The sequence below is a fragment of the Beta vulgaris genome, chromosome 5 (genome assembly GCF_026745355.1).
Source record: "Beta vulgaris subsp. vulgaris cultivar EL10 chromosome 5, EL10.2, whole genome shotgun sequence".
Lineage (NCBI taxonomy): Eukaryota > Viridiplantae > Streptophyta > Magnoliopsida > Caryophyllales > Amaranthaceae > Beta > Beta vulgaris.
This window is the reverse complement of record NC_079206.1, coordinates 9316900-9388334: the sequence shown is the minus strand read 5'-3', so window position 1 is coordinate 9388334 and position 71435 is coordinate 9316900. Positions and strand designations below refer to the sequence as shown.

Here is a 71435-nt window from a genome sequence, read left to right as displayed (position 1 = left end):
CTTCCTTCAAAAAGAAACGCAAGAAAAATGCGGGAAATAAGTTCAGTGCATTTAATGCACTGAAGCCAAATGACGCAATAGCCAGTAAGTCGGCTGAAGTAAGAGTACCAGCCCATAATTTCACTCTCTCTCCTCATTTTAATGCTTATCATGTAAGGAATAATGATCTAAACTCATTTTATTTAGCTAAACCTTTCCAAATCAGGTCGTTCCTTCCTCTTAATAAAAACACCATAAATACTTCTACACATTCTCTCTCTTCACCAAAAAATTTTAACTCCCTTTCCTCACATGAAAACACCCAAGTCAATATGGATTCTAATCATTCATCTCCTCACTCTTCAAACTCTATTACCCAACCTTCTCACTCCCAACTTAATACACATCACACTCAACCTACAGAAGAAGTTAACAACTCTCAGTTTAATACTCCAGTACTTTTCGAAAACCTACCTGACTTATTCCCTCATGAAAACAACTTGAACTACGTCAATATCAATGACGTTGGAAACTCGTGGGACAACTCGCTAGCACCTAACAGCTTGTCATCCTACTTTAACTCAGATGATGCTTTATATGCGGGAAACTTTTATGCTGATCCTTATTCTCTAAGTGAATCCATAAATTGGGGCGAGCTTCAAACTCTTCTGCAGGAATCAAATTCAGCTCATTCCCCTCAAACTCCTCTCCTTTTACCAGGCTCTCATTCTTCATTGCAAACCGGCTCGTCTAGCTCATTCCACTCGGCAGTTGCAGGGCTCCCTTCTGCGGAGTTTGCTGATCTTCGCATTTTTCCGTGCTGGTCGAATTCTCAACCACCATTAATGGCGTCAGCAGAGGAAGAAGTTTTTTATCGCGCAAAAGAAAGTTCGATGAACTTTCGGAGGTTCTTGTATGCCGCGAAGACTAAGACGGAAACGTTGGTTGAAGTTCCCATTCAGCAACATGACGCACTCTCTGCTGCTGTCACCGTGCCAAGTAATGAGGTTTTTATGTCTGGGAGTAAGGAGCCAAGTGAAATAGAAGTGATGGAGATTAAGAACCAGCTGATTCCAGATGGGAGTTCACAAGGTAAGGAGAAGGTAAGCCCAACTGAGCCACGGTTAGAGGAATTTCCACCTTCTGTTACTAAAACTAACATTAAGCCCAACATTGAAAACAATTTAAATGATGCTGGGAAAATGTGATGGAACCTCCTCGGCGTGGATCGGGCCGACCTCCTAAGCCCAAACGAGTAGTAGTTCAAGCATTGGTATGTGATAAAAAAAGAAAATTTGAAGAATTTGAACCAATTCTTGAAAGTTTCATTAATGAGGTAACGTTGGATTTGCATAAATGGATTGCTGACAAACGACAAGAAATCATGCGCAAATTTAAGAAATTTAAGCACATGGTGTTTTTCGGTGAGGATGGCTTCGAGACTGGGCCTAAACAGTCTCCGGACGCCCCATGAAGATATTGGCATGGAATTGTAGGGGTCTAAAATCAGCGGACTCCCCTACAATTCCTTTTCTGAGCTGGCTTGTCCGCAAATTCTCTCCTAACATATTGTTCCTGTCAGAAACTAAGTCTACCGCCACTGATATATATAAGCTAGCTGCGTATTTTGGGTATTCAGGAGCAGCCTCTGTTGACGCTATAAATAACATGGGAGGACTGGCGGTCTTTTGGCATAATGATGTAGATATAAATGTTTATGGTAGTTCTGCTAATCACTTTGACTGTATTATAAAGGATGTAGTAGATAATGTAATATATAAATGGAACCTTATTTTGCTGTACGGATCGCCTTATGTAGAGTCAAGGGGTGTGGTGTGGGATAGTATCACACAATGTATAACGCAAAATAAGCTAGATTACGTAGTTCTAGGAGACTTTAATCAGGTAGAATTTCTAAATCAAAAATTGGGGGGCTCAGAAGTAATCCCAGGAAGAGAGCAATTCGCTAACTGGAGAAGGAATTTGAGGCTAACAGAGCTCAGCTATCAGGGTCAATCTTATACCTGGTGTAATAATAGATCAGCTGATAATAGAATTTATGAGAGGCTGGATAGAGTGTATGCCTCAAAAATTGGATCCAAAACAATCCAGAAGCAATAACCCTAAACCTACCTATACTAATATCAGATCATAGTCCTATCCTTCTTCACACTTCCCCGCCTCAAGAACGTAGAAGATCCCCAATTAAAATGGAAGCTTGGAAGGAAATCTCGCAAATTATTAACGAGTTATGGCATTCCCAAGTTAACGGATCCCCAATGTTTCGGGTCGCCCAAAAATGTCGTCACATAAGATATCGACTGTTCAAATGGTGTCAAGAGTTCAAGAGGAATAATAATATTAGTTGGGAAGAGTGTCTAGATCAGTGTGGCGAAGCCCAAGCAAATCTTCTGTGTTTCAATGGAGGAGCTCAGGATGAGGAGGTAGTGAAATCAGCAAGGGAGAAATTGACTTTACAGGTGAAATATTGGCAACAAAGGGTCAAAAGTAAGTATAGAGCATGGGAAGATTCAGATATTAAATGGTTCTTCAGAAAAGCAAAGAGTAGAAGAAAGCGCAATGAAATTCTTATGATTAAGTCAGCTGCGGGAACCTGGATATCAGATCAAAAGGCAATCCAAATGGAGATGATGGAATACTTTGCTCAGATCTATCAAGGCGTCATCATGGCAGTGAATATTGGGAGGAGCTTTCCACAATACGGAGTTTGATACCACAATTATCTGACGAACAGCAAAATTCTTTGACAAAGTCAGTCACGTTTGAGGAAGTGAAACTAGTAGTATTTCAAATGGGAAGCCTTAAGGCATCGGGGCCATACGGTATTCCAGCACTGTTTTATCAGCAATACTGGTCAACGGTGGGTAATGACGTTTGGAAAGCGGTCTCTCATTTCTTCTCTTCAGGGTACATGCTCAGGGAATGGAATTACACCAACATCTGCCTCATTCCAAAGACAGAAAGACCGGAAGAAGCAAGTCAATTTCGTCCCATAAGCCTATGTAATGTCATTTATAAAATCATATCAAAGGTCATTTCCAACCGTCTTAAACCAATATTGAAGGAGTTGATTTCACCATTCCAAAATGCCTTCGTTCCCGGGAGAATCATGGTTGACAATTGTTTAATCGCTCATGAATTGGTCAATAATATCAAACAGCACATAAAAGGCAAACAACACCTGGCGGCTCTAAAGATCGACATGTTTAAGGCCTATGACAAAGTAGATTGGGACTTCTTGGATTGGTTATTGTCGCAAATGAGAATCCCAAATAAGTGCCGTCATTGGATTATGCAGTGCGTAACTACAGTGTCATACTCAATCATTGTCAATGGAGAGCCTACTTCTAGATTCACACCTACTTGCGGCCCAAGACAGGGAGACCCATTATCCTCATATCTTTTTATTCTCGTTATGGATGTACTGTCTAGAATGTTAACTAAAGGAATGGCTGACAAATCCTTTGAAGGACTTAAGATAACCAGAATGGGTCCCTCAGTGTCTCACCTTTTTTTTGCAGATGACTCTCTAATTTTCTTCAAAGCAAATCCAAAATCTTGTGATGGAGTGAAGAGCATCTTGTCGAAATTCAGCAGATTATCAGGGGAAGTCATCAACTATCATAAGTCCCTTATTATGTTCAGTCCGAATACGCCTCAAAATTGTCGTCAACAGATGCGAAATTTAGTAAACACCCCAACTGCAGACTCACTTGGGAAATATTTAGGTGCAAACATCGAAGTGAATGGCAGGAACTCCAGAATGTTCAATCCTTTAGTAGAGAAGGTTGAAAAAAAGCTGTCAAGTTGGCACAGTCTATCCCTCTCGCTTGCCGGGCGAGTCATCCTGATTAACAGCGTCCTCTCTATGCTCAGCCTCAACATTCTCAGCACTTTCCTCATTCCAAAGATTACAGCAGATAAGTTGAACTCCATTTTCGCAAGATTTCTGTGGGCTGGTACCAGTGAAAAAAAACCGATCTACTGGAAAGGAAAGTCAACTCTGGAACTACCTAAAGTAGCGGAGGATTAGGTATAAGAAACGTTCATCTCTTTAACAAATCGTTACTTGCAAAGCAAGCAGCCAGAATTCATAACTCAAGTCACACTCTGATATCCCAATTGTATATAGCAAAATATAAGGCATCCCCAGTCAGCTTGACCCTCAATAAGTCAAAATTAGTGAGAGCCTCCTGGGGATTTAGGGGCCTCTGCAGGGCTATTCAAGATTGTGTGGGAGGGTTCACTAAAATAATAGGAGATGGTTCGGACACCATAATACTGGAAGATAATTGGGTAAGAGGAGATCCCATCAAGCTTAAACCTGGAATTCATTTGCAAGAGAGTGGGATTCGCACCGTTAAGGATTTAATGGTAACTAATCAAAAAAAGTGGAACTCTGAGCTCATCTGGAAGCTGTTTATGCCAGAATCGTCTATTAGGATCCTGACAACCTACATTCCTAAGGAGCATATTCAAGATTACTTTGCATGGAGTGAGTCTAAGCATGGGGATTTTAGAGTAAAGGATGCTTACGCATTCCTTCTTGGGCTGCGAGGAGGCCTTGAATCCTCTTGTACTAAAAGGAAGTTTTGGAGTAAACTCTGGGCTTCTGATCTTAGACCCAAATGGAAGATTTTTATCTGGAGACTTCTCCAAAAAGCCCTAGCCATCAAGTGTAACTTAGCAAAGCGCAACATTCCCTCAGTGTTAACTGCAGCATATGCCATCAATTTCCAGAGGATGAAAGGCACCTGTTCAGAGACTGTGATATTTCTTCTCGAATATGGTCTGCTTCTGCACTTGGAATTAATACTCGGTCAAGTGAATACATTCCGATTGAAGATTGGATCCGGAATTTTTTACAACTTTTTTGGCGAGAAGACGGATTAAAATCCGAGAGGGTAAGAGAGTTTGTTACTACTCTCTGGTCAATCTGGCTTTATAGAAATAATGTTGTGTTTAAGAGTTTATTCGAACACCCGTCTGTTATACTACAAAAGAAGAACATCCTTCTCGAAGAATTTGACGAAAGTAATAGAATAAAAGGACATCAATTTAAGGGGGGTTTATCTGAGTCTGACTCCCATCAGAGGGTCTCACCCATTCTATATACTGATCAACAAGAAGCATGCAAAGTTTTGGTAGATGGAGCTTGGAAGAGACATAAGCTAAACTATCCGAGAGCGGGAATAGGGTGGACGGCCTATATGAATGGTGAAAAGATTTTTGAGGGTAACGCCATAGTTTCAGCTTCTTCTTCTCTACAAACTGAAGCTCTCGCAGTGTATCGGAGACTCTACGAAGCTTACTCAAAAGGAATCCGCAATATACAAGTTCATTCAGATTCAACGGAGGTTGTCCGTGCAACAAAAAGTCTTCATCAACCAGTTGAGATCGCCACAATTATGTATGATTTCAGGGCTCTGTGTCGGAGAGTTCCTCAATGGGGAATAAAGAAGGTTCGTAGAGAAGATCTTGTCGTAGCGCACAATTTAGCAATAGCGGCTAGGCTAGGTAAATTAGTTTAATTCGCCTGTTTGCTCTTGTCGCCAAAAAAAAAAAAAAAAAAAAAGTTATGTTCATATCGTGAGTTTTTCGTAAAAATAAATGTTTGTTTCACATTATTGTAGAAACAAAATACTTATTGCTTGTTAGTATCAAATTAGATTAGACCAAACCTGGAAAAAATAAATTAATGAACTTTCTTATTTTTGAAATTTTTTGGGATAAGATGAAGATTCATTACAAATCGGGAAAAATTGGAGATTCCACATTGTAATGGGCAAGAATCATAATAACCCCTATTATAGGAATGGAAGGAGGGCCTGTTCTCCCCAGCTTATTTTCAGTTCAGTTCAGTTCAGTTCAGTTCAATTCAGTTCAGTTCAATTCAGTTCAGTTCAGTTCAATTCAGTTCAGATCAAATCAGTTCAGTTCAGACCAGTTCAATTCAGTTCAGTTCAGTTCAGCTCTTGACAATACTTTTACTCTCACATATCACTATTAATTTCAGTTCAGTTCAGTTCAGTTCAATTCAGTTCAGTTCAGATCAGATCAGTTCAGTTCAGATCAGTTCAATTCAGTTCAATTCAGTTCAGTTCAATTCAGTTCAGTTCAGTTCAGTTCAGCTGTTTTATGCCGAAGAGAACAGGCCCGGAGTACCGTCACCAATTAGGCCAACCTTAATTCTTAATTTCTTACGCCCATATACTTATTACCAATATAAATATATTTGATTTTGTATTAGGAAAATTTATGACAATTAGGTTATTGAGAAATACATATTGCGATGAATTTAACAAGGATCATGTTTGGTAAATGGCTTTTTCATTTGCTTTGGGCTTTTCAATTTAGTCAAACAGCCAAAAAAAGTGTTTGGTTATTGGCTTTTTGGTTAGCTGAAAAGCTGACTTTTAAGCCAAAATACAAAAGTTGTCCGGAGTAGCTTTTTGGATTGGCTTGTTGGCCCAAAAACTCTCTAATGAACAACAAATAGCCACAACTAATTTTACCAAACACTTTTGCAAACAGCTGGCTTGAACAACCAACTCAAAAAGCCAATATATACCGTGCCAATGCTTACAGCCAGTCAAACAAGCCAACTAACCCAGCCAACAGCCGATTGCCAAACAACTCCAAGATCTCATCATATGAAATTCATTTTCTTATCAAAATTAGCATGAAAAATTATGGTTAAAACTCAATTAAACTATATATGAGAAGACCATATGATCAAAGTAGATATATTTAGTTTAGATCATATCAAATCACCTTATTTCAGGATTAGAGAATACAACATAAGTCTAACGAGCTATTCCATCTATTAATAATTGATTTTCCAATAAACCATCGTTAGAATCGTATGTAATTGGTTTGATTTTTTTCCATAGGATTGTGAATTTGTAGTGGAGTATGTATTTGCTTTTGTGTGTGTCTTTGCAGGTGTACATGATCGACAAAGTGGACGGTGGAAATGGTTCGGTGGGAGATCCATACTTTTGACAATCAATGATAGCTTCGTCTATTCAGTATTGTATACAGAAGTAGTTAAGCTTCAAAGCCCCTTTCAAAGAGGAACAATATAGATGCGTGATGAATTTTTTTAAAAAAAAATCATCAGTTGTAACCTTTTATTTTGACTTTGTATCATTAGTTGTCAAAAAAAGTTTGATTTTCATAAATAGCTGAGGTTTTGGCTATTCTTGAAAATATTTTATTAACCACTATTTTTTGCCATAAACAATTATTAAGAAGGTTGTTTTCTTCGTAATCAAGGTTTCTAGTGTCTAAAATAATATAAATTGTCCTTGATAAACTTTCTTTTGTTCATATGTTTTGTAGAATCAAGTGACATAGGTTTTTAATAAGACATGAATTAAAGGCAAAATAGATTTTATTAATGAAACTTATATCATTCTAGCTTACAGAACTATACTTAGTTAAAAAAATAACTCTTTAGTTTTAACGGAAAATCGTTGTAAATGTGACATTACAAGTATAGTCAAAACCTCAAGGCTATTTTTGATAATCAAATTTTTTTGGCTACCATTAATAGCTGCTACTGAGAATTTTTCCTTTTTTTTAAAAGACAAGTAAAATGAAGTGCTCTATCAATTTATAAATTTTACAAGTCAAACTAATCCAAGTTAGCAGGTTATATACTTCAATTGTAGGGGGAGTGAAAGGTAAGGGAATGTACTCCCCTAAAGTACTCCTAGTCCTAGCTCCTAGGCACAATCTCGGTATATGCATGATAAATGGTTTCGCAAGGATCCTATTAGTAATAAACGTTATACATATACCTTTTTTATCATATTATGTAAATGTAAACCGGGATAAACTTAGGGCCTGTTCTTTTCGGCATAAAACAGCTGAACTGAACTGAACTGAATGAACTGAATTGAACTGAATTGAACTGAACTGAATTGAACTGAATTGAACTGAATTGAACTGAACTGATCTGAACTGAACTGAACTGATCTGAATTGATCTGAACTGAACTGAACTGAACTGAAATGAATAGTGATATGTGAGAGTAAAAGTATTGGCAAGAGCTGAACTGAACTGAACTGAACTGAACTGAACTGAGCTGAATTGAACTGAACTGAACTGAACTGAAAATAAGCTGGGGAGAACAGACCCTTAGCATTTAAGAAATAGTTGCACACAATTTATTAAAAAAAAGTATCTTCTTTGTCTCAATTTGTCATATTGAAAGAGTCTGACACAACTTAGAGTACAAAAGCTAAAACTTAGGGAGAAAAATTAGATGAATGAGTTACTGAACGTCTCTTTAAAAAAAAAAAAAAAGTTACTTAACGTAATAAAAAGTTTATCAAAAAAAGGCTTAATTTGTTTTCACAATAATTGGGACACAACTAACCGATATGAAGATGTTGCTAGATTAGTTTCAATATATTACAAAAAATCAAATTTATAGTAATTAAATAATTAAAGACATTAAAGATTAAAACTATTAAATATAGATCATTCATTTATATATATATTTATTAGGCAAATCAACAATCTCTATTATATAAGTGAGGGAGTTACATTGACTCCCTATGAAAAGTTTATTTTGTCCTTAACTAAATATATAATTGCATATTCAGATTTTTCTACTATTATATCCTTTCTTAATTTAGACATAGGGTCATGGTGTGTATTGGTGTCTCCTATTAAAATTTCAATAATAAACTCAATAAGCATTAACAAAGTAACTTAATATAATGAAAAAAATCGTTACTCAATAAAAAAAAAAACTTTTACAAATTTAATTTGACAATAAGACTTTACAACCAAAGTCATTAAAATCACGATTCAAATCTTAAAATGTTACGATATTACGATTCAAAATATGGTAAACAAATCGATTCACGATTCTAGACGATTCTATACATTTTTGTAGACTAGCGAAGACCTTGCAAATTTAAATCATGCTAACAAAGTAAATAATCTCTATTATATAAGCGAAGGGGGGAGGAAGATGATGTCCTTCTTTTTTTTTTTGACGGAAAGAAAAGGGATTTCATTAATATTTCGCCAAACGGCACTTACAAGCCATTTCTGAAAAACATAAAATTCTAATAGAAATACATATCACCCTAGAATTGTAAACATCGCAAATTTGACTTAATTTTGCCTTAATAAAAATCTTCATCTGAAGCAATGCAATCTGTGAGTTCGCTCTGGTTCGGCATACGATCTGCAGATGCGGAAATTTTGGGATGAAACGTACTCCAATAGTCTTTCCATAATTTCATGAAGTTAAGTGTGAAACCCTAATTCTTCAAAAACCAACACAATCAACATACTAGAAAAAATCACCATCTAAAAGATGGGAACTTTTATTGAAAGCAAATAAATAGGATTTTTCGGGGCTTACCACTGGTTAAGACACCAGTGGTAGCCCCTAAGAAAAGGATGAAGGAAGAAGAGAGAGGAAGAAAGAAGGAAGGAGAAAGCTTTAAAAAAGTGAGAACCCTAACCGCGGAGGCTAGGAAGAAACCCTCCCAAGGAAAAACCTAGAGGGAACAAACTCTCTCTAGAAAACTAGAGAGAGAACCAACTAACTCCGCCTATGTCCTTCTTTGAAAATACTAAATTATCCTTAATATTTAATGAAATGAAATACAAAAGAGAATAATTTTAAAAACCCCTTTCTCATTTCAACTTAGCATTCTAAAAAATTAAAGTTTAAAAAATTAAGGTATATGCGTCAAATAATTCAATCAAAAAATTAAATCTATCTCTATTATATAAGCCAAGGGGGGAGCAATGGTGTCCTCTTTTGAATTTACATATTCACCCCTCCACAATATAAAACCATTAGACAAATAAACTTACCAAAAAAAATTCAACCAAATCTCTATTAAACCCAATCAACTCATATAATTTTCAATTACATAAACTTGCCAGCAATAAAAAAGATTCAATCAAATTAAATTTAGATCCAATAAATTCGTAATCAATAACTTATAGAAAAATAATACCACAGACAATAAAAAAAGGGTTTTTCTACGTAATGCCCTCTGTGTTTTTCGAAATTCTAAGTTTTACCTAGCTTTTTTGAACTCTCCACATTGTACACCTAAACTTTCTAAACGTCACACAAATACCCTTACTAATAGAAAATCCTACTCCAAACCTTACTTAGTTTTCAATTTATCAAATCATATCCCAAACCTCAGTCAACTAACAAGGCTAAAAAATCATAATCTATCCCCACAGGGTAAGAAAGTCCCAAAATCTATTATTTAATATCGTGTATAAAGGTATTATAGGTAACATTAAGAAATCTTAAGGATATAACATGGAAATTTCAAAAACGTCGGGTACAACATAGAATTTCTTAAAACACAAGGGTACTATGTAGAAAAACCCATAAAAAAAATGGCATTATTCTCATTACAAAGGCAACTCATATTCAAAATTAATCACAAATACAAACTCTAAAAATAAACTTGCCAATAAAAAAGATTAAATCAAATCAAATTTAGATCCAATCAACTAAAAAAATTCGTAATCAAGAACTTATGGAAAATTAATACCACAGACAATAAAAAAATGGCATTCTCATTACAAAGACAACTCATATTCAAAATTAATCACACATACAAACTCCAAAAAAAATCCAGTTGTTTCATTACTTGGATATGCAATTTTATCACTTATAGTTACTTTAAAAATGTTTTTAGATACTATTTGTAAGTATTTAAATACTTCTTACTCACCAAATGAAGGTGAACGTAGAAACGTACTTTCATAATTTTATTTTTCATTTCTTTTAGTACCGAGTAATAGTTATGCCTAAAAATATCACTGCACGCATAGCGTGCAGAAAAAGCTAGTATTATATAAGGGAAGGGGAAGGAAGATGGTGTCCTCCTTTGAAAATACTAAATTACCCTTTATGATTTAATGAAATGAAAAAAAAATACAAAAGAGAATAATTAAAAAAAACCCTTTCTCATTTCAACTTACCATTCCAAAAAAGTTAAAAAAGGTATATGCGTCAAATAATTCAACCAAAAAAATTAAATGGACAAAATATCTTGACTTTTTTTTATAAGAGAAAATGGTATTTATATATGACGTGCACCTGATCGAAAAGTATGAAACACTTATTACCTTTGATACTATTTAATTCAGTCAAACCAACTCAAGAAAAACTACTCAAATAAAGGGTAGAATTAAGACAGATCAAACTAAAGACATTAAGCATAACATACACTTTTTTTTATTGCATTTTGATTGAGTTATTCATGGAAAAAAATGAAGAAAACAATCATTTTTCTAACTTACTCACTCAATCAAAAAACCTTCTACCCACCATTGAAAATAAAAGAAATTCTACTTTCATATCATATCTTAATGGAATTCTTTATGTCTATTCTTTTTGTTCATAATTCATTTACAAAAAAATAATATTAAAAAATCACTCACAACGTTTGTTAGTTTTTTACGTTAGCGAATTAATATATTTCAATTCATCTAACTATTAAGGAAAAAGCTATATGCAACCCTAAGGGCTGCATATAAGAAGCTAAAAATGGAAATAAGTTGCATTAATTGACCATTTATTACATCGGTTGATGCAAAAATTTCCATAAATTCACAACTTATCTTCATTTTAAGTAGTGTATTTATGTCTTATATGCAACCCTAAGGGTTGCATATAGCATAACCCAACTATTAATCTCTCATATATTAAGTGTATTTATAATTATAGTATTTAGTGAAGTACATAACAAAATAACAAGTTTTGAAATTAACGCACGCATCGTTTCTTTTTTTGGCCCCCACTAGGGACCCGGGTAAGAAGAAAAACTCTACTAGACCTGAGAGTAGGGGGATATAAGGGAATTTCTATCCCCAAGCATAAGTAGGTAGTGGGGGGTGTACAAGAGTGAGAAATAATTGTGTTAACCTGTTGTAGGTTAACCTGACATTCAATATATATAGTGTTTACAATACAGACCTATGACTATGAAAGTACCCTTCTACCCTTTACAATATAATATTATCCCTTTACACATATAATATTATCCAATACACCCCCTCAATCTTTACGGGGTGAAACAACGGATAGATTGATACGATGTTTAGTAAATAAGTCAGTAGAAAGGCCTTTAGTAAAGATGTCTGCAACCAGAGACTGAGTAGGAACATGTCGAACAATAAGTCCTCCCTTGACAACCATTTCTCTAACAAAGTGATAGTCAACATCGATATGTTTGCTACGATCATGATGAACTGGATTAGCAGTGAGATAAGTAGCAGAGACATTGTCGCAATAGACAATCACAGGACGACGGAGAAAATGGCCAATGTCAGCAAGAAGTTGCTTGAGCCAAATGGTTTCTGCAGCTGTGTAGGCAATGGCCCTGTATTCAGCTTCAGTGGAGGACTTGGAGACAGTAGGTTGCTTTTTAGAACGCCAGGAAATTAAATTCTTCCCAAGAAAAACAGCATAGCCAGTAGTAGAACGCCGAGTGTCAGGACATCCTGCCCAATCTGCATCAGAATAGGCAATAACAACAGTAGGAGAACTGCTGCTATATAAATAAAGTCCATAATCCAGAGTGCCCTGCAGATATCTGAAAATTCTTTTCATAACATGAAGGTGAGTAGTACGAGGAGCATGCATAAACTGAGACACCATATTAACAGCATAAGCAATATCAGGACGAGTCATAGTTAAGTACTGCAATGCACCAACCATACTAAGATAATCTGTGGGATCAACAAGAAGTTCTCCATCAAGCAGAGACAATGTTACTCTAGAGACAACAGGAGTGGTAACTGGTTTAACAGTATGAAGATGGAATTTACGGAGTAAATCAGAGACATACTTGTGTTGAGACAAAAATAAACCGGAGGGAGTACGCACAACCTGCACACCTAAGAAGTAATGAAGATCCCCTAAATCCTTCATAGCAAATTGAGAAGAAAGAACATAAATGAATTTGGCAATAAGAGGAGGACTACTACCAGTAAGGACAATGTCATCAACATATAATAGAAGAATAAAGAGATGACCACGATATTTGAGAGTGAACATAGAAGTGTCACAACTGCTGCACTTGAAACCAATAGATAAAAGAAAGTTGCTAAACCTGGAGAACCAGGCTCTAGGAGCCTGTTTCAAACCATAAATGGACTTACGGAGACGACAAATATGAGTAGGTTTAGATGGATGAATAAAACCCGAAGGTTGATGCATATAAACCTCTTCATTAAGGAAACCATGAAGAAATGCATTTTTGACATCTAACTGACGAATAGACCATTTAAGAGAAACAACAATAGTAAGAACCAAGCGTACAGTAGTAGGTTTAACAACAGGACTAAAGCTTTCAAAGTAATCAATACCTGCCTGCTGATGATTGCCAAAAACAACATGTCTGGCTTTGAACCGCTCCACAGAACCGTCAGAATGATATTTAATCCTATAAACCCACTTACAACCAAGCAGATTCTTATCATAGTTGCGAGATACCAACTCCCATGTGTCATTTTTAATCAAAGCATTATATTCATCTAACATAGCTTGACGCCAACGTGAGTCTTTAGAAGCTTGTTTGAAATTAGTGGGTTCAGACTCAACAATTTCAGTATTTAAGTTTATTAAGACACGTGGTTTAGCCACTCCATCTTTAAGACGGGTAACCATGGGGTGATGATTCACAACTGGGGAAGACGGACTAGGCGAGGAGGGTGGGGGAGACACCGTGAGGGGAGACTCGAGTCGAAGGGACTCGGGCGAAGAAGTCGGGGCACTCGGCGACCCAGCGAGAGCTGGCGAGCCATCGACCAAGGGACGTGGCGACGCAGCAAAAATCGCTGAAGCGGGTGACGCAGCTACTGAAGCTGCTGAGCGAACTGGCGAGGCTGCAGGAGATGATGACCCAGCAGGCTGCCCAGCGAGCCGAGGCTCGGTAGCGGACGAAGCAGACGTCACAACACGACAGACGGGAGGGGGGGATGAGACATTAGACACATGAGCAACATTAGTCAAATTCAAGTCAAAAGTGAGCACCAAAGGGGAACTATAAGGGACATGTGTCGCTGAGCCAACTAGATCTCGATACGGAAATTTATGTTCATGAGAAAGGACATGACGACTAGTGTAGACTTTTTGGATAGTAGGATCAAAACATCGATACCCTTTATATTCCAATGCATATCCAATAAAAACACAAGTTTTCGATTTAGGTTGCAGTTTGTGATTTTTAGAATTCGGAAACAAAGGAAAGCATTCACATCCAAATGTTTTCAAAAAGTGATAGGAAGGAGGACGATGAAATAATTTTTCAAAAGGTGAAACACCCCCTAAAACCGAGCTGGGTAATCTATTAATAGTGTAAGTGGCAGTATATGATGCATCAACCCAAAATTCCGCAGGAAAGTCAGAATGAATAATCATAGTACGAGCCATTTCAATGATATGACGATGTTTGCGTTCTGCAACACCGTTTTGAGCTGGAGTGTAGGGACAAGATTTTTGAAAAATAATACCATTGTCAGAAAAATGTTGAAGAAGAGGAGAATTGTCAAATTCCCTTCCTCCATCACTTTGAAATATTTTAATTTTGCAATTAAAAATATTTTCAACCATCTTTTGAAACATAAGGAATTTTGAATAAATTTCCGATTTTCGACGTAATGGATAAATCCAGGAATAGCGTGAAAAATCATCAACAAACACCACATAATATCGAAATAATTGATTTGACAAAACAGGAGATTGCCAAAGATCACTATGAATTTTATATAATGGATATGTAAAAAGATGTTCAACAGAATCAAAAGGTAAACGATGTATCTTTCCTAACTTACAGCCTACACAATCATCATGAAATTTAGAGGTACATGTGATATATTTATTGGAACATAATTTTCCTATAATGCTAGAAGATGTATGACCCAGGCGAGCATGCCACACGTCACCCGACTCCTTAATGGCTAGGAAAGCAGGAACTGAAGGCTCAGGAGGGACAATGCTAGGCTGAAGAGGGTAGACACCTTGTTTACTGGTTCCCTGAAGCAGAACTTCCCCCGTTATCTGGTCCTTAACATAAACAGAATTTTTATCAAAACTCACAACACAATCATTTTCATGACACAACTTGTTAACTGATAAAAGATTATGTTTCAAATTAGGGACATGACAGACAGATGAAAGGCGGAGGGGACGACTTACAGTTTTTAAAGTTAAATTACCAGTACTTTTAATTGGGAGTAAGGTACCATTACCAACTACAACAGAACTAAACCCAGTATAAGGAGTTTTAATAGAGTACGTACCATCCTGATGAGTCATGTGAGAGGCAGCTCCCGAATCCGGGTACCAAACTGAGCCATTAGCTTCACCACCAACAGACAGTGCAGCGAAGGCTCGAGTGACACTTTCTGAGGAGGAGGGAACAAAGCTATGATTGAAACACTGGGGACAGTAGGCAGCTTGGTGACCTGGAAACCAACACAAACCACATGTATCGGAAGTAGGGGTAGAGGTAACATTGTTACTATTTGATGAATTACTCCCTGCAGACGACAAATTATTAGTAATATAATCTAGGCAAGGCATACTATAGGATGACAAGTTAGAAAATTTACTTATACCATTTGAGCGTCCCCGATTACCATTGTTGTTGTTGTTTCCTCCAGGGTCACGATTATTGTTGTTTCCACCATTCCCACCATTATTATTTCGAGCATTGTTGCCCCCACGATTATTATTACCACCTCTGTTTCTGTTATTCCTTCCCCGATTTCTCCCTCCAGAATTATTCTGGGAGGAGGAATTTGAACCAGTACCAGTAGATTTAACGGCAAGTAAGGCATGAAGGGACGATGGATCAGATGCATCTTTAGAATTTATCAATCTTTGTTCATGCAGTAACAACTTGGGACGCAAATCATCAAAACTAATTGGGAATGGATAATGCAAGAGGGTAGTAATATATGATCGTACTCAGAATCACGATCTAAACCAAAAAGAGTATACTGCACTAAATCCTGGTTCGACACAGGACATTGAATAGCAGCAAGGGAATCAGCAATCACCTTAATCTCACATAAATATCCATCCATGGTCTGAGAAGCAGTCTTTTTAATACGAGTAAGACGGCCCTTTAATTCCATTGATCTGGCCATACTAGCATGCATAAATCTAGTCTGTAATCGAGTCCAAATTTCCACAGAAGTAGATAAATCATGCACATCTACAAAAACATCCCTAGAGAGTGCGACAAAAATCCAAGATTTTATTTGTTGATCTATACGCAAATATTCATAGAACTGATTATTAGGAAGAGAAACACCATGTTCATCAAGAACAGCTGCAGGGGGAATAAGAGCAGAACCATCAACCATACCAAGCAGATTATGGGAAAGTAATAAACAAGTAATTTGGGTTTTCCATAATAAATAATCTTCAGGGGAAGAAAGAGTGATTGTTACCAAATTACTAAGATTCGGAGCCGAAAGTTGATGTAAACCAAAGTTTGGTGGTGGGGAGGTTGCCGGGAACATCTGCGGTGGTGGTTTGGGGCGCCATAAAACCAGGCGGATGTCGCAGAGGTGTGCGGGAGGAGGAGCCTGGTGAGGCGGCGTCAAGGCCGAAGTACATGGCGGCTGTGCGTGAGAAGAATGTGGCAGCGCTTGGCTGCTGGCCGGAATAGGCGGACGTCGTCGCGGCAGTGGCAGGCGGCGACGGGAATAGTGGCGCGGCAGAAAGTCCGGCAGTCCAAGGCTGAGAAAACTCGAAGCCAGAAAAAGGAAGCCGCGAGACGCTGGTGGAAGCGTGGGGCTGTGGGCCGGCGGAGGCGACCGGGGTCGCGGCGGTGGAGGCGGACACCGACGAGAGCGTCGGAGCGGCAGATGACGGCGCCGGCAGGGGCTGCGACATGGCAGCAGATGCAGCGGAAAGGTTGGAAGCCATGCCCAAGAACAAGAAGAAGAACGTGAAAGGGGAAAAAAAAATTGTCACGTGTAAAATTTTGTGGAAAAAAAATTAATTTAATTTCTTTTTTTTTTTTTTAGAAAATCCTTGGCTGTGATACCATGTACAAGAGTGAGAAATAATTGTGTTAGTGTTTACAATACAGACCTATGACTATGAAAGTACCCTTCTACCCTTTACAATATAATATTATCCCTTTACACATATAATATTATCCAATAGGAGGTTCGAACTTGTGACCTCCAAGTCACAAGGTGAGTTCCCCACCACCTCCACCAAATAAGCTTGGTTCGTATAATTTTAGCATATTCAATGAAGATTGAGTGCAGTATTTTGATTATACGTGTTTGCAGAATCTTACGATTCTACGACTCGATTGTAAAGGTCGTTTCCGATTCAAACTAGAATCTCGATTTTAACAACTTTGTTTACAACTAAATATTTATTGCAATTTCTAAACACTTTATCATGATTATAAATTACATTTTTAAAATTATTTAAATAAAACCTAAGCAAATTGACGCAAACATGTGTATAAAAAGCTAGTAGTAATGATATGTCTCCTTTCATTTTTAACATTTGCCTGGAATTCCTTACTGGCCTAATAAACCAGGCGTGTATAGAGAAGTCTTGGACCCCCTTTTGGATAGGAAAGAAAAAAGTGCCTATCTCTCACCTTCTTTTTGCGGATGATCTTTTGATTTTTGGTAGGGTAGACGAAGGCACCGCTTTTAAGCTAAGAGAAATTCTAGATGTTTTTTCTAAAATCTCAGGTGAAAAAGTAAATGAACATAAGAGCCGTCTCATTTTCTCCCCCAACACGTGTCAAGAGCACAAGGACCTTTTCCAGGATACATTAAATGTGAAGGAGAGTGACAACTTAGGGTTATACCTAGGCCTTCCACTCTCTCATAGACGTCCTAGTAAACGTGAGGTGCAGTTCATAGTGGATAAGGTTAGAAGAAAATTAGGAATGTGGAAAACCAAATTTCTCTCTCGAGCAGGAAAGCTAACTCTCATTAAGTCATCCATGAATACCATTGCGTCCTATTATATGCAAGCCATGGTGTTACCAAAGGCTACCCTGAAGGAGCTAGACCAGCTTTGTAACAACTTTTTGTGGGGAGATAGTGAAGGAAAACAGAAACTGCATTTGGTAGGGCAAAAGCACACTTTCCTGCCTAAGGATCAGGGAGGATTAGGGATTCGGAGTCACCTAGATCTGAACATTGCTTTAATGGCAAAATTAGGGTGGAAACTAACCTCGGGCCCAAAAAGCTTAGCCAAGGAATGTATTGAGTCAAAATATGTTAGGGACCATTATACCATTGCCTTTACTAAGGGATCCCAAGTTTGGAAGAATGTTAGGTATGGGAATCAGTTGCTTAAAGAAAATGTAGTGTGGAAAGTGGGAGATGGGTCTTTAATAGATTTATGGAGAGATAATTGGCTGGGGATAGGCCCTCTAATGAATTTCATCCAGGCACCGTTCCATCAAAATGAAATAAACCTCAAAGTCAATGACATTATCAAAGATAATTCCTGGGATCTGAGTGGCTTGTCCTTCTCACTCCCGGATTTCCTTTCGGAAAGAATTAAAAGCACCCCCATAGACTTCCATAAATTAGATTCTTGCAACTCCACCCTTATTGTCAAAAACAAGTTCTCCCTAACCCTTGCATATCAAGCCCTTGTGAAGAGTAGAGCGCCTCATATAGGATGTGAATGGTTATGGAAGTGCAACACTATTCCGAAGCTAAAATTCTTTATTTGGTTACTATGGTGGGATCGCATTCCTCACAAAGCCCTCCTGAGCACGCGACAGATTATATCTTCATCTTCGTGTACCTTCTGCCCTAACTTCGAGGAAAACTCTCTACACGCTCTTCGCGACTGTAGCTACGCAGCCTCGGTTTGGGAGGTGATTCATCCACCTCCAACTTTCTGGGATGTCATGAACATTGGGAAGTGGCTACAGGAAAACCTTAGTTGTTCTCATGAGATGAGGGGGCTGAGTTGGAGCGTGGTCTTCCCTTTTGTATGTTTTGAGATATGGAAAACCCGCAATAAATACATTTTCGAAAGTCAGGCCCGTAGATCCCCAAATCACACAATGAAGAGTGCTTTTGTACACGCATGGAAATTTGCAAACACCCCTCACACCCCCCAAACTGTGGTATCTAGTCCTCTATATAGCTGGGAAAATGTTAAGCCTCTGTTTGTCCATGTGAATGTTGATGCCTCCTTTGTCACAATTGAGATTAAAGCTAGTGTTGCAGGATTAATTAGAAATGATAAGGGTGTTTGGATAATGGGCTTTCATAAATGTATCTATGCTTCTAACGTTTTGCATGCAGAACTTCTAGCTATCTATACTGGGTTGCGAGTTGCAAGTGAGGCTAATATACCTTACCTTGTCATGCACTCGGATTGCAAGCAAGCGGTCGACAGGATCAATTCCGACTGTTTTCTATTGGATGATTTGAGTGACATTGTACATGATTGCAGGGAGCTCAGAAATTACTTCAAGCAGATGAAGATCACGTTTATTAAGCGACAAGACAACCAAGTTGCGGATGCCATAGCTAAGAAGCATTGTAATAGGACGGACCCCTCTAATGTAGTTAGGCTAATTCCCCTTATCCCTAACTATTGTAGAGAACTTTTGTCTTCGGACTGTATTAGCCTTTTTGGCAAGACAAGTTAAGTAATTAATGTTTCCATATTTCACCAAAAAAAAAAAAAAAAAAAAAAAATGATAACAACTCTCCAGAAAAAACAAAATAGATTACATCAAACCTAACTTAAAAGTTCTAGATCAATTTAGATGACTATTACACGAATACACGAACTTAACCTGTACACACGCATTATTCCGATATTTCCAAGTGAGTGGGAACTAATTCTATGTCATTATTTAGAGGACACATATGGATAGTATCAAAATCGTTTATTAGTATTTAGTAGTTAATTAAAAAAAAAGGATAAATATTGACATGGATTTTGCAATGATCCAAGGATGTAGGGACATATTCACTCGTCACTGCGAACAAGGATTACTGAACATCTTATCGGAAATAAAAGTGACTACAAACACCGACGTTAATATGGGCCCACTGATAACTTGAGACACGCGACAAACTTATGTGGGCTGGTTAATACTGATAAGATTCTCAAAATTAGTGGTTTTATTTTCTGGTGTATGCATTTTATTGTCATTTTAGAATATACTTTTGCTATAGAAGGAAACAGTTGGAGGATTATTGTTCACATCTTTATGGAATATTTATGGTAAGATAGTGCACCTTTTATATTGATTGCACCAGTCCTAATTTTTCTGATTTTCTATTGCTTTATTCAGTGTGAAGTGAACCACACAAGCTGCCTAAAAAAAATCATAATGTCCCCGGTAGTCCAACTGTATCTATAATATAAACGAGGTTCAAATAAAAGAAAAGTAGGAATTCTAGTAAAATTGTACTTCACAATGTTATAATAAAAAAAAATATACTTGACCCTCCTCCTTAACCGAGTATGACTGATTGACTTCACCCCTAATTATTTGAAATTTTGTTTAGAGGCAAAAAATTCAAAATAGGAAGAACAATAAAGAATATAAAGAGTATTTTTAGAACACCTCGTATCAACCCCTTTAAATTAATTTATATACTAAGTGACATGTTATTGATATAAATTATTATTTTTGCCCAAAAATCAAGTTTAGTTATTAATTAGATGATCTTAAACATATAGAAATCGTTTAATACTCCCCCTAATTCTGTGTACTTTGTCTCTTTGGTACAAGTTACGCGGTGAAATATAGATGTAAAAGCTCTTTACTACAAATTATACCTATCATTATTTAAATGATTTCTACTTAATTTTGTTCCAAATGTGATTTAGGAAAGCTGATCATAAGTCCTTAGTCATCGATGACAGGAACTTCGCCCATCATCCCTCTTCCTTATCCTCTTTCACGCACAATTTGTTGAAATTTCATTCATTAAGTCATCATATTAGGAGTCAGGAGGCACATGTGACACATTTTGGTAAAGTAGTTTTTGGGTTTCTACAATATTGCCCTGAAATCTGAATTATTCTATAACAAATTATTTATGGCTCTATAGGTAAATTCACAAATTGAAATTGTATCACTTAATATGCCCGGATCTTTTGCCTTTCAATTATTTGGAATTGTTAACCAAAGAAAAAAATTCGAAATTAATTTGCTTGATGTTTAGTTTGAGAAAAGAATCAAATTTTTCATTGGATTAATGGATGCGTATTTAATGTTACTTTAATTTGATATTTAAAATTGTGTGATTGGCGCTTGTAATGACCATATGTTTTTCCTTTTAAAGATATATAAGGATGATTGTAGTGAGACCTATTACTTATAGGAGGATACTACGTCATGGATTGACTTGTACAAAATGTCTTTTGATAAAGATGCCATATAGGATATTTTCTAACTTATCTATATTCACATAAGTTTTTGAGTAGACATATTATTGTTGGGTTGCAGTTCCTATTTTTTCTCACTTTCTTGAAAATTAGCAATATTGTTTCCTTGACATAGGAATAAAGTTGGAATCCCTATGTGAAATGCTACTTACCTAATGAGGTTAGATATGTCATTTTTCCCATTTTGTGAGAAGTAGAACTTCGTAGGAAATCTATCTAATGCTAACTTCCAAGGAAATATAATTGAAGCTATGGACGGTCAAATGCATGCTTTGAAAAGTACACAAAAAGTAAATGTAAAGTCTATTAAGAGTCGGATTAAATATGTAATATGTATAATACTTTTTATGTCCCTAGAATGCTATTTTTGTTTTAGATGTATAGAGAGTCACAAGGACGGGGACGAGAATCGATCCCATGATCTCCTAAAATCGGGATGGGAGCTCTAACCAACTGAGTTATCCCTCATCCTCTACAAAACTAGTATATATTCTACTTTTCTTTTTTGTTTGATATAGAAAAATTGCTATAATCCTAATTAGGCAATTTTTACAATGTTAATATTTTACATTTTCTTTTCCTGACCCCACACATTAAAGACAAAACTATGTATTTACTCAATCCAAATAAAAAGTAAAAGAAACAAAGCAGTAGGAGCAGATGAAGTTTTACATGTGTTTGTAATTTTGAATACCTATAGACGCGAGACAACTCTCTAAGGAACTCGACAAAATAGTCTTGTTTCCTCACAAAGGGAATTGAAGTGACCAGGTCGGGGCAACTCCCCCCCCCCCCCCCTTCCTTCCTTACCCTAGCAAGTTTAAGTGAAAGAACTATGGCGAGAAGGGAAAAAAAAGTATTAAGAGACCCTTGTAGCCTACCCCAAGACACTTTTGTGTCTAAAGGGGTGAGATGGACACGAGATTGTGGTGAGAAAAGAGGAGAAAGGTAACACAGGAGTAAAATTTGTTGTTCCTTCCGCTGAAAAGGAAATGTATTTCATTAATGAAAGAGCTATTTTCCACCTTCAAAAGAACTACTTTCCACCGTTTACAATCCAGACAAAAGAAAATCAGAAGATTCAGTCTTCTAGGAAATGTATTCCTGCCAAAAATTCAGGCAAAAGCAATAAGACTTGTCGAAGTTTTTACGATCAAGAGTAAAAACAAGTCATATATGCTGCTCTTATATCAACATTTCATGGATTGAAAATGAACAAAGCATACAATCCTCGCAGGGTTAATTTCCCACCAATAAATTATGCTTCGAGTTTCTCAAGAGGAATTCTAGTGAAGGAATAGACTATCTACACAATCAAGAAAGAATGGCAATCTCATATTACTACAGCAGTTATGTAGTATTGACTATTGACAAAGAGTAACCAATTGAGCTACACTTCCGCTGCTAGCAAGCCCTCTGTACACGCCGACGCTCTGTTTGATTCGCCAGACGATGACAAGGCTTCAGATGATTTCCTTTCTAAATGTTGCAAAAAGTCTATCACGCATGGATCTGTCCATGGCGCTCCAAATGGTGCTTCATTTCCGGCAACCCACCCCAAATGGCCGCCCTTCGGGGTAACAATTAATAGACAGTTCTGATTTTCCTAATAGAGACCAGGAAAGCATAGTTCAGACCATAGACATTCTGATCAACAGTATAAACTCAAAATTCTCCTTTCAAGCTAAACAAAACCAAAGTACTAGATAAAAAGCAACTAGTAAATTCATTTGTCAACCTTTAGATTTGGGGTGTCAGCATTATAATATAGTTATTTGACAATTCACAGTATCAAAATATTTGTGCAATGGAAAACATAGTACAAAATTTCATATTTGTTCTCATCAAATATCTAGCATATTTAAAATTTTGAGCTCTCGGATAATATCTCATAGCATGCATAATTCATAACAAACAGAGAGAGCACACCAAACAACCTTAACTGACTATAAAAATGGAACAACTAGAAACCATATGATGTTTCTTGGCAGATTACTTCAAGACATGCATCTCTGGGCAAGTTTATGATGACTAGTTGACTACATATGGACACAAAGGAAAATCTAAAACTAACAAATCAAAGCGATGCAATCCAACACCTTTGGCAAGGAGCTAAGAATAAATACAATCAACACACCTTCAACCCAAAAATTAAATGAAATTACTGGATAGGAAAACACAAACCTCAATGTCTTTGCGAGGAATTCCCCTGGCTGGAGCAATGGGATCATTTGCAGCCTGCATAACATTCAAAAAAGGATGCTTGAGATTGTATATGAAGTCTAGAAAAGAGTATTCTCTACTATCCTCGTCTAAATTCCAACTCTCATAATTCATGTGTTTGACAAGGAATATACTTCTGTGGAATGCACTCCTTTTTCACTAGTACAACTACAAGTAACACTTTACACTTGCAGGTAGATGTAGATATGTTACACAATCTAGGGTAAACATGTTAAACGTTGATATGTGTCCAAGTGTCCAATTCTGCTATTTTACCAGAAAAAAATCATGATTTTGGCCCAAAATGGTTCTTCAAATGATACATGCCCATTTCAAAGTGTCGAGGATCCAACATGGGTATTTGAGGTAAAATGAAGAGTTCCTGTAATATAGACTTGCAGTAATTTTCGGCCAAGGCAATATCTCAAGATTTTCACAATTACCCTTCGTTTACTTCTTGTCTGAATGCTGATAGAAAACTCGGATGCCCAACACTTTATCTGTTATTTAAAACTAAGTTGATAGGAAGTTTCTAAGGCATGACATATACAGATGCAAGAAAATTGTGGTTAACAAAACACCAGATCCACTACCTGAATACAAAGCAATGGTGTACAAACATGTTTAATTGAATCTGCACTGCTTGAATGCAAGTAGTAGTCATCAGCTGACGTGAATCCAAAAGATACTGCAAAGTGTTTTAGATATAGATAAGCAAACTATACATGAATACAAAGAGAAGATTTATGGTACAAAATTCAGATGAGAAAAGTATTGACCTCGAGTCATTCCTTCATCAAACTCCTTAACAGTCTTGGCATTTGCAGCCATTGGTATATTATACTCTCCACCAATGTCTTCAAAAAGAGTGACATGCCTGAGGAGCAAGAAAACTATTAAACAGAAATTACGACAATAAACAAGCAGAATAGCTCAAATCTATGTTACCGTAACTCCGGGACTCATGTGGATACGGGTACTTGTCCAAGTGTCTAATTCGGCTAATTTTAAAAACAAATTTGGCACAGAATGAAGTGTCGGAGTCTCCATACCCACGTTGGAGTGTTGAGGATCTGACACTGGTACTTGAGGTAAAATGAAGAGTGCAAGTAACATACCCTACCCCCCCCCCCCAAAAGCAAATGAAACAATCAATAGCAAAAAAGAGAGTTAAAATTGCATGAGGTCATTACTTCTTGAATATTTTCCGAAGACTGTTTGCTAGCGCTTTGTCATATATATTGTTGAATCCTTTCCGGAAGTCCTCATCTGCAATTGGCAGATTGAAAGGGTTACACAGGGACACAGCTCCAGCGAGGGAGCAATTATGGGATTCCTAAGAAAGCACAACAAAATAATTAGAGAGTGGAAACTGAGAAGATCCAAAAAAATTCAAATAGTATCACTGAACAGCACAAATGGTGAGCATTTATAAGATCTATGTCAGAAGCTCGGCAAAGAAAACAAAGGTATACTATCCAAGTAGCTCTGAAAGTAACAAACTTTCATGATTCAGTCACATAAGTTTATATGTGCTTTTCAAGGAACTTCTGGCATAAGGTTCTTTAGGGAACCTACATCTATTGAAAGGAGCCTTCAAACAAACAAGATCTCCAGTCAAACAGTTGCACAACAAAGACACATCGTGTTAGCTTGGGACTATTGGGCTGAAAGTGGGAAGACAAAGAAAACGAAAGAATGGAGAAGAGACACATCCAATAATCTCATCAGTGCGCGCTTCTTTTGGATACTACATACAACAGTCATATCTATTGACAGATTTGTCTTATGGCTACATACTTCTTAATCTCCCCAGACATAGTACACTGGGTGCTACTGTAAACACCATACCTGAGGAGTGAGGACACACAAGTCTGAATATTTAAGAAAATAATGTAATATGATAAGATCCTAATGCATGAATAATAATATATTGAGACAGTCACTTAAAAATTAATAAGGAAACAACATCATCTTAGCGATTTAAAGTGGACAGGAAAAGAAATTATACCTGACCCAAGTAACGAACAAGAATATTAGCTCCAAGAGACCAGCCGGCAGCATACACTTTGGATTTGGGATATCTACCACTGACATGTGTAATCACTTCAGTAAGATCCCCGGTGAATGATGCTGAATAAAACTGCCCATATCAACCCTTTATCTTTTCAATTTCTGCTCTGTCAATCTTTTCTTTCTTTCTTTTTTCTTCCGGGTGGGGGGTTGGGGGTGAAGGCGATGAGCAGGGATGTTTACCTGAGGAGACGTGACGGGGCTATTGCCACACCCACGACTATTGAAGACAACCACTCGCCAGCCTAGTTTCCTGACCCTAGTTAACATGTGTCTTACATATGTATCACCACTGCCTCCAGTAAGACCTGGCTGCACAGTGTATTCTCTAATCAGATACTCTTCGTCATCATTCACAACATCAAACACTTTTCTACAAGCTATATTAAGCAAGAAAGCTCCAAGATTACCCTGACAAGGCATTTATTAGATGGCAATACTAGGAGTTTGGAATTCAAACAGTTGAAATGGGAGTCGAAATTAGCTACCAGGAATTACCTCCGTCTTCCATTACTTCAACCAATTGTCATTTTAACACATGATCAAGTACTATTATTATCTACTGAGAGCATTTTACTTCAACATTTTTGGGCTTGGGGTCCAAGAGACAGTACCTCCTCAATTCATTACTACTTGGTGGTGAACGGTAATGGACTCCCCTAACTTGTTACCTTCCCTTCCCGTAATTTGTTACTTAGTTGGCCATACCAAATTCACTCTCACTTATGAGCTAAACCAAACATAAGAAGTAACTGAAGATGGAGAGAGTAAATGACAAATTTACTAAAATATCCTCTTTCTCTCGAGAAAATGGCCAGCTATTCCCTACTATAATACAGCACCACCTCCTCTTCAGTTTCCAATTCCATTATGAAGAATATTCTCACCAAATGCAGATTCAAGTGAGAATCCGAAAACCAGAAACTAGATTTCATGTGTTCATCTGGGAGACTTAGTCTCGGGTGACACAAATTAGCATACATTCTAGTGTAAGATTGGTAACAAATAGGAATTAGTTTACTTATCCCATCTTTTAGCTACATAGCTTATTTCTTACTCATCTCATATTCAATGGTAGACACATTGACTCTCAACCAACTCCATGAAAATGAAAAACTCTCCTAAGAATTAGTTTACCATTGACGGAGTTAGAAAAGCTCTATTCTTAAATGTCAAAAGATTGCAATTCGAATTTGGCAATGTGAATTTTCATTCCCAGTTCTCCATAACTCGATCCACTTCTACTAAGCCTCTTAAGATCCTTTTTTCGCCCAACGCAAGTCACAAATGGTAATGAACTAATGATACACATTCAACTAAATTTTACTTAATTGAGCCAATATAAAGTGACATTCATCAATTAAAACTGACTTATACTAATCAAAACTCAATTTTACATATTGAAACAGATTATTGCTTTTTCCCTAGTGATTTTTTCATAAGCAATTTGTTTCCCTAGGGAAATAAATGGGCTTAGACAACCAATAAGGAGGAGAAGAGTTCGATCCACCTACTAAAACCAATTGACAATAATAGGAGTAGCTCCTCTCCCTCCAATATGAGACAACTAACGTGACACACCAATCATGGGGTTCCACATTAAGATATTGGGTCACCTAGAGCATCACTTCTATTACAAGTGACCCCTTTAATTCACAACAAGTTACCATGTCTTTGGTGATAAGACAGTCTTACATAAGATTTTGTATTGCTAAATTATACAAATTTCAAATGAAAATAAAGTGAATTTCAACAGAAAATATGCTTGACGAAAAATAGTTTCAATGAATCAACTTTTGGTTGATCTTTTCAAAATAAGTCAATCTCTTAATTATCTTAAAATAATAAGTTAACTTTGTATCTAAGTTGAAATTATTATAAGTGTCATATTTTAATAGGATGACATTGTAATTAACTCATTTAAAACAAAAGTATTGAAAGATTCACTTATTTTCAGCAGAATGCGCAAAGATTAACTTATTAAAGTAATTTTTTTCAAAGAATAATTAATTGAACTTACCAGCAAAATTAAGATGGGAGATAGAGGATCAAGTTGTCGATGATCACCGGCAACCCAATCAAGAGCAACAGTACCACCATCTGTAGTCCGTAAACACTCACGCCGGAACTTAACTTCTGGGAGTGACCGGAAAAACGCTGCGAATATAGTCTCCACGTGTCGGTTCCACCCGATTACCGGAAACGGGTTGTACGGGTGCTCCAAATTCTTGACTATAGCGGGTAAATATTTGTCACGACCACCTCCGAGGACTTCTAATGACGGATGAATTTGAAGTGTTTTTGACATTGGGTCAGTAGATGACACCTCGGATTTGGTGACGTGGAGGTGGTGACGGTGGTTGGTGGTGGTGAGAGTCGAAGGAATGTGGCGGAAACGGAAGAGTGAATGAGAATCGAGACGGGCCATTGTGGTTGGTGGATTATGTGGGTAAGTAGTAGTTGAAGGGAGTTGCTACTATCAAACAAATTAACTAGAAATGGACGAATGAGTGGGTTTCGTTTGTCCACGTCATACTCTTTTTTTTTTAGTGTTTCAACGTGGGATAGTTTTATATTCCGTTTGTCTTGTAAGAGACCGCCTACTTTTAAATTAAAATTAGGTAATGGTAAGTCCAATATTATAAAGAGATTTAGCCTAATAATGACTAAGTTAATTTCTTGTGAAAGTATTGGATCAGACCGTCTGACCCAATACATATTGTCAGACGGGCTGCCCAGTAGTGTACAATTTTAATTTGTTTTGTTACGCAGAGTGAGTACCCCTACTTCTCTCATATTGAAGAAAGCCACTTTTCAGAATTTGAATTTCAGAAACTCCACTCCACTCGGCGCCTCTTTCTCTCTCCTCATCATCTGTTTCAATCTAGGTTTTGGAAAGTTGAGCTATTGCTAAGTTCTTTGATTCAGTGACAATCTCAGTCACAAGAAAAAGGAATAGCTGCAATAGGACCTGGAACATTGATGAAGTTGAGCTATTGCTAAGTTCGTCCGGAGAAAAGCGAATGGAATAATAACGAGTGAAAACAAAAAAAAAAAGTAATATAGCCAAGCTTCCAAAAGAATGGGAATAACTCTGAAATCAAAAAGACCTCATGAAGACATTGATGAAGAAGACGAATTTGAATGGGATAATTACAACAAAAAAGAAGGGAAAATTTTTAAGAGAAAGAGATGAACTCCAAATCAAATAGGGGAGTGGTCTGACTTTTGAATGTGATAAAAATTTTGTGAAAGAGATTGCAGCGAAGCAGAGGTGAGGGGAGGAGAGAAAATGATGTTCAGTCTTCATTCTTTTCCTATTTTCCATTTTCAGTTGGACTTTCTTTTGTTTCAGTTGGACTTTGTTTTGTTTCAGTTGGACTTTGTTTTGTTTCAGACTTTCAGTTGGACTTTTTTTTGTTTCAGTTGGATTTTTTTTTGTTTCAGTTGGACTTTGTTTTGTTTCAGTTGGACTTTGTTTTGTTTCAGTTGAACTTTGTTTCGTAATATGTATACCAACTGAAACAAATAATAGACCAACTGAAAGAAATAATGGGCTAACTAAAAGAAATAATGGACGAACTGAAAAAAAATGAAGACTACCTGAAAAAAAAAATGAAGACTACCTGAAACTCAAGAGAAGCGCATATTGCTGCAGAAGAAAATGGGGCGAAGGAAGATGGAACTATCAAGAAGAAGAAGAAAAAGAGATGGGTTTATTCTTCAGAATGTAATGTGAATGTGAGGTCCTTCATAAGAAAAAGAAGAAATTGAGTTACTCTCTGCATATATTTCTCAGCTTGCTGTGAGATTCAGATGATTCAAAGAATAAAATTCTCCTTCTCTCTTTCCTACAAATTCTATCTCAGCTTGTTGTTTAATAATGAAGAAGAAGGAGAAAGTGAGAGAAAGCAGAGGTTAGTGTTTTGTTTTTTTTCAGTTGGACTTTGTTTTCTTTCAGTTGGACTTTGTTTTCTTTCAGTTGGACTTTGTTTCGTAATATGTATACCAACTGAAACAAATAATGGACCAACTGAAAGAAATAATGGGTCAACTGAAAGAAATAATGGATTAACTGAAAAAAAATGAAGATTACCTGGAAAAAAATGACTACATGAAAAAAAATTAAGACTAACTGAAAAAAAATTGGAACCACCTGAAAGTCGTCCGACCAAAGATTATGGTCGGACGAGTCCGACACAATACGTTCTCTAATTTCTTTCGGTGACTAGTTTAATCCATTTAGTAACTAGGTTTACTTTTATATTAAAATTATATCGTCTCTTTTAATAATTTTTGTTTTATATGTTGGCTGAAGAGTTCTTATGTCTATTATTTAACTCTAGACAAGATAATCTCCTTTGCTTTGGGAGTACAATTATTATAATGTATAATACTAAGCTTGTTTAGTTAATAGATGGATGATAAAGTCGAATTTTCCTGACTAATAAGATAGAGATCCTCTTATGTTTCCTTCTTACACTTGTAAGTATGTGACTTATAAATGTTAGACCAATAAATTATGAGGGTTGAGGACTTCAAGTTTAGACATGGTTTTTCTCTTTGATAACACATATGTTGAATATATATTACGATAATATTAATTTAATTAATGATCACAGTTATGTGATAAATGAAATGAAATTAAAGTGGGTGGAAATTGAGGGATGAAACAATCATTATAGTGGTTGGATTAATCATCCACACATGGGTTCTTTATATTATTGATGTATGTACGGGTATGAGTAGGATAGATATCTCATTGATTGCATAAGGAGATCTTTTAAAGAGGAAACTAGTTATTAGGCCCGGGCTATGCCCCGGGTACGGAAAATTTTCATTTATTAAAATTATAATTTAAGATGATAACACTAAATATTATTTGGTCTAGTGGTTAAGACTTTATTAGTGTATGTTCTTGAGGTTCCGGGATCAAACCTTACGCTATGCAATTTCTAATTTTTTTTATTGTTGTGGATTACATGGAGTAAAACTCCCTTAGGGAGAGCGCCACGTGGCACCGTTTCTCGCTTAGGCACGCCTTTTGATATATTAGTATAGATAATATGGGTGTAAATTCTAAATCTATAGGAATGTTTGATTTACCATGCCTCAGCTAGACTAAGGTCCACTAGTCATTTATAGATAACATGGAGTATTTATAATTAGGATTGAGAGCTTGACAATGATAAAGAAAAATTCATGTGGAGCTCGAGCCAATTTTAAAAGAAGAGCCCATGTAATATCAAGTCGACGTGTTGTATCAGTATTTTTTTTAAAGGTAAGATGAATATTTTTTAAGTGGGGGAATTTAAGAATCCCCGACAAGAATCAAATAATTGTTATAACTTTATAGGGGGGAGAGAGCTTCAACCAATTAAGGCTATGTTCAGTTCACCTTATTTTTGCTTATTTCAGATCTAATCAGATCAGATCAGATCAGAAAAAATAAGTTCAGATCAGATCAGATCAGAAAAAATAAGTTCAGATCAGATCAGATCAGAAAAAATAAGTTCAGATCATATCATGCTTATATTTAAAAACTTATTATTATTAAATATCTTTCACTACATATTAATAAAAATTATAATAATTGAATATTAATAAAGTACTCATTGAGACGAATCAAACAAGACCCCACATAACTATATTTTTTCTTATATATTGAGAAAAATCTAAAAGATTATCTCTTATTGTGAATAGTGTCAAGATTCTAAGTGACAAAGATAAAAAAAAATACAAAGGGGGTATTATTATTTACTAGTACATTTGTTCAAAAGAATTATTATTATTGTTGTTGTTGTACTTATTAATTGTTAATATTGGTACTTATTATTAATCTTCTTGTTACCATTATAAATGTCATTGTTATTATTATATTAAGTTATTTTGTTGTTATTAAATAATAGAAAATTAAAAGCCACGTGTTAAGAACATAAGATTGACGCAAAATAAGAAATATATAAAATATGATATCTCAAATTCATGACAACGAAACTACTATGTTCGGATTACATTTCAAAATAAGCTAAGTGTGAGATACAAATTATAAATTTAGATTCGGTTATACCTCTTCCTACCGAATTTCAAATCTCTCTAGCTTTTGAAGTTGCACGATATTTATTTATTTTTGCTCAAGTCATAGTTGTTTGTATATCTTGTTCTATTTTATATGGAAAAAAAAGAGTTCAGTTTGCCGACTTCTCAAGTGTGAAACTTTTTTTTAAGGGAAAGTGTGAAACATTGTATAAGTGCTCTTATAAAATAATGACTTGAGTTATATAATTATTTTTAGTAATAATAATAATTATGATTATAATTATTATTGTTGTTCTTATAATAATGATAATAAATAATAATTATTATTAATAATAAAAGTTGTATAAAAGTTGTAATAGAAATAAAATGATAATAATAGTAACACTATAAAGAATATCTTATAATGTATTGCATAATAATGATTTACAAAGTAATAATATAATAGTAATAATATATTTTATAAAAGATAAGATCTTGTTGAAAAAATAAGTTCAGATCAGATCAGATCAGATCAGATCAGATCAGATTAGAAAAAATAAGTTCAGATCAGATCAGAAAAAATAAGTTCAGATCAGATCAGATCAGAAAAAATAAGTTCAGATCAGATCAGATCAGATCAGATAAGTTCAGATCAGAAAATTTCAGGTGAACTGAACATAGCCTAAGCCTTGTATTATTCAGGTTTTTGTTCAAAATAACAGCCCAAACTCATATAGGGCAGTGCTAGACCTCGTTTGAGTACTCTAGGGGACTGGGCTCTTAAGTGGTAGGTAATGATGGGCTTATGAATATTTCATACATGGAGTGTTAGGTTTACCGAGCTAACACTTTATAAAGATTGTTGGTAGCTCATGCGCTCATACCTAACAAGTTTACCGACAAGTCTGCCTAACAATGGAAGTCAGACTTGTCCTAATTTAGGCCTTGTTTAATTGACAAAACAAATCATGGGAAGTGCAAATTCCTAGAAAATAGAAGTATATGAAGTTGTTTGGTTGACAAAATCATGGAAATTTGCACTTCCTAGGAAGTTCTACTTCCTCCAAAATGGAGGAAGTTACTTACCTAGGTCCCCCTAGGTAATAGGAAGTTCTACTTCCCATTATCAACCAAACACAATTTTACACTTCCTAGAAATTTCAAATACATGAAAAAAATAACTTCCTAGAAAGTATGACTTCCTATATACAACCAAACAAGGCATTATTGTGAGATTATTGGCTTGGTTTGTCTGGTTAGTATTAACTATCAAGGACCAAGATTCTCTCTGTTGTTTCAGTCAGTTTCTACATACCTTGAAATTATGACACATTATAAGCTTTTAAAAAAAATAAGGTTTTAAAACATCTCTTCTAATTAACTAGCCTTTAATCTTTATGCATTTTCAACCATTAATTAAGAAAATAGATATGATCTTATTCCTCGTACCAAAATCATAGTGATCAACTTTTTTCTCTCCTTACTCATACTTTGCATCTCTCTTGAGTCTTTTCCATATGTTTGTACCTTTTCCTCGGTAAAAAGCTAATTAAGTATATAGAATAGTTTAAAACGAATTCAATGAATGAAGTATAATAACTTGGTTTACCAAAAAAGAACTTAAATTCATGTGGATTTATGTAGCTATCACTATAACACCGTTAGTTCACATTACAATATCATATCGTAACCTTTTGTTAGATGAATGGAGTATTTCAAATCACCAATCTTTTTAGAGAAATTCGAGGTAAAAAAAAAAACTACATTGATTCCAAAAAAAACTTATATCCTTGGCATAATTCACATGTGAATTATATTGTTTAATATGAAAAATGAGTAAATAATTAATATTTCATATCCATTGCCTTCTTTAGGATAATTATTCACTAGGTTTGTATACAATTGCGACCCATGATTTATCAAACTGTAAAAGTGTACAATTAGATATTGTATAAACTTCATTCCTTCATTATTTTAAAATTTGGGTGAGTTACTAGCGCCAGTTCCATTGAAATGTATTCCGATCCACCCATCTGGCCCATATTTTCTCTCCTTCTATTTGCATTAGCATATGACATTACATTTATGTTATGAATATCAAATAAGGATGTACTCAATCCTTTGCATCAATTTTTGAACAACATTTTACAATACTCCTTAAAAGCTTCATCAATCTATATATAATTTCCAAGAAGCAAAGAACAAATACATGGAAATTGATTATACATAGAATTAAAAAATACTGGCCAATCGACAACGATCAGAAAATGTTCCATACAATATGCAAATTTTCGCGATGTCTAGGGCAAGTTACAAATATAAACATAGTAAAATATAGAATACCATCTTAATTATTCTTGTAGAAAATTATAACCAAGTGCAATGCATCATATTGTTTCAAAAGAAAGCAACCTTCTGATAATCAAGGTTTCTTATTCTCCAAATATTTGGCCTTCTCTTCCTCAGTCATATAAGCAGTAATAGGGAAAGATTTACCAATACCAACAACACTCTTAAAGTGAATCTTACCAGAACAAGGTTCATCAACACTCATCTCAGTAATAGCAACCCATAAAAGTAGCTGTTTACTTTTTACACCAGTCATCTTCTTCATCTTTCCTTTCTCAACATAACAAGTAACTTCAGTAGCATAGCTCACCTCAGTTTTAATGGATTCAAATGTATGTTCTGATGGAGCTTTTTGTTTCATCCATACAAACCCAGTTTCGCGTACTCTTCCACACTCAACAAGATCCTTCAATGGCATCACACCTTTGGGAAATCCCAATTCTTCTAGCAGCGCAAATGAGCTCTTTTGGCACTCTTCTGCACCATACACTATCTCAGCCCCTTCTCGCACGTCTTTCACCTGTAGGCTGCTGCTGTTGCTACTTGCCATTTTTTTGCTGCTTTTTCTTGTTTAGTTTTGTGTTGGTGTTTGAGGGATGTGAAGAATGATACTAGGGAAGAAGGGGTATTTCTAGTAGTGTGGAATGAGATAGTTGGGTGGAAGGAAGTTGAACGAATTAATACATGTCATTAAAATAGGTTGTTCACCTAATACCCATTTTTTGGGACAAATTAAAGATATTTGTCTAGGACTTATCATACAACATACAAGTTCCGTTCTTTTAAGAATGCAATATTTGTATAATAACTACTCCTATTTCAAAATATAAAGCAGGTACGTTTTACGAAAATTTGCTTTGATCATAAATATTTTTCAAATATGATAAATAAAAATTATAAAAATTATACGGTTGGATTCGTCCTGGAAAATACTATAATAACATTATTTTTTAAAATTTGTTATTCACATATATTTAGAGTAATTCACGATCAAAATTCGATCTCGAACATCGTGCGTGTCTTATATTTTGAAACGGAGGGAGTACTATTTATCTACCAACTTTATTCCATATTATTTTATAAATGTATAAGAAAAAAATTGACAAGTGGATGTTGTTTGATTCGTCTTATTTTGATCATAATATCAGCTTTTTATAATTTTTACTTATACAAATTACAAAACTATTAAAGATATTGATGATCAAATTATTGCATTGAATAATATATATTGTGCAAAAGTTATATTATACTTTAAAAAACGAAAGAAGTACTATTGTTATGGGTGGCAAGGATCAGAGTGCTTTACTAGCTAGTCCTAGTGTATATTGTATAGAAAGAGATGTTGAGATGCTCAATGGTCATTATGATGTATGTTAAAGTTACAGGATCAATTAAAGTCATGTTTTTTGGATTTATTTTCAGTTCAGTTCAGTTTTTCTCTATAATTTAGTTTCTCTCAATTTAATTCAGTTCAGTTAATTCAATTCAATTGAGTTTTTCTCATTCTAAAAGAACAAGACCTAGCTTCATTATAGGCTATTTAACGTCGTAGGGTGGGGATTCAATTGTTATTTTTCTTCCAACTACCAAGAGGTAGTCTTGGTTAATAACAGATACTTATTGAATATCCAGTTTGATCAATAGCCTTTAAATGGATAGTAAATTGAATTAGTAGTTGATTAATGAAAGATGGAGTTGTAACAGGATTTTTGTACCTTTTTTCATTGCCATTTTCATTTTTTTTAATTTCAATGAAGCTTGTGGGTTCCACATGAGTAAGATTGCGTATTAAACTACAAGTCTTAAAGTATGAAGGTGAAGTGAGACAAACTTTGCAACTAAGCAATCCCAAGTCCCAACCAACTAATAGCAAAATTCAAGTTTAACAACTGCCTTGCCTATGGTTTCTCAAAATATCTCTCTCTAAGGAAACTCAATGCAAAACAACTTAATTTGTTACATTTGTTGGCTCATCGGTGGCCTTAGGCCCTTAGCCTTAATATTTCTTACTCATCACCGGTGATCGACGAGACCATCTCTCGTCCAATTTCAACTTGAATGTTTCCTCGTTCTTGTGTTTAAAGCAAACTTTCTTCTCTCTCAAGTCTCTATATGAGAGTTTTTTGTCTATTCATATATAAATGACAAAAATTTAGCGCAGTGCACCATGATAGTCCCAAGTATGTTGGATTATGTGCGTGTATAGTTTATATTTGCTATGTATGTATTAGCCTTAGGCTCCTTTGTCATGTATATGAATTGGGTGTAACTTAGGCCCATGTGGCACTTGACTTTGTAATATCTAGGGTTGTATATATTGAGCCAGCAGATACGAAATACACCAAGGATTGAAAACTCCAAAAACACTTGCTGCCACTAGTTGCGTTTACATGGTATCAGAGCCGGAATTATAACCGGTACTCGTCGGACTTTTTCTCTTCATCTCGTCGAAATTTTCGCATCACCCGCGTGAACCGCCGGATTCCGTTTGTCGCGATGGGAGACGAAAAAAAGGTTATTGCAGGAGCGAAGACTGAATGGACGGTGAATTCTTCGTCGCCATATTTTCTGGGCTCCGGTGATCAGCCCGGAAACATGATTAATTACTCATGTTGTTTTCACTAGGGAAAACTATGTGAGTTGGGCGAGAGCGATGACTCTCTCGCTTCGTGCAAGGCGGAAGTTCGGTTTCGTCGATGGCACGATTACAAAACCAAGCGAATCTATCGCTCTTCTTGACTGGGATACGGTTCACTCCATGATTGTGTCATGGATGTTGCGGAGTATGGAACCAAAAATTGCAGCCACTATACCCTTACATGAGAACGCGAAAGATTTGTGGGATTACCTTGAGCGGAGGTTTTGTGTTGCCAACGGACCCCGCATTCAACAAATAAAGGCAGCCATTACGGACTGGAAACAAACTGAGACCATGACTATTGACGCTTATTACACGAAACTTATGGGACTTTATGATGAATTGGCACGGTTGAAGCCATTCCCTACTTGTGCGTGCAAGAAATGCGAATGTGATTTGGCGTTGAAACTGTCGAAAGACCGAGACGGTGAGATTTTTCACCAGTTTCTGATCGGATTGGATGGTAAGAACTATGGTGCGGTGAGGACCAACTTACTCTCACAGCAGCCTTTAGGCGACATTAACCGAGCCTATCAATCGCTTGTGCAGGAAGAGCGCTCGAGGGCCTTGGCAAGTGGGCGAACTAGCACCGAAAACGTTCATGCCTTCTATGCGCAAGGTGAGCGTGTGCGGGGGAAATTTGAGAGGGTTGATAAGAGTAAACTGACATGTTCTCACTGTAAACAAAAAGGGCACGAGATTGGCACGTGCTTTAAAATCCATGGCAATCCGGCTTGGTATGAGGAGCGTATCCGGGCTCGTCAATCTGCTCGTTGAGATGGGGGTGTCGCTGGGTCTTCGACACGTACTGATGGAGGTGCTACTGGGCCTGCTGGGCAGGCTGGAGCTTCGGGGTCGACTGCTGGGCCGCGTAGTGCAGGGGGGGCTGTTCGGGCCCATGCCGTAGCTGATGGAGTTTTTGATACACCCGATGGACGAGGACTTCCGCTTGCTAGCTTGACTCCCGAGCAAGTGGAGGCTCTTATGACACTTATGAACTACAAAGAACAACCTTCGGCTGAGCGCATGACAGGTGAGACATGTGCTACGGAGTGGATTATCGACACGGGGGCCTCGCATCATATTACTGGCACATTCTCTCTCTTGAGCAATGTGCGTGATGTTCAAGGTCGTCCTGTGGGTCTCCCCAATGGCAATTCGGTCATGGCTACCCAGGAAGGGGATGTGTATCTTACAGATTGTCTTGTTTTGCGTGATGTTGTTTGTTCCTGCATTTCATTGCAATTTGATCTCTGTTTCTCTTTTGGTGTCTGATAATTGATGTGTTGTCCAATTCACTCCTTCTTTATGTGCTATACAGGACCGACCTTCAGGGACTCTGATTAGAGCAGGTGAACGGCGAGGGGGGCTTTACTTCTTCCGCAAGGTGGCTATGGTGCAAGCAGTTGGTGTTCCTGGCATAAGTGACTTTGACTTGTGGCATCAAAGGTTAGGTCACCCTTCGGAGAGAGTTGTGAAGATGCTTCCTGCTATATTATCTAGTACTTCTAAGAAGAAATTGAATAGTGTTTGTGATGTTTGTCCCATGGCTAAACAGACACGTGAGAGTTTTCCTATTAGTTTGAATAAAGCTAGTTGTTTGTTTGAGATGATACATTGTGACTTGTGGGGGCCATATAGTGTACCCTCCTCCTGTGGAGCTGTTTATTTTATGACTATTGTTGATGATTACTCACGTGCTGTGTGGGTGTATTTGTTGCGAAATAAAACTAAGGTTGATCACTATTTTCATTCTTTCTTTGCCTTGATCTCTCGTTAATTTGATGCCACTGTTAAGATTGTTAGGAGTGATAATGGGACTGAGTTTAATTGTATGCACGAGTTCTTTACCCAAAGTGGGATTATTTTTCAAACTTCTTGTACTGGGACTCCTAAACAAAATGGGAGGGTTGAGCGGAAACACCGTCATATTTTGAATGTGGGTCGAGCTTTGATGTTTCAGGCTAACTTGCCTGTTGAGTTTTGGGGTGAATGTGTTCTCACAGCTGTGCATTTGATTAATCGTACTCCTTCTGGTGTCTTGGGGAATAAAACACCATATGAGATGATATTTGGGCATGCTCCTGATTTTGATCTTTTACCTGTCTTTGGGTGTTTATGCTTTGCTCATAATCAAAAAGCCAAAAGGGATAAGTTTGCTCCTAGGGGTCGCAAATGTGTGTTTCTTGGGTACTCTACTGGGAAGAAAGGGTGGAAAGTTTATGACTTGGAGACTGGGGACATGTTTGTGTCACGTGATGTTCATTTTTTTGAAACCTCTTTTCCCTACATTACCTCTTCCTCTTCTTCTTCTCTTCCTACCTCCACTATTCCTTCTTCTGACCCTTTTTCTTCTCTCTCGGATGACCCACAAATGTTGCCTTTTTCTACTGACAGCCCACCTTCCTCTCCTGGCCCAAATATTAGCCCAGACGCTGCTGAGCCTAGCCCAGACCCTGCTGAGCCCAGCTCCCCCACTGTCGTGTCTCGTCCCACGGATTCCGCGCCTGTTTCCCCGTTGGGTCCAGCGCCTACCTTGCCCGCGTCTGGCCCAACGTCTACCACCGAACTTGGGCCGTGTGTTCCTACTTCTTCTGGGTCTTCTCTTGATACTATTAACCCCTCTTGTGATGCTATTTCTGATGATACTCCTCCTATGGGCCGTGGCCATCGTGCCAAACAGCCCAATGTGTTGTTAAAAGATTATGTGGTGCATTCTGTGGATGTGATAAGCCCCCCTCCAGGTTCATTACATACTCCGAGTCCCTCAGGTACTACTCCTTACTCTATAGCTCATGTTGTGAATTGTGATAATTTTTCTCTGCGCCACCGTGCTTTTCTTGCTGCAGTTGATGAGGGTGTTGAACCAGCCAGTTTTAAACAAGCTATGGAGTTTTCTGGCTGGAGGGAGGCGATGCAGAAGGAGATTAGTGCTTTGGAGGATAATAAAACCTGGATTATGACATCTCTTCCTCCGGGGAAGAAAGCTCTTGGTTGCAACTTCAAGTGGGTGTACAAAATCAAATATAATTCTGATGGCAGCGTTGAACGTCTCAAAGCTCGCTTGGTTATTTTGGGCAACCATCAGGTGGAGGGGATTAACTATAATGAGACCTTTGCTCCTGTGGCTAAGGTGGTGACTGTTCGGGCCTTTCTTGTAGTAGCTGCTGCTCACAACTGGGACGTTCATCAGATGGATGTTCATAACGCCTTTCTTCATGGTGATCTGGATGAAGAGGTGTATATGAAGCCTCCCCCCGGTTTTTCTACTAGCTATCCTAGTCAAGTTTGCAAGCTTCAAAAATCTCTCTATGGGCTTCGTCAGGCTCCTCGGTGTTGGTTTGCAAAACCTGCTACCTCTCTGCGCCAGTATGGGTTTTCTCAGTCTTACTCTGATTACTCTCTCTTCACCTATTGTCGTGGCTCTGTTCGGCTCAATGTTCTCATCTATGTTGATGATCTCATTATTTCTGGCAATGATTCCACTTCTCTATCTAATTTTAAAGCCTATCTTGGTGAGTGTTTTCACATGAAGGATCTCGGTCTCCTGAAATATTTTCTTGGTATTGAGGTTGCTCGTGGGCCTGACGGGTTTTTCTTGTCCCAACGCAAGTATGCTCTGGATATTATCTCTGAAACGGGTCTTTTGGGGGCTCGACCCGCGGATACCCCTCTCGAACAAAATCATAACTTGGCTCGTGCGGATGGTTCTCTCTATTCGAATATTGCCCAATATCGGCGACTTGTGGGTCGTCTCATTTACTTAGCCTTCACTCGCCCTGACTTGGCTTATGTAGTTCATGTGCTTGCTCAGCTCATGCATGAGCCTCGCCAACAGCATTGGGATGCCGCTCTTCGGGTTGTTCGTTATTTGAAAGGGTCTCCTGGCCAAGGCATTGTTTTATCTTCTTCCTCTGATCTGCAATTGAGTGCTTGGTGTGATTCTGATTGGGCTAGCTGCCCCTTGACTCGTCGCTCCGTTACCGGTTGGATGGTCTTCCTTGGTCCATCACCCATTTCTTGGAAGACTCGCAAGCAACATGCTGTTTCCCGCTCCTCTGCAGAGGCTGAGTATCGCTCCATGGCAGATGTGACTGCTGAACTTAAGTGGCTCTGTGCGCTTCTCCGCAGCCTTGGAGTTACTTCTTCTGGTGCTTGTTCTCTTTTCTGTGACAGTAAGTCTGCTCTTTATATTGCTCAAAATCCGGTCTTCCATGAACGGACTAAACATATTGAGGTTGATTGCCACTTCATTCGCGACGCTATTCATGCTGGTCTTATTACTACTTCTCATGTCTCTACTACAGAGCAACTGGCCGACATCTTCACCAAGGCACTTGGCACCCGCCAATTTTTGCATTTGTTAGGCAAGTTGGGCATTAGTAATCCCCATGCTCCAACTTGGGGGGGGGTGTTGGATTATGTGCGTGTATAGTTTATATTTGCTATGTATGTATTAGCCTTGGGCTCCTTTGTCATGTATATGAATTGGGTGTAACTTAGGCCCATGTGGCACTTGACTTTGTAATATCTAGGGCTGTGTATATTGAGCCAGCAGATTCGAAATACACCAAGGATTGAAAACTCCAAAAACACTTGCTGCCACTAGCTGCGTTTACACGACTTATAGCCAGATCACCCCTAAAGTACGGACATGTGTGTAGTCCGTACCATAAAGGAGGTTGGTAACCGGAATTCTCACGGACTATAAGTCAATTGCTATGTATCAGGCAGTCATAGAAGTGTTTTCCTTGATTGTGATTCCAGGTAGTTTGGACTATTGCAGGCAATCGATGTCGATAGTAAATCCTACCATTACCTAAACTGATTTTTTGAATTCTTCTTGAAACTTGAAGATGAAGCTGAGCTCGTTGGTGTTATGCGGATTTTACTCTTTAATTTAGGGTTCATTTGGGAAGAAAGAGGGAATTTGAGAAAGTAAGAGGGAAGTTCGGGAAAAAAGTCTTTGTGTTTAGTTGAGGAAGCAGAAAATGAAAGGACTCGCCTTTTTTTCTTTAAGTAAAAAAAAAAAGGTTAAAGTAGAAGAAAATAAGAAATGGGAGAGAATTCGACGAGAATGATAGACACGACCTCATCTATAGTACATATTACACCCATATCAGTAATTTGGGGTGTTCTGGCTATAAGCTACAGTTGGGGTTGTTTGGTACACCCGCGCTATAGTTCTGGGTGTTGAGATCAATTTTGCCTATATATAAATAGATTGAATTTTATTCTTGTAAATTTTATTTATTTTTTTAAAACTTGTAAACTTTTATTATATTGTGATCAACGACATAACCTCTAGGGCTCTATGTTAAGGAGTCTTACCATATCAAACAAAGAACAATATACCTCCTTATAAAAACAAGTTTTACTTTTTTTTAATTGCACCATTTCTTAATTTGCGTTTGTCAAGATATATTTTTTAACGCTAATATCTATAATTATATATAAATAAATGTTATAAAAATTTGATATGTTAAATCCTATACATAGACGAATCTAACAACACCTCACTTAATTATGTTTATTCTTATATATATAATGATGTGAGATATGTTAATAAAGTTTGTTAATATAATGCCAATAACGAAATGGTGCAATTACAAAAACAGAGAAAGCATATGAAACAACGATATCAAAAATATACAAAATAGTTAAGTCTCATATAGTATTGTTGTAATTGCAGACCTATATGGGGGTAAGCGAAGTGCGAAAAATCCAGAGTCCAATCCAGTCCATTCCAAACTTGTTGGACTGGACTAGACTGCAATTTTTCGGACTGGACTTGTACTCAAATTTCTAGTCCAAATATTTTCGGTCTGGATTTGGACTCACTCCTTCGGAGTCCAATAAGTCTAGTACAGTCCAAAAATATTTTTATATATGATAGGTATTTAATATTTATTTATAATAGGTATTTAATATTTATATATAATATAAAAGATGTATGTTATTTATTTTTATGGAATGGATATAATGAGATTAAATTTTCAAATTCAATTATGAGAAAATATTGTGAATCATGGAATCTAAATCGGAAAAAAAAATATAATAATCGGACTGGACTGGGTTCAGACTAAAGAAAAAATTATTGAACTAGTTTAAACTGGACTGGACTGGACTTAAAAAATATTCGAATCAGTTGTGGACTCAATTTCTCGAGTCCAAAATACTTTTAACTGGATTTGGATTTGACAAAGTTTAATCTAGATAATTCACTTACACTCCAATCTCGGCATAGCAATGGTCATAACTCATACTCCCTCTGTTTCATTTTAATAGTTACACTTTGATATTTTACACTATCCACAAATTTCACTTTGACCATCATTTGTGATTTATACGCGGATGAAAATATAATCATGTGGGATCTTGTTAGATTCATCATAACATGTATTTTATTAAGGCATAATTGATTCTAATAACACAATCTTTAACCGATTAATTTTTGATAAGTCAGTCTTTCAATTATTCTTGAATAATGCAACCTTTTGACGGTATTTGCTTCTAACGGGCTTTGACGTGTTGATGATCAGATTATTTTGTAAGCAACATTTACAATCTCGTCGATTTTCCCCTTCCCTTGCCTCCAAGCCCCTACTTCTAATGTCAAGTGTTAAAATTTTAGATGTTTTTAAGTTATTTTGACTTACTAGAAATAATTTTTTTTTTTTTTTTGACCGGATACTAGAAATAAATAGGGTATAAAGGTTGTATTATTCAGAAATAATAGAAAGGTTGGTTTATTAAAAATTAATCGGTCAAAGATTGTAGTATTAGAATCAATTATTCCTTTTATTAATATGTAATTTTTAAAATTTTTGCAAATATATATAAGTCAAGGGGGAGCAATTGTGTCCCCTAATGAAATGTCTTTTTTATCCTTAGCTAAATATATATATATTTAATTGGATATTTAGATTTTGTACAATTATATCCTTTTCTAATTTAAAGATGGGTCAAAAATTCCAATAATAAACTAAATAAGCATTAACAAAGTAATTTGACATAATGAGAAAAATAGTTACTCAATAAGAAAGATTACAAATTTAATTTGACTACCAAACTTTACATCTAATGTTTATCTCAATTTTTAAAAACTTCGTAGATTACAATAATTTGTATAACAATAATCATAAATCACACTTTTATAATTATATTTTGATGAAATTTATTAAGAATAGACCTAAATAATCAATGCACGCATCGCGTGTATAGAAGATTACTAGTATATATATGGACAATCCCTTGACTTGCATCATTCTAATAAAAGAAATGAAAGGAACAATTGATGGACAAATAGAACACTTATGATTGCTTGCAACAAAAGGCCGATCAACCTGATGCATTGCATATTTCCTAATTCCTATCTCCGTTAGAGGCCAAAACAAAACATGATTAACGTCTACTCTGGACTTTCTAGGTTAAAACATTATTTTCCAAGGCAATTCATTCTTTTGTTTATAGTCTTCTATGCACGTACGTCGATTGTTTGAATCTATTCTTAATAAATTTTTATCAAAATATAATTATAAAAGTGTGATTTATAATTATTGTTATACAAACTACTGTAATCTATAAAGTTTTTAGAAACTGAGATAAACATTTAGATATAGAATTTTGTAGTCAAATTAAATTTGTAATTTTTTTTATTGAGTAATCATTTTTCTCATTATGGTCAATTTACTTTGTTAATGCTTATTTAGTTAATTATTGGAATTTTCGACCAATCTTTAAATTAGGAAAGGATATAATTGTACAAAATCTGAATATCCAATTAAATATATATATATTTAATTAAGGATAAAAAAAGACATTTTGTTGGGAGACACCATAGCTCCACTTAACTTATATAATAGAGATAAAACCAAAAAAGGATCTCGACTATCTTGTCCACAACTAAAATAATGTGTTTGTGCCCCTCAAAAAAAAATCTGCTTCTGAAATTACATCTCCCTTTGTTACTAAATACTCCCTTCATTTACAAATGATTATTACATTTCATTTTGGAAGAGATCAACCAAAGCAATTTTAAAAAAGGCATAAGAGAAGTACGACAAAAGCATAATTAACTTTTGGAAATATATATAAAAGAACCATTAAAATATTAGAGGAGAGGGAAAATGGGGTAGTTGGGAAGTATTTGAGTGGACTAATAAAATGGATGGTGGGACATATGAGTTGGAAAAATGTACAAATTTGTTGCGACATGTTAATTTTTATTATTATTATTAGAAAATTAAGTCAGCCCAAGGGCTAACCCCATAATGCTAGGGGTAAGGATTGAACCCCTGACCTCAGGGGCCAAGGGGGGAGTGCTCTACCTACTTGAGCTAACTCCTATCCTTGTTACAACATGTTAATTACCATATAAGAATAAAAGTGTAAATTTAACAATTAAATAGAAATGGTCTAAAAAGAAAAGGTAACAATTTTAAAAACGAATGCTTTCTTTGTCTTCATTTTCTTACTAAATAATACAAAATTTAGTTTTATAGAGAGTTACAAAAGTAAATGTTACAGACAAGATTAGATCAAATCTTACATAACATCCTCATAAGATATTTTCAATTGAACTAGTTATCCATGAATTCAAGGGTTTATAATATCACGGAAAAAGTACTATTCATTATCATACACCCATTACTATTTTTTTTGCTTATTTGGAGCTTTCACCATTATGCAATTGTTGGTAATTTGTAGTTTTTCAAATGAGCAATAAGCAAGAAAATAGTATTGGATGTATCATGTTCATAGTACATCAGGTGTATGATAAAAGTTGTATGGGAAAACTGTAGCACACAGAAAGTAACGTAAAAAGGTAAAGCACCGTAATACTTCTCCCGTTTTGAAATTATTGCACCATTTGCATAGCATTTTACTATTTACATCTTACACTTTGATGGTCTTTGGTGATTTATATTTTAGGAAAAACATAATCATATGGGATCTAATCATATGGAATCTTAGATTCGTTTCCATGTATATTTTTTAATTAAAGATATTGATGTTTGAAATCCGTCAAATAAAACATAAATTGGTACAATTATTTCTAAATAAAGGAAGTATATAACAAAATTTCCCTTAATTGCGCTCTTGGTCATCCTTTCGATTCCCCACCCCCTCAATATCTACAATACATTATCCTGCTTGTCAAAATTATGAGGAATAATAATGAAATAATCAAACAAAAAGAAAAATAAACGATCAAACCTTTCAAATTTTTTAAACTAATACTATTCTCTATATTATTTTTGTTTTATCTGCGCTCTATACTTTTGCACCATTCACATACTTCACTTTAACCATTGATGATTTAGATTTACTCATAAGAAAAATTCATAAATCCAAAGTTTGAGTTTTATTAATCCCAAACTTGTTTATAAATCAATTTTCTCCAGGTTTGGTGATACAACAGTAACGTCTATTATCATTAACACTAGGGACTAGGGAGAATTGCAAAAATGAAAAAAACAATTAAGCAAAATTGCAAACAAGCAAATCATGAAATCGAAAATAAAAATCCTAAGAATTACATACTTTAAATTTTAATTTCAAATTATAAAGTTTCATAATTGCTATAAATCTCTACTAGGCATAAAAGAAAGTGAAATTACCTTAAAATTGAAAACTTTGATAACAAATTAGCCCATAAATTCTTGATTTTTCATCTTTGGACTTCCCACAATCAAACTTGAAGACTTTATTTTTCCCGCATTGTAATTCGTAAACTAACGTTTGAATCTTTTTCTTGGATGATAAAAGAAATCGATTTATTGGATATGAGTTGAGAGGAATTGAATCTAAACCACAAATAAATAGCAAAAACAATTATTCCTGTTAGAAATCTTCATTATTGATGTTCTTGAGGAGAATTGGAAATATGGAAGGAGTAATGAAATTGAGCCTTTTTTTGGCGAAAACTAAAATTGGAAATGAGATGATTTCTTGATAAAGAGAGTGATAATTAATTTTTATATCCAACGTTGAATAATATCATGATTTTTTAGAAATTTTAGTTTATGAAAAGGAAAGAGAATTGTGGAATGATAAGTGAAGAAGATGAAAAGTCCTATTCTTACGGATGAGTTACATAATTTCTAATATTTTTTCTTTTTCTGCTTCCATTTGCCAACCAAATTTGGCCCCAAATTTTTGAAGTCCTATTCCACTAAATCGATTGGACCAGTATTCAACCAGACCTTCTAATAATAGAACATCTATTAGCTCAAGAGTATTACAATAACCATTACCACAAGGCACAAATCCACAATATTAAGTCTTACCAAATGAAGACCAAAATGCTTATATTCTTATAACAATTGGGCTAACACATAACAATGGGCCAAGAAAAGACGGTGGAGATAAATTCTAGTAAAAGACACATGAAGCACAAAAGAGCAACCTTGTACTTGTAATAACGTAGGGCTTCCGACGAATAAAAACATCCATTTTCAAGTCAAAAATTGGGTGGGAGTGGGAGTGGGAGAAGCCTCAGACTTATTGGGCCCCTCCAAGTCACTCCATCTCTCAATTCTCATCATAAGCTTTCTTTGTCAAATTAGAGAATCGCGCGCAGATTTTTACATAACTTCATAAAAAAGAGCAAAAGAAAAGAAAAAGAAAGAAAGTGAGAGTTGATTTAATCCACTTGGTCTTTGGAACTGCGCATGATAAAATAAAAGTGGTAGTAGCGAGTGTGTGAAAAGAGAAAATTAAAATTCCCCCAAAAATGCGCTACTTCTCTAATTACCACTCCGCCTACTTTTTCGACCGCGGATATATATATAATATAATCTCCGAAATATAGTCAAGAGAGAGAAAATACAAAATATCATCAAAACCCCCAATAAAGAGAGAGAAAGGGTAGTTCAGGTATTTAATATTTTTCCGACCAGACAAGGTTTTCAGTTTTCAGTTTTGGTAAATGTCTGTAAACTCAATTCCACCATGCCATTCTTAATAAATTGACGAAAATACCCTTTTCCATCTCATATGCTACTACTCGAAACCGTTCTTCCTCTCTCGGCGCCACCACCTTCTCCGGCGGCGCAACTTTCTCTCACCTCATGTCGGCTTATTGACGGCCACGGCTCGGCTTACGCCGCCGTGGCCGCCGCCGTTACTTTCAGATGCCATAAATAGAAACCACGAAATTCAATCAATTAAGAGTTTAGTAGATAATTAGTGAGTAATTAAGATATGATTACGGAGCAAAAACACTTGTTAAGATCTCTACGGCGTAGTCATACTTCTACGCCGCCGTCATCTTCGTCTTCTTCTTCTTCACCTTCTTCATCTTCTTCGTCGTGGATTCACTTAAGATCGGTGCTTTTTGTTGTTACAAATTCATCTTCTTCTTCTCCAGTTTCTACTGATCGGTAAGTTTTTTATTACTGATTTTGAGATCGAGATCTGGAAATTTACAGTTATTTTTTTTAAATATATGCTAGTATTGAATTCTGAGGTTTTTAAGTTGAATTATATATTTTACTCTTTAATTTGGTTTTATGTTGACCGCTATATTCGTGGAAATGAGCTAAGTAACGTATTTCTAATTTTGTTCAAGGTTTTTATTTTAATTTTTTAAAGTTGTTGTTGATGAATTACTACATACTACATAGTACTATCAAGTATCAATCACTTCAGTCCTATGAAGATTTCATATTGAGCTGTTGACGCGTTTCATAGATGGGAAGAAGACTCATTCAAAGATCTTCTAGACTCTTCCTTTTTTTTATTTTTATTGTTATTTTTTTCCCTTTTGAGCTATTGAATTCGGAGTTTTGTTCGCTATCATTTTCGTGAGGAACTATGACACTTAGGATTTAGGAAGGTCAAATCTTTTTTGACAAACCAACTTCACCAACCAATATCACTGTCTCATTGTTAATTTGTTAGTATTACATTTAGGAATTAGGGGAGTCATGATACCGAAACATACGCCGGAGCTAAAATCACGGTGACAGTTTTACCATGTGAATGCCATCGCGGCCACTACCATCTCCACCAAGAACCACCCAACCATCCTTTTCATTTTACGGTTATTCTGATTTCTGAATTCGGAAGGCCTAATTGGGGCTAAGCTCTTCTAATAACTGATGATGCGTTCCCAAGATCGAACATCCCCTTACCAATTGATCCAATTGCTGATAGATGTTAACTACCCAGCTGTCCTAGATATCTGAGATTGGACATTTGTTCACCTTATAGTTGATGAATTTATGAATGCATCTATTTTGTGGTCATATTTATACTGGTAATCAAATTTGAATGCTTTGTGCCCGTTTCAATGTGGAACATTTAGATGTAAATCATCTTCTCCAGGATAAAATATGATAGTAGCACTTGAGTTAATGTTTTCTTTCATAATGTAAGATAGATACTTATTTGATCTATACTATGAATTAAATTTATGGTTCTTTTGTGTCTTTTACTCTTCAGGTTAAGTCTTAAATCGCCTTGGTCTAGGCGAAGGAGGAAACATGCCCTTCTACCTAAGCAATGGAAACGTTTGTTTGGACCCGATAGTAGACTGTCCGATGGTGGAGTTAAGTTTCTGAAGAAAGTGAGAAGTGGGGTAAGTTGCTTGTCTAGTCATTTGTGGACTATGTGGTGCTTTATATGACAGCATGTCTATATTGGATTGTGAAAGTTTTTGCCAGATTTCTCATGCTTTGTATTGATAATGCAGGGTGTTGATCCCAGTATCAGAGCAGAGGTTTGGCCATATCTTCTTGGAGTGTAAGTATCAAGGCACTAGAATTCAATTGTTTCATCACTTTCTGTATTAACCCTGGGAATGTTTGCTTTGATCTGATTTGATTTGTTAACTAATTTACTAGTCTGATTCATGTCCCTACTAGGCAAAAAAAGCTGTATCATGTCTTTGTTAATGATGCCTCCACCAACAAGCACTTTACTGTGTCTACAAGCAACTTTTATCTACTGTGCTTTTCATGATTAATTTTATTTATTATGTCATGTAATTACTGCCATGATATATCTGTTGTCCCCTGTTTGGTGGTTTAAGCTCGCTAATTTTGACCATAGATTTGTCAAAATATGCATTGAGTTATGATGTAAACACATCGCTGCTGCACTTTTGTTTATAAATACTTATTTAAGATTATCATGTTAATTACTTAAAGAGTGTAATAGTTAGAATTGACAAGGTTAAATGTGGCCTATTATTTTGGAACTAGAGGAAGTAATATGTAGCTGTATATACTTATGCTGCTACTCTTAGGAATCAACTCTGCAGTAGTAGAGTTAGTTAACATCCTTTGGATTTCAAGTGGTGCTCTTGGAAACAATCCAGTTTTATTTTGTACTTGTTTGACAGACCCATCAATAAGTTACTAGGTGTCTGCTTAGAATTGATAGAGTTATTGATCATATAGTTTTAGAAGGTTTGTTTGTTGTTATAAACTCATCTACTTGACCCGTCTTCACCACCACTAGTACCTTTACCCGAATGCCTTTTAGAAGACTTCTTGTGGTGGGTGGAGACGTGGAGTGGAGTAGTATGAGATATAATTAAGCTTACATGAACAGCTGTGAAGAGGCTCAGTAAACCCTAATTCCAGCAAATTGCAGAGAGGCTGTTCTCGTTAACATGAATATGCGCTTATAGCTTCATCTTCTCTAGCTCCTCTTTGCAGTGATTTTATTGTCTTGATAATCTGATTATCATCTTTGAAGTAGTTGCATAGAGTATTTGGTTTTCTGCTATGTGTTTCAAGCTTGTGGACTTTAAATTCTTGGTGCTAGATGGACTTTGAGCTTTTTAACATTGACATGCTTCTTTTGAGCAGTTATGACTTGAACAGCACAAAGGAGGAAAGAGACACTGCTAGAAAACAGAAAAGGTATTTCAGCAATTCTCGTGTTAATGGTTCCCTCCTTTCTCCTTTCGTAATTCTCATTGTTTAACGATTATTGTCTCTGATCAGGAAAGAATATGAAACCTTGCGAAGACAATGTCGTCGAATTCTAAAACGCACAATTGCAAGCTTCAAGAGGAATGAGACTGCTGAAAACAGCAATGATGTTAGTGGTGGGTTTTTCAGTCAAGTTTCCGAGACTCCGGATTCAGACGATGTAAGCAGTGTTAGAACTTCAAATGACGGGGATAACCCATCAGAAGACTCTGATGGGCCTATCTGGGATCCTGAGATTTTACCCTCTGCTTCTTCGTTCGAAGAAGGTGAAAAGATTGTGTTGACCTGCGAGGAGGGTTCTGGTGTCAGTTCAGAATCATCTGATTCGGAATCATCTGAAGACGGTAACAATGTACCTTTTCTTAGTGCTGAAGAATTTGAAGGAAATGATCCAGATGAGAACACACTTTCCTCTCCTTCAAAAGCCCAGAGCGGGATGACTTTTTACTCATCTGAAGATTTTTCCACGTGGCAGAGGATTATTCGTGTTGATGCTCTGCGTTCAAATCCTGAATGGATCATATACAGCCCCTCACAGGCTGCAGTATCAGAAGCCAAAGCTAAGCAACAAGCAGAGAAAGTTGGCTTGAAAGATTATGAACACTTAGAACCATGCATGATATACCATGCTACACGTCTTGTTTCCGTCCTTGAAGCTTACGCCCTGTACGATCCTGAGACTGGCTACTGCCAAGGGATGAGTGATCTTCTCTCGCCAATCATATCGGTCATAGAGGAGGACCATGAAGCATTCTGGTGCTTTGTTGGTTTCATGAAAAAAGCAAGACACAACTTCCGGCTTGACGAGGTGGGAATCAGAAGACAGCTGGGTCTTATATCCAAGATCATCAAATGTAAGGACTCCCATTTATATAGACATTTAGAGAAGCTTCAAGCAGAAGACTGTTTCTTTGTGTATAGAATGGTGGTGGTTCTTTTTAGAAGGGAGTTGACTTTCGAGCAAACACTTTGCTTGTGGGAGGTTATGTGGGCTGATCAGGCAGCCATCAGAGCCGGGATCAGCAAGTCTGCATGGGGGAAAATGCGGCTAAGAGCTCCGCCCACTGAAGATCTACTTCTCTATGCTGTAGCGGCATGCGTGTTGCAGAGAAGGAAGCTAATACTAGAGAAATACAGCAGCATGGATGAAATAATAAGAGAGTGTAATAACATGGCTGGAAGTTTAGATGTCTGGAAGCTTCTGGATGATGCTCATGACTTGGTGGTGACTTTGCATGATAAGATTTAACTGCACCCTAAATTTGGGTTGGGGACACTGTTTTTGGTTACTTTTTTTTTATATTCTTATTTGTATGTTGTATTTTGGTTGGAGGATCTCCCTCTCCCCTTAACCAAAAATCGGGATTATGTATCCATTAGATGATGCTTTGCAAAGAAAAGCACTTCATAACGATACTGTGATACATCACCTCTGTCTGTACTCTGTATGCTTCTTGATTTTGGAATTTGTCTATGTACTACTGCCCGCGCTTCACTTTACAGCGATAGAGGCGGAATTCCAAAATCAGTGAAACTGGTAAGAATTGTAGTCTTTCTACATACCCTCATCTTAAGTCTTAAGTACCTATTTGTCTGTGTAGCTTGTTCATTATTGTCAAAATCCTCACACTTTTAAGGTCTCTAACTCTCTACTCTATCGTAATTCTTATGTATCTGATTTTCAGGTTTTCTTTAAAAACGTAAAAACAAAATTGTTGAAATTAGAAAGTTTCTAGTTTTTTGTTGGGACTTTGAAACTATAATCCGACTTGCATGGATTTGATTCACATTAAAAATACTATGTACCATAGGCCACAGCACCAGGCTTAGACACGTGACCCGTTACAAATTACTCGCTCCTACTTACCAAAACCTGCTATTTTCTCTATCTTCAATAATACAAAAATAATTGTTCAGAATAAACATACACTATATCATGTCAAAACATACTATACCATGTCAGTATACACTATATCATGCAATACTATCATGCCAAAAAAAAAAAACACACCAAAATACTATCATTTCAAAATACACTATATTATGTCAAAACACATTATATCATTTCTATATACACTATCATGTCCATATACATTATGTCATGCAACATTATCATGTCGAAAAAAGGGCAAAACACTATCATGTCGAAAAAAGGGCAAAACACTATCATGTCAAAACACATCATATCTTTTTAAAATATATTATATCATGTCAATATACACTATATCATGCAAAACACACACCAAAAAAACTCAGCAAAACACTATCCTGTCAAAATACACTACTTCATCCGTTTCGAATTAAATGCAATAATTCTACTTTTTCACTATTCACACTTTTCACTTTAACTAAGATTTATGATTTATACATAATGAAAAACATAGTCAAGTAGGATCTTGTTAGATTATTCCCGTGACATACTTTCATAAAACGTAATTTTTAAAATTTTTACTTGTATGTAATTAGATTATAGATATTTGTGCTTAAAATAATGCCTCGACATGCGTAAAAGTGGATTTGTTGCATTTGATTCGAAACGGATGAAGTATATTATTTCAAAATTAAACAGAAAATGAACGAAAAAACTGAAAGGCATAGTAAGAACATGGAGAAAATGAAGACGTTATGAGAGAGAAAATGAAGAAGTTAATTTATGAGAGAGAACATGCACAAAGAAAATGAAGAAGTTAATTTATGAGAGAGAACATGCAAAAGTTATAAGAGAACAAAGTTAGAAGAAGTTATCAGAGGAAAGAGAAGGAAAGAGAAGTTATGAGAAGAGAGAGAAGAAAGAGTGGAAGACTGAACGCGGCAAAAACTGATCATTACAACTCATGTGAAATGGATCGGGTGCACACTAAGGCTATGTTCAGTTCACCTTATTTTTGCTTATGTCAGATCCAATCAGATCAGATCAGATCAGATCATGCTTATATTTAAAAATCATTATTACTATTAAATATATTTCATTACATATTAGTAAAAATTATAATAATTGAATATTAATAAACTACTCATTGAGACGAATCAAACAAGACCCCACATGACTATATTTTTTCTTATATATTGAGAAAAATCTAAAAGATAAGATCTTGTAAATCAGATCAAATCAGATCAGAAAAAATAAGTTCAGATTAGATAAGTTCAATTATTACAACTCAAATATTTCTAACAAAATGTCCTTTATTTTAGTTTTAAATTATTAATGCCATAGAGAAAAGAATAAAATGCATTTACAAGATTGCAAATTATTTTGTCATTAATCCTATATTATTTCATAAATTCTTATAATCTTTGGCAAATTACTTCCATCCATGATTGCAAATATTAAAGAGAAAGTCCATTACCTATTTTTCATATTATTTTGTCATTAATCCTATTTCTTTTCATAAATAATATAGTAGAAACTGAAAGTTGGTAGGTATAGTTTCATTACTATCTTTTGGGGTATTGGATGAAATAAAACTCTATTATTACAACAGAAAGTCGAGTAGATGTGATATTTATAAGTCCATGATCAAATTTGATTTACATAAGGACTCGTATAGTCGTATGTCCTATTTAACTTAGTTATAAAATTAGGTCATGTTCTTTTGGAGTTTGAACCGAGAGAGTATGAAGTAAAATGAATTTATCATAAATTCAAAAGATCATATTCTTATTTGGTGACATGAAAAAAGAAAAAAGAAAAAAGAAAAAAGAACAAAAAAAAAAAAAAGGTGAAGGAGGGAAACCAGAAACATACATATTCTTACATCGTCAATTTTTATTTTCCGAAAACATTCTTGCATAGTTAGTTTTGTGACTGCAAAAAAGCCAAAAAAACTGTCTTACTGTGGACAGATCTCGCTACCTTTCCTTCACCTTGTGATACAACATAAAAAATTTAAAAATTCAGACCTTCTCTCCTCTTCTTCCATTCATCATCTGTATTTCCGAAATCAATCAAATCTCGAAGCTTCAATCAATGGCGGTTCCGTCGGAAGAGTCCGAGCATCAACACGCTGTATTAGAATCGACGACAGATACACAGCAAAACGGTGTCATTGAGGAATCAAACGACGCCGTTGAAGCCGTACTTGAGCCTGTTGCTTCGGATAAGGATCCGAAGCACGAGGTACCCGAACCTGAGTCTCTTCCTTCCGGATCAAACGACGTCGTCTCCGGCGAATCAACAGGTCAATCTGAACTGAAGAAAGATGAAGGAAGCAAAACTTTTACGATGCGAGAATTGCTGAATGGATTGAAAGGAGATCAAAGTCAATCGAATAATTCTACTCCTGTTGCTCCTGATTCCGCTTCTCCTTTTAGGTTCTTCTCTCTCTTCTGACAATAATTTCATATATTTGTGGTTTAATTTCGGTTAATTGTATGGTGTGCTACTATAATTTTGATTTTTATGACACAATTAGCTGTAATTGATTTGCTGAAAACCTGGAAAATTAGTCCTAGTTTTGGATCATCTCAAGTGTGTTCAATTTTATCTTAGTGTGGTGCGTTGGGGCCTTTTTTTTTTACCGCTATGAGGTAATTAATCCGCTTTATCGGCAGGAGAACTGAATCTAGAATGCTCCTGTGGTGCAAAAATACGCGACAATTGACTTAGTTTTCTAGCATTGGTGTTTATCAATGTCCATGAGAAAAGTGTATGGAAAGAGTTTCCTGTGAACATATTTGTGGAGATGAATAGTAACTAGTAAGAGTGTGTTGTATTGAACTCAATAGTCTTTAGGAAATTAGAGGTCAAATTAAAGTGTTTTGACCTCAAAAGCCGAATGTGGCTGATTATAGTAGGATGGGGAAGGGAGTAGATGACTGTCCATTGAGGATATGTGGTTTGTCTCTCTAATTTTTCCGAAGGACCTTAACTCTATGGTTTTGCTTGGTAGATTGCTAGTGTGATGCTTATGGAATGATCTTAAGCAATTGCCACTTATTGTAAAAGAAGTGCTATTTTCATGTTTGGTGCTTTTTGTATATGTTCCATAGAATTCTATGTGCAAGATTGTAAAATAGAAGGGATTAAAGAACAAAAAGTAACAAGGGAAAGGGCATCACTACATGCCGCATGGTGCGCCCTTCATAGTAGCAAACAACACAAGAAAGTAAACTATAGAAACCGTGACCCCACTTTCTATGTTGTTTGGATAGGTTGAGAGTGAAGAAGGTCTGAGACATAAGCTTATCAGTGGAAAGGCTTCTAGTTAGGCTCTGTTCTTTTGGACTGAACAAATGAAAATTCAGTTCAATTTTAGGAAAATTCCATTCAGTTAGTTTTCTCTCAAAGTTTTCATTCAGTTCAGTTCAAACAAATTCAGGCAAATTCAGTTCAATTGAGTTCAATTCAGTTCAGACAAATTCACTTCAGTCCAATCTGGTTTTGAACTCATCGGGCCCTTCGTTCCCCTTCGTGCTCATATAAGGGATAAAAAGAAGGCCAATGCAGAAATAAGATAGAGAATATAAGGGAGAAGACCTTCACAAATTAATATAATTTCACTTATTGAGCAAACATGCAGAATATTTAACAATTAATAGCAGCAAACTTAAATTTTGTCAAAATTTGTTATTGTCAGCGAAGACAATTCATACCAGAACCATGCCGCTATGGAACTTATCAACAGTGTATCGGGTGTTGATGAGGAAGGACGATCTCGCCAAAAGATTCTTACATATGCTGCCAGGAGGTATGATTTTCAGTGGGCTACTTGGAGCTACAATTATTGTAATGGAATTAGATTCTATCTCTATATTGTAGCATGCAAAGACGTTTTCCTTGGAGCCGTTTAAGTTTCGGGGGCTGATTAGAATTTGTTCCCTTCTTTCGAATATGCGCGACTCGGTGGAGTAGTAACCTTTTCTGACCACAATGCAGGTATGCTAGTGCGATAGAGAAAAATCCAGGAGATCACGATGCCCTCTACAACTGGGCTTTGGTGCTTCAGGTTTTAGTTTGATCCTTGATCACTTTGTGTCCTCGTGTTTTCTCATTAGAGTTGTGCTTTGTTGTTAGTGATTAACTAAATATCTCAATTCTTGGGGGGCTACATGAGAGTTCATGCGAAATTTAGTTTGTCTTTATTCTCCATTACTTTGTTGTATATTCAGTATTGTGCTGTTAAATAGTCTCAAAGACTCAAAAGTATCCGACTGGACCGGAGTCTAGGACTGTGTACCAAATTCGAATTTGCTAGCACATGGTGTCTTAGGTCATGATTGGGATGGTATAGCATCTGGTTATTTTTCTAATGAGCACTTCTTGTTTATGATGTGTATTGGTGTTCAGGAAAGTGCAGATAATGTTGATCCCGATTCTGCTTCACCTTCCAAAGATGCACTGCTCGAGGAGGCTTGCAAAAAGTACGATGAAGCTACTTGTCTATGTCCCACCCTTCATGATGTATGTATGCTTTATTAAATAATATTCAGTAGTTGGTCATTAGACAAGTGAGGTTTTGGTTTCGCCTTTCCTATTGTGCCTGGGAAAGGTGTTTGTGGTACATGGCTCAAGCTTCCCCACCTAATCTTGGATCTGGCAGTGGGATATGCTATGCGGCCTTCCATTACATTGTTGGATAATTTATTAATATAATATGCAGGCTTATTATAATTGGGCCATTGCTATTTCTGATCGAGCAAGAATGCGCGGTCGTACAAAGGAGGCTGAAGACTTGTGGAAGCAGGTGCAAAATCTTTCCTTCTATATGATAAATTACTTTGTCCCTACTTATGTAACTGTCTGCTATGCAGTCTGCATCTGTCATCGTTTGCTTATACTATCTATTGGGTGTGGTTGATATAATCATAGTCTTTTGATACCTGGACCCAGGCTTGTTATGGGCATCAGGCTATTAGTAACATTCCACAAGTTGAAGATCTAATCAAGTTGGAGTGTTGGACCCCACCTCTGTACTTTAGAAGACCTGCAATTGATGCTTTTAGTTCAAGGAGACAAGGACTCTATCTGGAGGATGCTAGTAGCCTAGTATCATAGCTGCTCTTAAGACTTAGAATCTTGCACATTTGTTTTGTACAATTTACTCCGAATCGTATGTTGCCCATCCTTCAGTAACGTCCATCTACCTATCTTATAGTTTCTCAATCTGATGATGAAATTGAAACACTTAATTTTGGTGGGAAGCCTGGATTGCTTATTTTTAGGTCTTATTTATATGCTAAAATTCTAGTCTCTCTAATTTGCGCCTGTCTTGTTGTCTGTTATCAATTTATCCTATCATTTCTAAAAGCCATCTTGATCATAAACCTCTGAAGCACAGCTAATTAGCAATATGAGTTGTTTACATGGCAAATGCTGTAAGTATTAACTTAGTGTTAGACATGTACCTAGGACACAATTGATGCATCGCCTCAACTATTTTGGTACTTGGGAAAGATTTACACATAGTTTAGACTTATGAAATTAGATTGTCGAGGCTCCTGATTTTATTGAAGTGTAGGTACGCCATCTTACTTTGTTGTCTTCTTTTCAGGCCACAAAACACTATGAAAGAGCGGTGCAGTTGAATTGGAATAGTCCCCAGGTATATCTTTTTCTTTTTGATTCTTATTCAGAGAAAATTGTATGCTTTTGAACCATGTTTTTGTAACACTGAATTGTTGGTATATATTATTGTCATTTCGACCATTTAAGATTTTTCTTTTTCATTGTTGTCTGTGTAATAATCTTATTGTCTCTTTCCAGGCGCTCAACAACTGGGGACTTGCATTGCAGGTAATATATCATCTTGATACTTGTAGTGAGAGATAAAGGAGGGGAAAGGGTGGGAAAGTGGGTTATGTTTTTTCTTTTTTTTTACCGTAGAAAGGTATTGTTCACAGACTTTGGCATTCACTTTGGATGTTTTGTGATACAGGAACTCAGTGCAATAGTTCCTGCAAAGGAAAAGCACAACATTGTTAAGACAGCAATTAGTAAGGTGCAAAAAGATGTCCTTGGATGAACCCAAAATTGTCTAATGCTTTTATTTGTCATATAATATATGAAAATTGTTGAAACTCTTATCAGTGTTCTGATTCTCTGTTCCACACTATAATGCAGTTCCGTGCAGCAATTCAGTTGCAGTTTGACTTTCATAGGGCTATCTACAACCTCGGCACTGTGTTGGTTAGTCCTTGATTATTTTTTCTGTTTTAGCAATTTTTGCATGTCTACTTGTCCAGTGCTGCCTTCTTCTTTCTCTTATTTTTGTGCACAGACATGTCAGTAGAAGGGAAATATATATAGTCACTGAGCCTGTTGGATGCATAGGTGAGTTATGTATAATCTTCTGGTTTTGCAGTATGGCTTAGCTGAGGACTTGCTAAGGATCGGGGGATCAGTTGGCCCTGAAGATGTTTCACCTAATGACTTATATAGTCAGTGCGCTGTCTATATTGCAGCTGCTCACGCATTGAAGCCAAATTACTCAGTATGCCCTCTTGATCTCTCTCCCCCCCCCCCTCCCTCTTTTTTGGGATCCTCATGTTATATCTTCTTGATAACTTTCTGCTCTTTTTTTCTGGGATAAGGCTGCATATACCTTACCCTTCTTAGATCTGCTGTGGCTGTATATTCTCTGATTCTTGCACTTTGTCATCCTTTCTCCTGATATAGCACGCACTTAGAATGCTCAAATATGTGCATTAAAAGAAAGTATTCCTAATGTAAACAATTGCGCATAGATTTGTTTCTTTTTCCTAGTTTGTTGTTGAACTCTATCTGTGACACAGAGTTTTGTTTTCCTTAATTTGTAGGTCTATCGCAGTGCACTGAGGCTAGTCCGTTCAATGGTAAGAAGTTTTATTTTGCATAAGCTTAACAGAATGTGTGAAATTCTTGATACATTTCAGTATATTACATGGCTGAGAGTTCATACTTTGTTTCTTGAAACTGCATTTTGCAATTATATAGTTATGTAAGTGATACTTTGACCCTCTCCAAGTTCCATTTCTCAATAGACAATAGGTACTCTAGCCAGCCATCTATATTTTATAATGAGTTATCATATACTTCCTCCTTCTGTTTCTCTTTAGTATGACTTTTGACATTACCCGTAATCTGCCCATCCTGTATTATTTATATGCAAGCAGTTTGAGTTAAAAATGAAAATGAGAAAAGGCATTTGCGCTGGAGCACATAACACTAGATAGAATTCAATGGAAGAAGATGATCTTTGTGAATGACCACAAGAGATAATTTCTTGGTTTATGCAGCCGGACCCATCTTTTGGGACTAAGGCATTGACATTGTTCTTATTGACTATTTAGTTATGACATAATCTAAACATAATTCTGTTACTTTTGTTACAGTTACCTTTGCCTTATCTTAAAGTGGGATATCTCACAGCACCTCCTCCAGGCAATCCAATTGCTCCTCACAGTGATTGGAAGCGAACACAATTTGTCCTTAACCATGAGGGCCTTTATCAGGTAATTTAAATCTCTTATCTGGGGAATGAAAGTGACCGACTGCTCAACGACGTCAGATGTTTGCACAGGCTATATTAATATGAGTTCATATACTGACTTAAGGCTCTTTGCTGTCTGCTTGAAATCTCTGACAAATCAGTCACATAGCGTTTAGAGCATTTTCATTTGTTTTGAAGGGACATAGCGGTTAGAGCATTATATAGCCAGACATTGTCTATTGTGTTAATTTTGTTTAGAATTTGATGGTGGGGATTTCTTACAAATGAAAGAATTGACAAAACTAGACTGAATTATGGGCTATAAAAAAAAAAGAAAAGAGAAGACAAAACTAATGAAATATAAAAATAAAAGACTAAAACAATGAACTATTAGTATATATATTTATATTTAGGAAAATTTCATAAAACTACCTTTTACAACCAATTTTTTTTTAAAAAACTACCTTTTAAAAATTTTCTTTCAGAAAAATACCTTACATAACAAATTTCTTTCAATATACTACCATTTTAATGTTAATGAGGTTTAACCACCAACAATGGGTTCACCACAAGGTATTTTTCTTTCATTCCCTCTCATTTGTCTCGTCATTCCTCGCTAGCAACCTATAAGGGGGCAATTAGTTAATGATTAATACTAACTATAAATATAAAATGGTAGTATATTGAAAGAAATTTGTTATATAAGGTAGTTTTTTGAAAATTTGCCTTATATTTATTCTATTTTTGTCAGTTTTTTTGAAATAAAAGATTTTTTATTATCAGATTCAGGAAGTCATGTATTGGCTTTCTTTTTATATATACTTATGGGAACCTAGCTATTGTCGGGTGTGACTTAACACTTAAGATTGATTTATTTAGAAAATATCTCCATTATATGAAGAGAGATATCGCATAACCTTGTACAGGCCTCGGGTATGGTTTAGTTCATGGAGCTATGTTGATAACCATTATGCCATCTAATGGATGGTTGAAAGTAATGTTTCTCACTGAACTGTTACTTGTTAATGCAGCTTGTATCTGAACAAAAGACGTCACGGCAAAGTCTTTCCGGCAAGCCAGCAGATGGAGCGAATATGAAAAACAGAGCTGTCAAAGTTGACATTCCTGATATTGTTTCGGTGTCAGCATGTGCTGATCTCACTTTGCCACCTGGAGCCGGACTCTCCATTGACACAATCAGTGGACCTGTTTACTTGGTAGTTACTTCTCTTACTTATATCTGGAATTTCTATACATTTCTTGGTTCTTTCTTCTTCCCCTCAGGAGCCTAGCTGTTCAGTTAGTAATGATGATAAGTGGAAAAATTTTGGTTCAGTAACACTGCTATCCTGTCTTTGGACATTTTAGGTAGCGGACTCATGGGAATCTTTGGATGGTTGGCTGGATGCAATTCGTTTAGTTTACACAATTTTTGCTCGAGGTAAGAGTGATGTTCTGGCTGGTGTTATCACTGGATGATTAGCCTATGTTAAATGTATCAATTGTAGTGTTGGTGTGCTTTCTTTACCCCATTAATTGGGGGTTTTACAGCATTTGTGTAGCATAGATTTGTTCAGTCACAGAAATCAATGTATATTATGAAGAATTTCCTGAGGAAATCTATTTAATTTATCTGGAAACTGGTTGCCGAATATTTTGTCAAATAAATGTCTCTCATGTAGCCTGTGGTGGCAGAATCTGGTTTTCTACTTTTTGGATATAGTGAAACAAGTTTTGATGCTCACTTTTGGCACGCGTTTCTAATTTTTCGGTCTCCTCCCCAAATGAAACTTGATTATTATCTTTCTTAGTTGCTTTCTGAAAGTAAATGTTACATGGTAATAGGGTCGTCTCAAGAATGGGTGGCTTTGTGCTACTATCAAACCATTTGAGCTCACAAAATTGAGAAATGACACAATCGAAAAGATAAATACATTCCACAATATAATTCATGCCAATTTTCTCAATTTAAAATTTTATGAACACTAAGTAGAACTTGTGGGATGAAAGAAAAACAATGGGCTTTGCTTTTACGGTTTTACCTTAGACTATATAGAAAAATTGAGGTCCTCTTTGAGGAGCTTTCTGTTGCGGGTCAATTTGCATACCCCACTAGATAAGCGACATCCTTGGGTGTAAATGTGTAATGTGTAAAAATAAAGTTGATTCCCTCCATTGTCACAAACCCACAATTCACAAATATAAAGAGAATGCAGACTCCGAGAGCTGAACATTATTTTCTTCTTCATATGCTAACCCTTAGGAGGCCAAAAATTTCATGCAAATTGGAGGATTAACTTTAGCTAAAGCCAGAAGAGAAGCAGGGAGGCTCCAAAGCCCTTCCCCGCAAATAAAACCTGAAGCAATAACTGGAGTCATCAACTCAGCCTTCTTGGGATTAAGTTTATGCAACAGAAAGACTATCAAGCTTCCAACACACATATCAATGGCGAAGTATCCACCTACCAGAAATGGTACAGCCATAACCATCGGAAGTGGGGTCCACTTTCCGATCTTAGATGGTAGCACGTCTCTTAGCACGTTAAGTCCCACAGCCAGTGCAAAAAACCCATAGCAGAGCTCCAAACAATGGCGAGGAAGTGCCGAGAATCCTTCAACCCCTAAAATTGCCATGTTCCTGTAGATTAGGGCATAAGGTGCTTTATATTCTCCAGTAGGGTTTCCCACGTCAAATGCGTGGTAGAACAGGGAGAAGCAGAGAGAGGCTGCAACACATCCAATTGCTGTCCCAACTGCCTGGCTAAGGAGCATTGACCGAGGGGATGATAGGGTCATATGGCCCGTCTTGAAATCTTGCATTAGAGAGCATGAAACATAGGCAACTGACTTGATCACGCCACACCCGACAAGCCCGGCTACTACACCATTGTCTTTCCCAGCAAGAGCTGCGAGAATGAATATGGCCACTTTCCCATAATTGTATGCCATGTTTTGATCAGTCAAACCAGCTCCATATGCATTTGCAAATGATAGTATTGGAGATAGAATGTATGCTATGATGACATAGTACCATTTAACCTGGGGAAACATGAAAGGTATCACAATAGTGGAGATGATGGAGAGTGGGATGTAGCCAGCGCCTGTGATCCACATTGGAATTTTTTCTCTTGTAAAAAGCTCATTTTGTTTATGAAGCATAGGAGTTATGGTTTGATCATTATCATCTGCAATAGAAACAAATCCACTGTGCATTAGAGTAGGAATTTCCTAGAGATTTCTAGAGCAAAGTTTACTCAAAGAAAATAGTATTAAGGAAATACCATTTTCAAGATTGAATTTCTTTATGAAGAAGTTTACCTGTATTAAGGATCTTGTCCTTTCTACCGAGAACATTTTTCAAGATGATATAAATTACTTTAAGGAAGATGTATAGCCCGTCACCAACAATGAGAGCAATGGAGATAAACACCTGCAAGCGATAATCCTGTTAGAATCAAGATGTGGAACAATCGAGATGTTTTCGTACTCAAGATATTCAGAAAAACAGAGATTTGAGGTGTAGACCTGGTTAATGAACAGGTAACCTAGTGGCATCAAGTGTTAAGTCAAGTTAATTAGTGTAATTTATTGGATTAGGTCTTTAATAGACATGAGTTTTATTGGGTAGTATCAATAAAGTGTCAAAATGACTGGTTAATCATTTCATAATTGAGACAACATATTTAAATTATGGATCCAATTGTTCAAATGGCGTAAGAGTATGTATAGTGGCGGAGGTGATAGAGCTGTGTGGTAGAGAAAGTAACCTTGTAGCCATTCAAGCCTTGCATGCTGTAACCTGGTAAATCTGCAGGGAACCAATCTCCTTGAAGTTTACTAATGATTGGCCACATAATTCCCCATGAGATCACAGCTCCCAATAGGCAAGACAGATTAACAAGATGAGAACAAATCATTCCTGTGCCGATATATGTCAGACTGAAATCGAAGTAAAATCTGCAGTAATATGTGCAGAAAGTAGTAAATCAGACTAATCAAGCAAGAATGTGGTTTTATAGTGTTTTTGTAGAGGAAATGATTAGAGTTTGAGGAGGGGGGAAGAAATTAGTCAATTACGATTGTTTCCAAGCTTGAAGTCCAAATGTTGGGAACTGGCTGAATCCGCAGTTTCCTGATCCAGTGAAAAACCACTGGAAAAAACCCCAGAGAAAGCTTAATGAGAAGTACTTTATGAAACCTCGCACCTGCTCCCTGTAAACAATGTGCAGACGTTTGATGAATTTGTCGAACAGCCTCTATCTTTTTCGCTCAGCGAATTGCACACTAATCGATGTTCATAAGATCTGGTAGAACAGTAATTCAAGGTTTTTATCATATTCATAAACAATGTTCATAAGGAGGCATGAGTTTCGATCAATGTTCAGAAGATACTTCTTAATCTTGGTTAGGGCCTTGGCGACAATGATATAGGAGAACTATTCCTTTTTTGTTTAACATATAAACATGTGTTATCAAAACACCTAATAAAATAATGAAAAGGTGAATTTACTTAATTGGTTACAATGATCACTTAGGGAAATATTGTAATATGAATGGTTAAATTGAAGGGGAAAAATTGGTATACTTATGTAGAGCTTATTAGTCTTTACTTCCTAGATAACAGAGATGGTAGAGCTACCTTGACAGTTTATCTCTCCTTGAATGAAATCCATTTATGAGGACAGCAGTTGCCAAGCCACTTGGGAATGGTAACTTGTAGTCAACTATCAATATCTACAAATTACAATACATCAAGATTGAACTTCAGAAAGGGACTATTTTATTCAACTAACAGTGTGAAAGGAAGAAAATTTGTGTTGCTAACTTACCTTTCGAAGTGGGATCAACACAAAAAGTCCAACAAAACAAACAAGCAAGTTATAACCAATCATCCATCCAAGTTCTAACTCCTTGTAACTTCCTGGAGAATTCCCTGGTGTGTTTACTCCGGCAAGCTCATACGTCTTCTTGTTTAATGCCAATATGTATGACCCGAACCCACCTGCAAAGCAATCAAACAGGAAAAACACAGGTAAGCCGAGCAGCGAAAATCAGAGACAGTTCTGACATATACTTGGGCGTTTTAGAATCAAAATTTCTGAAGAAAAGCCTGTTAGATAGTGTTTTATGATCATAAAGATGTAGCAAGACGAACATTGCAATTTAATACCTGAAATAGCTATGCTGTAGCAAGCAACAGCACAAGTTTGAATCATGGTATTCTCCTGTCTTGTGAATGGAACTGAGGAAAATGAGGTTTTCTCAAGAATCTTGGTCCATGATTGAATGAAGACGAAGGCGAGAAGAGCAACCGAAACATTTAAGTTGGGACTCAAACCAGTTGTTAGGCTTATCCTCATTATAATGATGCAGTTAATAACCCCTATGATTGTACTTGCAATCAAACCTCGTAACGTAATCTGTTTATTCCATGGCGGGACTTTCTTTTTCGACTCGAATTCGGACTCGACCTGTTGTTCTACTTCCATTGTTTCCCTCTGTATATCTCTCTCTGCAATCTCTTCCCCCATGAATTTTCGGATATATAAAGCTTATTATAATGGGGGAATAGTTTCTGCAGTGGAAACTTAAACTGTACTTTCTTGGTTTTCTGGGTGATCCTGATCAAATTTGCCCGACAATTCTCATGCTTTTATTTTGTTATGAAAATTTATAGTGAAATGATTGTCATATCTCGTCTTTTTTTAAGTATATCTAGTAATTAGTTAGACTCTTGATGACTTTTCAAATGTATTGAACTTGAGATTTGAGAATAAGTAAACTATAAAAAGATAGAATCAAATCACGTGTTGTTAGGAGTATTGTTGTGCGGTTGACTTAAGCTGTGAGTTGTAACTTAGCTACAGAAGGATAATCATTTAGCAACTTGGGATTCTGTAAGCGACTACGAATATAGATGGATTAAGGTTGAGCCCATACGCCAAAAGTTTTGGTTGCGTTCTTTTCACGTAAATTTAACTTAAGATCCATTAGGTTTAATCGTAAAACATTTTTTTGGAAAATGATTTACATAGAAAAACATTGTCCGTAGAAAATGCAAATGAAGTATTAGTTTTGCTTCGTTTGGTTCGATGAAAAACTACTCCTTAAGTATTTAAGCTAAGAAGGGAAAATGGAGATGTCCGGAATGAGAGTGGAGGAAAATGGTTTCCCTTTAAATCTTGGAAAAAAATATTTACATAGGGATGAAAAACGTTTTTTCACCTTAGTTTTCGTTTTGAAGTCCCTTATCCAACCAAACAATAGAAAATGGAGAAAATTATTTTCTGGGAAAACGTTTTCCTCTAAAACAAATGGAGCCTTAGGCGCTATTCATTTTATCAGTATTTTACTGAAGCGCTTATTTTACTCATTCAAACCAATTTATATTGAACGAAACTGATTTATTTTAGAGATGCCCAACCGTGCGGGCCAATCCAGCCCAGCCCGCCTCTTGGATCGTGTGAGATGAGTCAGCGAAAAGCCCTATCCAGCACACCTCAAACTCTGAAATTGATGGGTACTGCCCGGTTCGGTCCACGAAAGCGGTCCAACCCAACCCATGAACCGAACCAGCCCATTCCAAGTAATTATTCAACCAAATTGTGTATATTTTAATCAAATTATATATATTTTAATCAAATTGCATATATTATAATTCAATCAAATTCAAAAATAATGAAATTATTCATTAATATTAATAATTGTATATATTTTAAATAATATAAAGGTTTTATGTAACAATAATAAATGATTATATAACTTTGAAAAAAAAAAAATCCCATGCATGCCGACCGGCTAAGCCACCAGCTCGCTAGGCCCACGAATCGTGAAAACCGGCAGCAGACCGGTGTGGGCAAAGATTTTTCAGCCCGTGGACTAGCCCACCCAAACCGTGAATTTTACGGTCCGGTCCTGGGCCGTGAAATCTCAGCCCGACCCATTAGGACTCACGGACCAGCCCACCCACCCTGCACCAGTGGCGATCTCTAATTTATTTTGATCAAATTATTTTTTATCGATTGGAACAATATGTTGATTCTCTAGTGTTTTCTCATACGTAGATAACTGATTGCAATTGATTTTTTTTTTACTTAATAACGATTTTTGTTGGTGAACATGATTTTTTAACATTAAAATTGATTTACGATTATACAATACTGATTTAGTTGAAGTCGGCATGGTCCTGTTTGAACTTTATAAGTTTATCTTAATTCATTTGAATTTATTTCTTCTTTAATTTACCTTATCTGCACTTATGCTTCAGACTCTATTTTTTAAAACTTAAGTTGAAAAAAACATACTCTTAATTTTAGCAAGATTTTCAAGTGACATTATAAATGGGTGACACCATAAAATCTTTGCAGCTCTCACATAGTTGTTTGGTTTACAATAACTTCCTATGTCCCTTCTTACAAAAGTAATTACAAGTGAAATTGTCTTCCTACTAGAAGTTAACTTTGGTCCTTCTCAAGAAATGAAACTTTGTAACTTTTCAGGAAATGATATTTCTACTTCTAACCAAACTACTACAAGTCTACAATAGTATTTAGAAGTTATAGAAGTTCCCCAAGCAATAAGGCAATCTCAATGGAAAATTAGTAGTATACATTATTGTAAGTAATTGTGAAGTTGAGATGGAGGAAGAAAAAAAAAGTGTGTACCTCCATAGATACATAATGTGGCAACTCCTGGAAAGGAAAAGTTAAGAAAGGAGTATGGCAGAATATCCTATGTCTTGGAAGGCAAAAAAGTCATACAAATAGGAGGATTAACATTAGCTAAAGCAAGAAAAGAAGCTGGAAGAGACCAGAGTCCTTCCCCACAAATCAAACCAGAAGCCACAGCAGGAACCATCAACTCAGATTGCTTAGAATCAATCTTGTTCCATACAAACACCACTAAACTTCCAACACACATGTCAATGGCAAAGTATCCACCTACTAGAAACGGAACCGCCATCACCATAGGAAGCGGCATCAATCTTCCAATCTTTGAAGGAGCAAGATCTCTTATCAAGTCAGCAACAATGGCAAACACAAAGAAACCACAGCAAAGCTCCAAACAATGCCGCGGTAAAGCAGAGAAGCCTTCAACTCCTAAGATTGCCATGTTCCTATATATTAAAGCATAAGGAGCTTTGTATTCTCCATTTGGGTTTCCTACATCAAATGCCTTGTAAAACAGAAAGAAGCTAAGAGGGGTCACTATACATCCAATGACTGTCCCAATGCCTTGACTTACAAGCATTGCTCGCGGGGATGTTAAGGTCATATGACCTGTTTTAAGGTCTTGCATCAAAGTACAAGAAACTAAGGCCATTGATTTGATCAATCCTGCACCTACAAGTCCCGCTACCACACCATATTTCTTCCCTGTTAGGCCTGCTAATATAAAGAGAGCTACCTTGCCGTAGTTGTATGCCATGTTCATGTCTGTTAGGCCGGCTCCATAGGCATTGCAGAAGGCTAAAGCCGGAGCAAGAATGTAGGCTACAACAACAAAGTACCATTTGATTTCGGGAAACATTATTGGGAGGGCAATGACGGTTATGATAGCGAAGAAGATGTAACCACTTCCTGCTACCCACATTGGTATGCTTTCCCTGACGAACACCTCATTCTGCTTTGTGATCTTAGGAGCTTTGTCTTGGCCATTTGTCTCTGCAATGCAAAAGCATATAGACCTTAGTTCAACTTCATACATTTCACAAAGACTCTTTAATTGAACTTTTTATTTTCGTTTTTTGAGACAGTAATCAAACAGGTCTGGCCCAGGGAAAATCTTAGCACTAGACTAAGATAAGCTTGATACTCTAGGTTAGTTGAACTATTTAGATGTGCACAAGTTACCTGTATTCTGGATTGGTTTTTGTTTCATTCTACCACGAACATTTATGAGGATAATAATCAGTACTTTGAAGAAGTTGTAGAAACCATCTCCAAAAATGAGAGCAATGGAAATAAACACCTGTCAAACACGCGTTCTTGTAAACGAAGCAAAGCACACTAATATGACAAAGTTTGTAGGTTTGTTAGGGAATGATTAGTGATCAGTTGTCAGGTGTGAATTTAGTCACCTTATAGCCATTCAAACCCTGCATGCTTTCTTCTGATATGTTTTCAGGGAACCAATCTCCTTTCAACTTGCTAATGAGAGGCCACATTAGTCCCCATGAAAGCACAGCTCCAAAGAGCAAAGACAGGCTCACTAGATGAGAGCAAATCATCCCTGTTCCAACATAAGTCATGCTAAAATCAAAGTAAAACCTGCAATAGAAAATGAAAGTCTGATCAACATTCAGCTGAAATAATTATATGCTGATTAAGTTGAAAGAGTGATGTAGGAAAGAAGATTACGTTTGCTTCCAAGCTTGCAGTCCAAAGGTAGGGAACTGCATGAATCCACAGTTCCCTTTACCATTAAAAAACCATTGGAAAAAACCCCATAAGAAGCTCATGGAAAAGTATTTCAGAAATCCGCGTACTTGTTTCCTGATCAATCACAATCCATCAAATAAAAATGAGCTTTAGTCTAAGTGCTTGTTTGGTTAACTTAAAAAAGCCTCGAATTGGAAACCATCGAATTGCCCGCTTGAGCTATGAGTTATGTGCATACTTTGCCATTTTATCTCCCCTTGTATGAAATCCATTTATGAGCACTGCAGTTGCCATACCACTTGGAAAAACCAACTGGTAGTCAACTATCAAAATCTACACATACCAAAGTTAAAACTTCTATTAGTACATAGGAGTATACTATATATACAAGATAGCAGTTTCTTTCCTATCAGCAAAATGCAAGTTTTACCTTGCGTAAGGGGGTCAACACAAAGAGACCAACAAAACAAACGATGAAAAGATAAGCAGTCATCCAGCCAACTTTTAGATCTTTGTAACTTGTAGGAGAATTCCCTTCTGTGTTAACTCCAGCTAACTCATATGTCTTCTTGTTTAATCCCAATAGGTAAGACCCAAATCCACCTGTTAGCAAAGAAAATGATTATAAATCTGATTTCGGCTTATAATATTTCCACTATTCCATTTTGATGTTCCCATTTGTAATATCTTGATCTTAGAGCCGTAATTTTGACCATACTCATGTAGGATGTTAGTAGATTCGTTTCAATGTAAATTTTCAAAATACCAGCTTTTCATTACATGTGCTAATGCGTAATTAGAGATATTAATGATCAAAGATATGACTGTGAAAAACAAGTGCAGAAATAGATAGATAGATAGAGGGACTTTAGACCTCCAATGGCTATGCTATAGCAAGCAACTGCACAAGTCTGAATCATGGTGTTTTCTTGCTTAGTGAATGGAGCAGGAGAAAACCCAGCTTTCTTGAGGATTTGATTCCATGCTCTAATGAAAACAAAGGCAAGAAGAGCAGCGGAGACATTTAGATTAGGGCTAAGCCCAGTAGTAAGGTTCAGCTTCATTGCAATGATGCTGTAAATCACCCCAATGATTGCACTTGTTACAACTCCTCTTACTGTTATCTGTTTTGTCCATGGTGGCACTCTTGCTATTGTTACAACCTCATCTGATTCATTTTCAACCTCATCTTCCCTCTTCATCTCTTGCTCTTTTTTCTCCTCCGCCATTTCTACTATGGTCCTCTCAAAACTACGCGCTTTACTGGAAAAAAAATAAGTTCAGATTAGATCAGATTACGTTACACTACACAGTAGTATTTATCAAACTTTAAGCTTATAGTAAAGTTGAAGCTAAGGGGTGTTCTTACCTTAAAAATGTAATAAGATCCTTTAAGAAGAACACCTACCTTCTCACTTTCATAAAGTTATGATTAATTGTTCTTGAACGAGAAACACTAACCAAACATGGGCATTGTCCTTCCTGTCTGTCCTAAAATTTAAATAATACTTCACTTTCTTTTTTTTTCTTTCTTTTTTGTGAGTATTTGTTCTTTGATGATTATGTAAACTTATATAGATAAATTTAGTTGGTATGAAGTTACTAAAAATAATTATAAGAATACTTTGTTTGGAAGACTATGAGCTAGTGGGAGAGATAGGAAGAGCCTTCATAGTTAGACTTGACGTTGGAATTATGCTTAATAGAGATATTTTGTCGTGTGGTTAGAATGGAGTGTGGCCAGCACAAGATAAGGCTTGAAGAGAATAATCGAACAAGTAGAGCTCACACTCAAGACTCAATGTAACTTACACAAGAATTTTTAGTCAACTTGTTCACACAAGGGGTCAATACATATCTAGACTTTCAGACCCTAGTCCACTCCGATCCGAAGGAAAAATCCGAGTCGATTCTGACAAAAAAGTAATCGGGCTCCGACTCCGTTTAAAATATCCGACTCGG

General features: G+C 36.3%; 6 protein-coding genes across 7 annotated transcripts; 2 read left to right on the top strand and 4 right to left on the bottom strand.

Moving 5' to 3' along the window:
• Nucleotides 1–22500: 22500 nt before the first annotated feature.
• On the bottom strand, nt 22501–28220 carry LOC104892620 (embryogenesis-associated protein EMB8). The gene is made up of 8 exons (XM_010678600.4): nt 27753–28220; nt 25916–26044; nt 25671–25802; nt 24853–24995; nt 24439–24536; nt 24253–24347; nt 23621–23674; nt 22501–23042 (listed from the first exon to the last, which is right to left on the bottom strand). The coding sequence occupies exons 1-8, from the start codon at nt 28158–28160 to the stop codon at nt 22827–22829; spliced, it is 1275 nt and encodes a 424-aa protein (XP_010676902.1). The 5' UTR covers nt 28161–28220; the 3' UTR covers nt 22501–22826.
• A 5681-nt stretch (nt 28221–33901) lies between these two features.
• Nucleotides 33902–34745, bottom strand: LOC104892619 (hypothetical protein). The gene has a single exon (XM_010678599.4). The coding sequence runs from the start codon at nt 34647–34649 to the stop codon at nt 34173–34175; it is 477 nt and encodes a 158-aa protein (XP_010676901.1). The 5' UTR covers nt 34650–34745; the 3' UTR covers nt 33902–34172.
• Nucleotides 34746–47368: 12623 nt separating this feature from the next.
• On the top strand, nt 47369–52326 carry LOC104892617 (rab GTPase-activating protein 22). Its single transcript, XM_010678598.4, has 5 exons — nt 47369–48124; nt 49188–49323; nt 49438–49487; nt 50561–50614; nt 50699–52326. Exons 1-5 carry the CDS (start codon nt 47946–47948, stop codon nt 51933–51935), a joined length of 1656 nt encoding a protein of 551 aa, XP_010676900.1. The 5' UTR covers nt 47369–47945; the 3' UTR covers nt 51936–52326.
• A 2071-nt stretch (nt 52327–54397) lies between these two features.
• Nucleotides 54398–61837, top strand: LOC104892616 (hypothetical protein). Its single transcript, XM_010678597.4, has 14 exons — nt 54398–54997; nt 56263–56373; nt 56562–56631; nt 56973–57086; nt 57286–57369; nt 58177–58227; nt 58389–58418; nt 58561–58623; nt 58746–58811; nt 58987–59115; nt 59441–59476; nt 59996–60115; nt 61125–61310; nt 61462–61837. Exons 1-14 carry the CDS (start codon nt 54654–54656, stop codon nt 61570–61572), a joined length of 1515 nt encoding a protein of 504 aa, XP_010676899.1. The 5' UTR covers nt 54398–54653; the 3' UTR covers nt 61573–61837.
• A 166-nt stretch (nt 61838–62003) lies between these two features.
• On the bottom strand, nt 62004–67537 carry LOC104892615 (metal-nicotianamine transporter YSL1). Its single transcript, XM_010678596.4, has 7 exons — nt 65264–67537; nt 64923–65095; nt 64733–64827; nt 64171–64305; nt 63861–64050; nt 63412–63523; nt 62004–63278 (listed from the first exon to the last, which is right to left on the bottom strand). The coding sequence occupies exons 1-7, from the start codon at nt 65622–65624 to the stop codon at nt 62353–62355; spliced, it is 1992 nt and encodes a 663-aa protein (XP_010676898.1). The 5' UTR covers nt 65625–67537; the 3' UTR covers nt 62004–62352.
• Nucleotides 67538–67680: 143 nt separating this feature from the next.
• On the bottom strand, nt 67681–71195 carry LOC104892614 (metal-nicotianamine transporter YSL1). 2 transcript variants are annotated; one of them, XM_048644975.2, is made up of 8 exons: nt 70882–71195; nt 70348–70736; nt 69904–70076; nt 69712–69806; nt 69453–69587; nt 69173–69362; nt 68946–69063; nt 67681–68756 (listed from the first exon to the last, which is right to left on the bottom strand). In XM_048644975.2, exons 1-8 carry the CDS (start codon nt 70893–70895, stop codon nt 67825–67827), a joined length of 2046 nt encoding a protein of 681 aa, XP_048500932.1. In that variant the 5' UTR covers nt 70896–71195; the 3' UTR covers nt 67681–67824. The 2 variants fall into 2 exon arrangements, with proteins under 2 accessions (XP_048500932.1, XP_010676897.1); XM_010678595.3 differs by having other exon boundaries at nt 70843–71193.
• Nucleotides 71196–71435: the final 240 nt, after the last annotated feature.

Bases quoted from the DNA above. Each gene is read 5' to 3' on its own strand.
- LOC104892619 (XM_010678599.4), bottom strand. From the start codon at position 34,649: ATGGCAAGTAGCAACAGCAGCAGCCTACAGGTGAAAGACGTGCGAGAA.
- LOC104892620 (XM_010678600.4), bottom strand. From the start codon at position 28,160: ATGGCCCGTCTCGATTCTCATTCACTCTTCCGTTTCCGCCACATTCCT. The intron at 25,803-25,915 runs GTAAACATCCCT...TGATATGGGCAG, and splicing joins GCCCCGTCACGTCTCCTCAG to TTTTATTCAGCATCATTCAC. The intron at 23,675-24,252 runs GTAGTGGATCTG...AATGTTATGCAG, and splicing joins CACCATTGCTTTGTATTCAG to GCTGCAAATGATCCCATTGC.
- LOC104892616 (XM_010678597.4), top strand. From the start codon at position 54,654: ATGGCGGTTCCGTCGGAAGAGTCCGAGCATCAACACGCTGTATTAGAA. The intron at 58,228-58,388 runs GTATATCTTTTT...GTCTCTTTCCAG, and splicing joins TGAATTGGAATAGTCCCCAG to GCGCTCAACAACTGGGGACT. The intron at 59,116-59,440 runs GTATGCCCTCTT...CTTAATTTGTAG, and splicing joins CATTGAAGCCAAATTACTCA to GTCTATCGCAGTGCACTGAG.
- LOC104892614 (XM_048644975.2), bottom strand. The intron at 69,588-69,711 runs GTATGCACATAA...GTGATTGATCAG, and splicing joins AGGGGAGATAAAATGGCAAA to GAAACAAGTACGCGGATTTC. The intron at 69,064-69,172 runs GTGACTAAATTC...CGTGTTTGACAG, and splicing joins AGGGTTTGAATGGCTATAAG to GTGTTTATTTCCATTGCTCT.
- LOC104892615 (XM_010678596.4), bottom strand. From the start codon at position 65,624: ATGGGGGAAGAGATTGCAGAGAGAGATATACAGAGGGAAACAATGGAA. The intron at 63,524-63,860 runs GTTACTTTCTCT...TATCGCTTGCAG, and splicing joins AAGGCTTGAATGGCTACAAG to GTGTTTATCTCCATTGCTCT. The intron at 63,279-63,411 runs GTAAACTTCTTC...TTTCTATTGCAG, and splicing joins GGACAAGATCCTTAATACAG to ATGATAATGATCAAACCATA.
- LOC104892617 (XM_010678598.4), top strand. From the start codon at position 47,946: ATGATTACGGAGCAAAAACACTTGTTAAGATCTCTACGGCGTAGTCAT. The intron at 49,324-49,437 runs GTAAGTTGCTTG...TTGATAATGCAG, and splicing joins TGAAGAAAGTGAGAAGTGGG to GGTGTTGATCCCAGTATCAG. The intron at 49,488-50,560 runs GTAAGTATCAAG...TCTTTTGAGCAG, and splicing joins TGGCCATATCTTCTTGGAGT to TTATGACTTGAACAGCACAA.